General features: G+C 37.0%; 1 long non-coding RNA gene and 1 pseudogene across 1 annotated transcript; one reads left to right on the top strand and one right to left on the bottom strand.

The window, feature by feature from the left end:
• Positions 1 to 6,775: 6,775 nt before the first annotated feature.
• On the bottom strand, positions 6,776 to 7,327 carry LOC127557389 (general transcription factor IIE subunit 2-like; annotated as a pseudogene).
• A 39,352-nt stretch (positions 7,328 to 46,679) lies between these two features.
• LOC127555230 (uncharacterized) lies at positions 46,680 to 51,640 on the top strand. Its single transcript, XR_007952190.1, has 2 exons — positions 46,680 to 47,262; positions 51,107 to 51,640. It is a non-coding gene; the product is annotated as an uncharacterized LOC127555230 (long non-coding RNA).
• Positions 51,641 to 72,089: the final 20,449 nt, after the last annotated feature.

The following is a 72,089-nucleotide window of genomic DNA, read 5'->3' as shown; positions in this document are numbered from 1 at the left end:
CACTGAACTGTTTGCCTCAGTTCCTTATACATAACATAAGCTGAAGAAGAAAATAGAAAACCTTTCCAGTATCTTTATCAAGAAAACCCTAAATGTCCCCAATTGATAAATGGTCAAAGGATATGAATAGAAAATTTTCAGATGACAAAATTAAAGCTGTCTATAATCATATGAAAAAATGTTCTAAATCACTATTGATTAGGTAAATGCAAATTAGAAGAATTCTGAGGTACTATTTCATGCCTCTCAGATTACTTAAATGACAGGATAATGATAATACTGGAGGGAATGTGGGAAAATTGAGACACTGATGCATTGTTGGTGAAATTGTGAACTAATTCAAATTTTCTGGAAAGCAATCTGGAACTATGCCCATAGGGCTATAGAACTGGGCACACTCTTTGATTCAGCAGTGCTATTATTGATCTGTATCCCAACAAAATCATAAAGGATGGGGAAAGGACCCATATGTGCAAAAAAAATATGTGTAGCTGCCCTTTTTGTGATAGCAAAGATTTGGAAAATAAGTAGATGCCCATCAATTGAGTATTGGCTGAATAAGATATGGTGTATGAAGGTAATGGAATATTATTGTTCTATAAAAAATACTGAACAAGCTGATTTTAGAAAGGCCTGGAAAGAATTACACAATGATGCTGAGAGAAACAAGCAGAACCAAGAATACATTATAGACAATAATAGCAAGAATGTGCAATGATCAACTATTAAAGTTTTGGTTCTTCTTGATGGCTCAGTGATCCAAAGCAATCCCAATAGAGTAAACAACAAATGACATCTGCATTCAGAAAAAAAGAACTATGGAGACTGAGTGTAAATCAAATATGCTAGATTCACTCATTTTTCCTGTTTTTTTTTAAACTTTCCTTGCAGAAGATCATTACATACTTCAAAAACAATACTATATGATGATCAAGTCTGATGGATGTGACCATCTTCAACAATGAGATGAACTAAATCAGTTCCAATAGAGCAGTAATGAACATAACCAGCTACACCCAGGGAAAGAACTCTGGAAATGACTATGACCCATTACATAGAATCTCCAATCCCTCTATTTTTGTCCACCTGCATATTTGATTTCCTTCACAGGCTAATTGTACACTATTTCAAAGTCCAACTCTTTTTTGTACAGCAAAATAACAGTTTGGACATGTATACTTATATTGTATTTAACTTATACTTTAACATATTTAACATGTATTGGTCAACCTGCCATCTGGGGGAAGGGATAGGGGGAAAGAGGGAAAAAGTTGGAACAAAAGGATTTGCAACTGTCAATGCTGAAAAATTACCTATGCATGTATCTTGTAAATAAAAAGCTATAATAAAAAGAATAATTTTCCTTTCCTTTTTTCCCTTTTGTTCTGACTTTTCTTTCCCAACATGATTCATAAAACAATATTAAAATAAATAAATTTAAAAGAAAAGGAAAAAAAACCCAAACGGGTTATGAAGTCAGACATGACTGAACAATAACAATATATCATATTATATATCAAGATTAGTTACAAAAGGATACATGACTGAAACATGACTTTTAAAAGTTGACATAAAACAAATGAAAAAATACGAAATATATGAAACCCATTCAACATATTGAAACAACTCTTCAAATCACCATTAGTGTTTTGCTTTACTTTTTAAAAATATTTTTATACTATTAGCTTATTATATAGATCAAACCCAAAACCAATACAGAAACTAAACCTAAAAGCTCAGTGACTAGGAAAGCAGAGGATTTCAGAATGTTTGCTTCAACATTCATAATGTCTTATCCAAATACAAGGAAACATACAATGATTATGATATACATATTTTACCCTACTTCATGTGTGTGAGTACTATCTAGTATAACCCTTCAAGTCCATATACACACACATGACAGGCTCAAGTTAAGGCATGGTATAAAGTATGTCTTATGGTAGAGAGGGTAATGGTTAAATTCTCCAAGGAACATTCAATATTATCAGAATACAGTGAGGTACCCTGGAAGAATAGCTAATAACCTGAAAGAATACGATTAATAATAAATAAAAATAAGAGGCCAAGACATGTCTCATGGAGTCTAGCACAAGAAACCACCTCAGACTTTTGGACTTTGGACACACAGAAAACTGGCTCTGACATTGAGGTCAGATTCAGACCAAAGGCAATAATCTCTAATAAATGCAAAGGTGTGGCCTTATTTTTGTTTATAAACATTTTTCATTCATTAAATGAATGACCTTCCTTAGATAATAAATTTCTGGGAGATTAGTACCTGAAATCAATTTGGGGTTACCATTGAACTTCACAATATAGTTTATTAAAACAAAACGAAACAAACAAACAAACAAACAAACCTTAGATTTAGAATGTTGCACTAGCATTTTCTTACTACCTTAAAATGAAAAATAAACATAAGTGGAATCATAAAGCGAAGAGGAATGGGGAAATGTGGAAAAAAAGACTTCAAGAAAGAACTTTCCAATCCATAGAATATTAAACTCTCCTGTGGGCATTCATTCAGCATTCATTGAATAGTAGAGCTAGAAGACATCTTAATGATCATCTAGTACAGGGCTTCTTAAACTTGTTTTATTTTAATAAATTTTGATGACTGTATTTCAATATAATTTAGTCTCTTTTGTATTCCTAAAGATTTTATTGTATGTATTTAAAAACATTCTGAGAAGGAATCCATAGACTTCATCAAGCTGCTAAGGGAGTCCATAGACACAAAAAATATTTTAAGAATCCCTGATCTAATCTCATTTTATGAATAAGGAAAATGAGGCACTTAGAAATTAGGTTACTTTCTTGAAGTCCCAAAGCTAATGAATGCCAGTCCCAAAACGAATTGGTTGAAATTGAATATCCTGAGCTTTTTCTTTTACTTGCTCAGGCTTAGAAATATACATATGTATATATTTATATGTGATGCATATTTTATATCTAATTTGTATCCATTATGTATCTGTGTATCTACATATGAACATATGTATGTCTAATGGAAAAGGTCAGAAGCTAATAGAAGAACCCAGCATTCCCTCGTGAAAAGAATTTCATATTAAAAATTAAAGCTTCACTTAATAAAAGAAAAACAAAAAACAAAAAAATTAAGACTGTTAACCTTTTGGCAGATTGCACTTTCATTCCAGGATACTAGAGTTCATACAGCTCAAGGGAATAGTAAGACTTTATTTGGAAATGGTGAATTCTCTCTAGTATCTTCTATAAGATCTTACACATCTCTGATGTCTTTCAATTAAAAGTTTAAAACTTAGTATACCTGACTCATTTCTCACAATAATTAACCAGTCAGTCAAAAGCACTGATAAAAACATTCCTTTATTTTCAGAGCTCTATACTACAGGAAATGGGAAGAAGACAAAAGAGCTTCATTTCTTGATTTAAAGAGGGAATAGGTTATTGATAAACATAAATATTTATTGACGACTGAATAACCAATTTTTCCATGTGGATTTCTCTTAAGCTACATCCCTTTGTTGAAAGAACTGATTTTCAACTTCTCACTACTGTGTTCTCTATCTTGCTATTTCTAGAAACCACAGTAAGATATAGGTTTAAATAATAAACAAAAAGAGCAAATTACAATGTCTTAAAAGCCTATAGTATAATCAGTTACTTTTACCTTTAATGAAATATCATTGGAACCAGACCCAAAATTAAACCCATTCTGTAGGCCAACACTTTTTTATTATTTCCTTTTTTAAAATTATTTATTAATTTTTGACATTTGCTTTTATGAGATTTTGATTTCTATTTTTTTTCTCCTTCCCTCCCCTCACACTTTCTCAAGACATCAATCAATCTGATACAGGCTATACAGGTAGGCCAAACTTATAAAACTAATTCCATGGGTCTTTGCAGATGTTTGCTTTTAAAATTTAGTCAGAAAACACAATAAGGCACAGAAAACACAAAAAGCAAACGTTTTTTAAAAAATTTTATATTCAATTAGATTTTTTTTAATTAAAGCTTTTTATTGTCAAAATATTAATGCATTGATAATTTTCCGATATTGACCCTTGCAAAACCTGGTGTTCCAAATTTTTCCTCGCTTCCCCCTCTCCTAGATGGCAAGCATTCCAATATATATTAAACATGTTAAAAATATATGTTAAATCTAATCTATATATACATATTTATACAATTATCTGGCTGCACAAGAAAAATCAGATCAAAAAGGAAAATAAATGAAAAAAAAACAAAATGCAAACAATCAACAACAAAAAGAATGAAAATGATATGTTGTGATTCACAATCAATTCCCATAGTCCTCTTTCTGGGATGGTCTCTTCATCACAAGATCATTGGATCATCTCATTGTTGAAAAGAGCCATATCGATCAGAATGGATCTTCATATAATCTTCTTGTTACCATGTACAATGAATTCCTGCTCATTTCACTCACCATCAGTTCATATAAGTCTCTCCAGACCTCTTAAAAATCATCCTGCTGATCATTTCTTATATAACAATAATATTCCGTAACATTCATATACTACAATTTATTCAGCCATTCTCTGAGAGACATACAATCAGTTTTCAGTTTCTTGCCACTACAAAAAGAGCTGTAACAAACATTTTTGCACATGTGGGTCCCTTTCTTTTCTTTAAAATCTCTTTGGGATACAAGCCCAGTAGTAACACTGCTGGATCAAAGAGCATGAACAGTTTTATAGCCCTTTGGGCATAGTTCCAAATTGCTCTCCAGAATGGTTGGATCAGTTCACAACTCCACCAACAAAATATTAGTGTCCTAGTTTTCCCACATCCCCTCTAACATTCATCATTATCTTTTCCTGTCATTTTGGCCAATCTGAGAGGTTATAGTGATACCTCAGAGTTTTCTTAATTTGCATTTCTCTCATTAATAGTGATTTAAAGCACCTTTTCAAATGACTAGAAATGGTTTTAATTTCTTCATCTAAAAATTGTCTGTTCATATTCTTTGACTATCAATTGGGGAATAGCTTGAATTTTTGTAAATTTTAGTCAAATCACTATATATTTTTAAAAAGAGGCCTTTATCAGAACCTTTGAATGTAAAAAAATTTTCCCAGTGTATTACTTTCTTTCTAATCTTGTCTGAATTGGTTTTCTTTGTACAAAATCTTTTTAACTTAATATAATCAAAATTATCTATTTTGTGTTCAGTAATGAACTCCAGTTCTTCTTTGTCTTCTCCACAGATCTAAGAATAAACTATCCTTTATTCTAATTTTCTTATGATATTACTCTTTATGTCTAAATCATGAACCCATTTTGACCTTATCTTTGTATACAATGTTAGGCATGAGTCAATGACTAGTTTTTGCCATAATAATTTCCTATTTTTTCCCCCGCAGTTTTTGTCAAATAATGAGTTCTTATCCAAAATCTGGGGTCTTTGAGTTTCTCAAACACTAAATTACTATAATCATTGATTATTTTGTCCTGTGAACCTAATCTATTCCATTGATTAACTACTTTTATTTCTTAGCCAGTACCAAATGGTTTTGATGACCACTGCTTTATAATATAGTTTTAGGTTTGGTACAGTGCTGCCTTCATTTTAAGCAAAAACTTCTTTTAAAAAATAAGTTTTTAAGTAATTTCTTTTATATCACCATAATTTCTTCTCTGTCCCTTCCATCCCATATAACAAATAGCATTTTGAAAGAGAAAAAAAGGAGGGAGAAATTTGCATAAGTGATCAATACTGAAAATATGTGCAGAGTTCAACACTTGTAGACTTTTCACTTCAGTAAAGGAATTTAGTGGAAGAGTCTTCTCATAGCTCTTCTTTTGAGAATTTTACAGCAATTAGTATTTATTTGTGTCTGTCTGTGTCTATGTATTTAGTCTAAATTTCCGTTGTTGTAGGTGGTGTGGATGTAGTTTTCTCAGCACTACTTCCTTACACTGTTCTAGTTCATGGAGATCCTGCCATCCTTCCCTGTATTTATCACATTTGTCATAAAAAACAAAGATTTTTTATATTGTATCTAGGATATACTGCAACATATTTAACATATATAGGACTGCTTGCCATCTAGAGGAGGGGGTGGAGGGAGGGAGGGGGAAAATCCGAACAGAAGCAATTGCAAGGGATAATGTTGTAAAAAAAAAAATTATCCTGGCATGGATTCTGTCAATATAAAGTTATTATAAAATAAAATTAAAAAAAAACCAAAGATGTTTTAATGAAGTGGCACAGTAAGTAGCCATAATTAAAAAAAAAAAAAAAAACCTACCCTATAAACCTAGAAGTATACTCTCCTACAAAAATACTCAATGGGAAAAATGAACACAGGTGAAAATAAAAGTAGAGACCCATATATGTAAAACAAATCCGTGGCCATGGAACACAGCAGAAAAGGCATTCCAACTCTGCCAAGGCATGGATATATTAAGCTGACAATGAGATTATAGTCTCTGCTGGACCTGTTCCCCAGTTATCTTGTAGTGCTGCCAAAGACTATTCAAATGATCATGACTGGATGTAGCTTAGACCCATTTCTGGCTCCTTCATAAAAAGATGCATCCAACTCTAACAGAGGCTTTTGTCCCAGTAGATATATCGTTCTGTAAACTGTTTTCTTGCCACAGTCCTAAAATCAATAAACATTTTTAAGCACCTACTAAGTGTCTGACACAGTACTAAGAGTTAGGGGAAGGGAGGGAGGGAATCTATTTATGAGAAACAAACTTAGAGGAATCCTTCAAGATTCTGGTCAAGTGGTCATTGAGAGTCTTAAATCTTCTGTCAAGTCAGTTTCTTTCTCCTTTGAAAGGAAACTACTTTCTTTGGTATACAACATTGCATAGACATAATAACCTTGTTATTTCAGATATTCCCTTATCATCTTCTCATCCACAGAGTCCACAGGAATGCTTCTCTAAAGTTTCATAACACTATCATCCACTGTAAACTGGCAGCTCTTATCATTGTAACTTTCTTATTTGCACTATTAACAATGATTACCTGGTACTCTAATCCTTTTATGACTTTTTATGCATTCGGCAAGATTTTTTCTATTTATTCTAAAAGGACCCCTCCTAAATTTCTCTGGTCATGTTTATCTCAGAGCCTCAAATTAAGGCTTTTCCATTTTTCACATTGTACTAGGGTTTGAAATTTCTCATAGAACACTTGAAATTTGAAGTTGTTGGGGAGTGCTTAAACTTTCAGCCATTGTTTCTGATTAAGTTTAACAGAACATTGCTGGGTTTCAATCAAAATTTCTTCCAAAGTTAGTGAGTGTATAGCACTCTGCTGGTGGCAAGTCTTCATGTAGTTCACAGTGCATGAACTCATAGTTCTCATAGCAAAAACTGCAAACTGAGGTTCTGAGACTCCTGAGAGGGATTTCCTCTGAAGTGATTTGTGGGATTAGAACTCTATTTTGATTGTTTTGAGGTGGGATATGTTTTCAGCTCAAAGTTTGCTTTCCCCTTAATGAAAATGCCTTAGAAAAAGGATTTGGATCTTTTCCTACTTCTGGAGTGGCTAACACTTGTTTTTTGCCCCTCTCAGGCTTTCACTAAATTTGGATCCATAACGTTGACTGTGTGAGGACTTGAAGCATTCATTAGCTGAACTTCCTCAGTCTCTTGCTGGGGACTTTTGGTCAGTTGCTGCCCTACACCCTATGCCTTACACCAGTACTTGGCATTGGTCCTCAACAACTCCAATGCTCAATGCACATTGACTCTGGCATTCAGTGTTGTCAAGTCCACTATCTCTTTGCCACAGCTTGTTCTGTTCTCCTGCTTCAGTTCTCCTTGCACTTCAGCCCTGGTGCAAACTTACTCCTACATGCTACCTATCCTGAGCTCTATTACTTGCCCAAAGGTGCTAGCATGAACTTGCCCTTCAGAAGCCAGGCTACTCCTTCCTTCAGCCAGTATTCTCACTCACCCTTCAACTTGCTGCCTAGGTGCCCTCTATTTGATGGTATTCTTTCAACAGTCACATTATGAGCTCATACTGACCTTTAATTCAGCCCTGTAGGACCCACACACATGCCCTCCAACATCTGCACTGCTCTTTGCTTCAGTGGAACCCACACCCTTGCCTTTTGGTGGTAGTGTGAATTTACCTCTAGAGCATTCTCTGGATCTTGTGTCCTGCCAGCTAAAGTGAAGGATGGACTCTTAGTAAATAAGACTCAAGCTTCCACTTATATCAAAATCCTACCTTTTGTATAATTAAACTGTGGAAGAAGAAGAAGAAGAAGAAGAAGAAGAAGAAGAAGAAGAAGAAGAAGAAGAAGAAGAAGAAGAAGAAGAAGAAGAAGAAGAAGAGGAGGAGGAGGAGGAGGAGGAGGAGGAGGAGGAGGAGGAGGAGGAGGAGGAGGAGGAGGAGGAGGAGGAGGAGGAGGAGGAGGAAGATAAAAACAGTGTAATTTTTCTGCATTCAGTCTCCATAATTTTCTCTCTGAATGGGAATGGCATTTTCCACCCCAAGTCTATTGGAATTATCTTGGATCATTCTGATCTGAGAATAATGTGAGATCATAGTTGATCATCACATGATTTTGCTGTTGCTATATATTTTGTTCTTCTGGTACTGCTTACTTCATTCAGCAGCAGTTCATATAAATCTTTCCAGGTTTTTCTGAAAGCAGCCTGTGCATCATTGCTTAAAGGACAATGGTATACTATTATATTCATATATCACAACTTATTCCTCCATTCCCCAATCAATGAGCATCCACTCATTTTTCAATTCTTTGCCACCACAAAAAGAACTGCTACTAACATTTTTTGCACATGTAGATTCTTTTATCTCTTTTATGTTGATCATAATTCTTATATCTTTCAAAGTGGTTTGTCTTTAGAATATTCTTGTTATTTTATAAATTATTCCCAGGTTCTCTTCACTCAATTGACTTTTATATTAGTTCAGTGACTCCTTGCCTCTTATCTGACCATTGCAATAGACTATTTGGTCTCGCTGTTTCCAGTTTCCTCCATCTTTAATCCCTCCCACATTAGGCTCTCCAAATATTCTTTCTAAAACATTAAAAAAAATTTTTTTTCAACCTGACATGTAAAATTCTAATTCGCACCTTCTTCTCTTGACATTCCATATTATTCTCCTTCTTACACACTATTCCATTGAAATTTGTTTACTTGTTCAAAAGTTACCTGCATGATCTCCCAGCTCCATGTCCTTGCACCTGCTCTTGCCCACACCTACAATGCATTCCTTCCTCACTACTTCTTAGAATGTGTGACCTGCTTTTAAGCTCATTTCAGGAGCCACTTCCTATGGTAAGGCTTTCCCTATCCCTTACAAGATTGAAGAGAAGATTAAAAGAAGATAATATTTGTAGAACACTTGGAACAATGCCTGGTGCTTCTTAGTAGATTAATAAATACTAGTTCCCTTTTCTTTCCTCAGTGTTCTCTCCCACATCAAATTGTATATTTTGTTTACTTACTTATTTACATGTTGTATGGGGCTTAGAAAGTGAGTTCTTTGAGGGCAAGGGCTTTTGCTTTTGTCTTTCATTTCCAGCCTCAGACTCTTAACAGCTGTGTGACCCTGGGCAAGTCTGCCTCAGTTTCTTCATCTAGAAAATGGGCATAATGATAGCACTTACTTCTCAGCTTTATTGTGAGATTAAATTAATCTCATTAAATTTAGATCATAATTGTAAAGTGCTTAGCCTATAGCATTATATAAATCAAGACTTCTTAAAATTTTTCCACTCATGACTTCTTTTCACTGGAGAAATTTTTATATAATCCAGGGTATAAAGATACATAAAATAGGTATACAAATCAAATATTTCCTGATAATAAATCATAATTTTGAATGTAGTTGCAAAACTCCATATAGGGTTGCAACCTATAGTTTTAGAAGTGTTGATATAAATGCTAGTTATTATTATTTGTTGTGATTGTTGCTTGATCATTTCAGTCATGTCCAACTCTTTGTGATCTCATTTGGTATTTTCTTGACAAAGATACTGGAGTGGTTTGCTATTTCCTTCTCTAGCTTATTTTACAGATGAGGAAATTGCAAAATAGATTAAGTGACTTACTCAGATCACTCAGCTGGTGTCAAAGGCCAAATCTGAACTTCCTGACTCCAAGCCCAGCACTCTGTCCACTACCACCTAACTACCTAGCTATTATTATTAATAATAATATTATGTTTGTTAAATTGAACTAAGGCTAAAGTAGCTCCCTCTGAGTTAATATCTACCCATTAATTAACACTCCTTTGCCATAGTTGTTCAACAAGTATAGAATCTGAATCCACTAAATAGTGGAAAAGAAGTGGATTGTGGGGGGATGCTCCGTTGAGACTTCTACAAAAGCACAGTGTTAGAAGAAGCTACAAATATATATATATATATATATATATATATATATATATAATATATATATGTTGAAAGATAAAAGGTAAAGTGATATTTTCCATGGGAAAAGGTGAAAATATTGAAAATATTTTTCCTGTGCCTTAATTTCTTTTAAAAAGACTTTGCTTTAAAGGCAGAGAATGAATTTCACCTTTGTCACTAGCCACTTATCTACATAAAATGCATTATAAGGAGTAATGAAAATAAAAGGGTCTGAGGAGCTACTGAGGACCCGGACTTTGGAGATAGGGAAAAAATATCTAAAAGAGAGGCAAGTGTTCTCCAATATGTGAAGAACAGCCCCAGAAGCTCATCTCTGAGGGCATCAAAAAGAAGCAGCTTCCATTGCTCTTTGCCCTAGCAGAGAGAGGTTTGTAATCCTCCCAGTTAAAAAGAGCACAGCAGCATTCCAGCTGAAGAAAGTACAGTACCCTCCAGCTCAGCTTTCTGAAAAAAAGAGTGAGGACCAGATCAATCCTTCCAGAACAGCCTGCTGAGAACTTTCAAGTAGACACTGCCCAGTAGAAAAGTGTCCTGCCCTACCTTATCCTGGCAGCCAGCAGTGACTTTTTTGCCTAGTGTGACTACAGCAGAGCTTGGTGAGGAACTGCATCCCCCAGATCTCCAGCCTCAGGTAAACAGGAGCAGAATGACCTTCCTCTGATTATGCCTTCCATCTTCTGCCTCAAATGTCCACTGAGAGAAGGCAGCAAAGATCTGGGCCTAACTTCCATCCAAACCAACATATCTTCCATTTTCCTCTGCATCTGTACCCTGAAGGAAGAGAAAGGAAGAAAGCTGGTAGGGATTAGGACCTCCATCTGCTGTGATGAAGGTTCAGTTTCCATCACCTGCACTATCTCCTGGCTACTTTTTGCCTTTGATAGAAAGAGAAGTGAAACAGGGTGTCCCATTTTATTATGTGCCTATTATCTCATACTATAATCAACTCCTTCCTAATCTCCAGTCTCCTCTGATGATTTAAATTAAATTTAAATTAAAGCTTCACTTAATAAAAGAAAAGAAAAACAAAAAACAAAAAAATTAAGATATTAACCTTTTGGCAGATTGCACTTTCATTCCAGGATACTAGAGTTCATATAGCTCAAGGGAATAGTAAGACTTTATTTGGAAATGGTGAATTCTCTCTAGTATTTTCTATAAGATCTTACACATCTCTGATATTAAAATCAAAAGAGAAAACAACTAGAAATCAAAATAACTGTATAGATGATAAAACTAAACCTGGTTCTCCTTTATCAAATCTTATTTCTTTTAAAAAGTAGAAATTCTAATCATCAAAATATCAAATGATTAAGGTAAAATCATAAAACAACAAAAAAAAAATCAGAAGAAATAAAAATAATCATCAGAACCTATTATACAACATTATATGCTAACAAAACTGAGAAAACAAGAGAAATATCCTGAGTAGAGCAGTTGATAATCTTTAAAAACCCAATCCCAGAAATGGAAACAGAACTAACTGTAAAAGAAAGAAGCAAAGAAAAAACTCCTAGTCAGGATGGATTCATGGGATTGTTCTATGAAACCTTTAAAGAATATGTAGCACCCATACTATATAAACTTTACAGCCCATTATTAATATTAGCTGTTATTACTCTCAGATTAGAAGGCTCAGGAATGCTTCCACTGACAATAAACAAAATATCAGTGCTTTGAGGAATCCCCTGATTAAATTCACTTCTTCCTTCGCCTACATAATTGATCATTATATTGACTTTTACTGATGCACATATGAAAGAACAAAGTAGAGAGTTCCTTTGGTATCCAGAGTTATACCAGAGGTTCCTAGATTTTTTTTTTTTTTTTAATTTTTGTCAACATAGATCCATTCATTTTCTTTTTCTTCATCCTTCCTCTTGGGCTTTTGCCTTGATTACACAGCCCCCAAGAGGGTGTAGCTTCTAAGGTGCAGCCAATATTGGGCTGCTGTGCCACTGTAACATTTCCACCATCAGCCAAACAGCTGCAATGAGCTTGCTTTAAGGATGTGATCCTGCCAGCTTTGAAGCTGAGTAACCACACCCTTCTTCCAGCTGTGCAACAGCTGGAAATAGTGGCCAGGACAGCAGTGTTTTCCTGGGCATGTGGAAATAGACTCAATCAGTTCAGAAAGAAATGGAGAGGACCTTCCCTTCTTTCTATCCACTCATTTGGTCATTCAGCTTATGAACAAATACATATTTGTAGACTTTTAAAAAGTTAACCTTCTCCTCATTTCTCTGTATTTTTCTGCATTTAAATGTTTCCCTGTGCCACATATCCATGATTTTTCTTTTCTTATTATGTGTTGTCTTGTCCATTAGATTGTGAGCTCTTTGAGAGAGAACTTTATGTTTTACCTTTCTTCATAAGATCAGAGTTTAGCAGAATGCTTGACACATAATAATTGTTAACTGTCTGACTGAATAGGAAAAAAAATCCATGCACCACTCAGTAATAGTTTGTCATTATATAAAATAGCCATGATTAGTCATGGCGTTTTCTTGGCAAAGATACTAAAATGGTTTGCAATTTCCTTTTCCAGCTCATTTTATAGATGAGGAAACTGAGGCAAACAGAGTTAAGTGACTTGCCCAGCTTCATACAGATTATAAGTGTCTGAGGACAAATTTGAACTCAGGTCTTTCTGTCTCCATGCCTGGCACTCTATCCACCCTGCTACCTAGCTGCCCTCATTACATTTATAAGTGACTAAAATACTCTACTACCCTCATGGTGAGCCAAGGAAGATCAAAAGAATCATAGACTTAGATCTAGAACAGATCTTAGAGATCACCTAATTCAATATTCTCATTTTAACACATAAGGTAACTGAGTCTCACCTATTAAAATGAACCAAGTTCACATAACTAACCTGGAGAAAGGCCAGGAACTTGTGTTGTAGACATACAAAAGGAATCTAATCTGGCATTCCCAGTTAGCCCCTATTTCATGCTTTTGTAAGATATTAATAAAGAAATTTAAGAGTCCACTGCTCTTCCCTGCCATTTATTTGAGATAGCTAAAAATATCCTGGGATAATAACAAAAAAGTTAAATACTTTATATAGCTAAGAAAAAAACTATTAAATTGCATCCATTAAATTATATAATTGATTTATAGCATATATACCTTAATCCACAGTATACCTAATAGTTTTACATAATAGTATCATTTAAAGCATTTTATACCCAAATAAATACTGTTTCAAAGCACCCAAACGTGCATTAAAAATTAGGCTGTTTTTAATCTATTTATTTAGGTTGTATAAATATGTTTTCTAGTAGTTTTAGATGCTATGTTTGCAATACCAAATATGTAGATGAAAATGGAAAATTTGCAAGTTTTCTGAATATTTCTAGTTATTGAACGTTTGATGGCAATGTGCTGGGAATACAATTACAAAGAATAAAAAAATCTCTCTATGAGTTTACATTCTAATGGGAGGAATAAATACATTAAAAATATATAAAGCACAAATATAGCATTAATAAATACAGATTTTTATAAGGTAGTTTTTAGAAAGAAATGTAGTAGTCTCATATTGTTCTCTCCTTTCTGTACACCTCTGCTGTAATGTTCCTTCTGCCTAAAATAGATTTCCCTAGTCCCATGTATATATCTGTTTTTGCTCCCTTCCTTTAATAACAATAACTAGTATGTATAAGCACTTTAGCATTTACTTTTCAAAGCAAATGTTTAACACTTTTCAAAGAGTATTTCAGTCTTCATAACAACCCTGCAAGGTAGGTACTATTATTATCCCCATTTTACACATGAAGAAAGTGTGACATACAGTTTAAGTGACTTGCTCAGTCACACTAGTGTTTCAGAGAATATTTGAACTCAGGTCTTCCTGACTCCAAGTCGAGAATTCTGCCCAACAATTTCCTTAATGCTTTCCTTATCTCCAACCTCCAGATCAAAATGATTCCTCAGATTTCTCAAAAAAAAGTTTTCCTGTAACTTTTTCTGTGCCTGTTGAAATACAATATTAGAACTGGAAAAGCAACTCAGAGATTAATACCCTTCCCCACCCCACCCTATACAAACTGAAATTTAGAAGATTTAAATGACTGGATAAGAGCCAAAAGCCTAGATCTTAGTACAGGTACCATGTTATGGCTATTTGTGGGCAGGTGGCTCCTTTCTCCCCTCCCCCATTGCTCTGTGAAAGCAGGATTAGTATCCAGCACCAAATGCATTGTTTTGCACAGAGCAGGTGTGTAATAGATTTGATAAAATTGAATGGTACCAGCAAAACCATTAGAATCAAAATATGATTTTTAGACAGTCATTGAATGCCACAAAAAAGTCACTAATAGGCATTTTTATTTCCCTATTTTAGAAAACATGAAAAAGATTTTTTATGTATACATAATTTTAGTCTGGTTAGTCAGAGCACAATAAGTAAAGTCAGAGTCAGCATTTCCTCATTGTGAAGCACTAAGTTTGAACCTTGAGCCCTGATTACACACTGAACTTTGGCTTCCCAACTTTTTATAACCTCAGTCATCTATTTCTCTTTCTCTGGTCTAGTCACTGTACTTGTCATAACAGAAGTTTCTCTCTGACACTTTGACTTTTTTTTTTGTTTGGCTGAAAGAAATCTTAGGTTTAATGTGTATGTAAAGTGAGGAGGGGAATAAATTTGGTTCCCTCATTTTCTTATTCATTCATGACTTTAATAATTTGTATGGCCCATGATAAGTTTCTTGTTTAATCTTTTTTCCTTGAAACTAACACTCACTAAGGCATTTGAAATCCATTTGTGAATTTAATAGAGCAAGAGAATATTGCGACTTACATAATAGATATTTTCATTAAATATTTTTTAATTACAATAAGGGATGTGACAAAATATTCAGGTATATCCTTTGATAAAGAAACTAGAGTTTTGTCAGACAAGTTCTCACTATCCGAATGTATGCTTTATGATTTTTTTTCTTGTTTTATTATATGAGGTTGTTTATTTGGAGTTTAAGTCTTTTGTTCTTGTTCAATTGTTTCAGTCATACCTTCATGATCCCATTTTGGATTTTTTTTTTGGCAAAGATACTGGGATGATTTGCTATTTTCTTCTCCAAATCATTTTACAGATAAAAGCAAAAATAAAAATAACCTAAGTGACTAGCCCAGGATCACACAACTAGTAAGTTCCTGAGACCAGATTTAAACTCAGAAAAATTAATCTTCTTAACTCTAGTCTAGGCCCCCTATCTCCTGAGCCATCTGGTTAACAAGTGATTCTGAACTTTACAATTCAGATCTTTCCTAATTTATTTAGTCACAAATTGTGCTTTTGGTTTTTTGTAAAAGTCCATTAGCATTTTTTGTTGCCTAAATAGTGTAGGTTGTGAGGTAGTTTTGAGGGAAGAGGGTTATATACATATAGAGGAAATTTCTGAACAAAAGGATCATCAGAACTACTGAAATTGGAAGAAAATTACAGGGGCTCAAAAGAGGATAAGGACTACTGCTTTTTTTTTTTTTTGTCTCTTTATTTCCACAACCCAGCACAGGGTCTGGTATGTAGCATATGTCTACTAAATGCTTATTTAATGAATGAAAGAGATATTTGCCCAAAACTGGTAGCTTGCCACATTTCTTCCACATGTTATGGTCCAGGAGCTTCCTAAGCATGAAGTCAAGACCTTATAAGAGATGATAAAGAGAAAATAAGGGTATACTATGATTCACCTCAATCCAAGCACATTTCAAAACCAGTTCCAAGACTGCCTCCAGAAAGGAATCCTTAAGTGCATTGTGTGTGTGTGGAGGGGGGGGGTGTTGGGGGGGGGGTGTGGTTTGGTTTGTTTGTTTGTTTGTTTTAATTTTTGTGATTCACTGACTGGAGCATTGACCAAAATATTACATCCTTTTGTCAGATTCTTATTTACTGGATTTGGAGGCAAACAGGTAGGAAAAAAAATTCTTCAAATGAAAGCAAAATGGTGAGTGGAGCAAAAAGAACATTTCCTAAACAGTCTTCATTTTTAAATAATGTTGATGAAGAAGAGGATGATTAAGAAGATGTTGATGATGATGGATTGATTACCTTAGCAATTTACAACATGCCTTCATAGGTTTTATCTAATGGAAAAAATAGAAGTTAGAGTCATCATCATTTAACAACAGCAGATAACAGAAATATAGAATTTATTTAAAATCTAACATGAAGAAAGTGGATTAGCAGCCCTCAAAAATACTATTTTTCCATTTAATGAGGAACATGAAAGGACTTGTTCAGAAGATGGTACTTGATTTGAGCTTTGAAAGAAACTAGACATCCTGAGAGTTGCAGATGAGGAGGGAATCTATTTGAGCCATAAGGGACAACCTTCATAGAAGTATGAAGATTGGAGATGAAACTTTTTGTAAGGAGAACTAGTATGGGGGAAAACTCTACTGAAATGGAGTATTTTACAGTATAATAAACCTGAAAGTATAGTCTGGTATCAGATTTTAAAGGGTTTTTAATTCTAAACAGAGGAGTTTATATTTTGCTCTATTGATAATAGAAAAGATTCTTGATCAAGGAAATGACACAGTCAGATTTGTGTTTTATGACTATCATTTCAGCAGCTGTCTGAAAATACCATAGAGACGAGGAATCCCATTAGAAAAATATCTCTGTTGTTATTGTTTGTTCTTCATCCTCAAAGTGACCATGACATCAGGGAGTGCTACCATGAGATGCAAGTGAATTGGATTTAGTGAGGGAGGGCTGTGCAAGGTCACTTGTCTCACTTTTGCCTCCAGAGCCATCTGAAGCCAAATATTGGTCAGGATGGCTGGAGATGGCTCTGAATGCAATGGGAGATCTTGGCCTTTTTGAAGTTAAGGTCTTCAACAGATCTCAGTTTGACTGAGGCAACACCTATTCTGTGATTAAAGCCTGATCATGATTGAGACAAAGAATCTCCTCTTTCACATAGTCCCAAAAGAATCTAAATAAATAAATGAATCTGGGAGGGGGAGACCCTCAGGGTTTCTGGCCAAAGCAGAAATGACTGCTACTTATAATCAATCTGAGTCAATCCAGACCCAAACAATGACCAAATGGGGCTTGGTCTAGGACCTATTGGTGGCCATTTCGAATCAGATTGGTTTTGGTTTAAGGCATGGTCCTTAGGAAAGAAATCTATTGTAAAAAGTCCAGGTTATAAGAGGTGAAAAGAGCCTAAATTAAGATAGTTTTTATATGGGTAGAAAGAAATGGAAAGATGTGAGAAACATTGTAAATACAGAATTGAGAAGATTTGATAATTGATTAGATGTGAGGGTTAAGTAAAACAGAAGAGTTAAAGATGATTCTAAGGTTGAGAACATGAGTAAATGGACAGATGGTGGTTCACTCAACAAAAATAACAAATTTAGGAAGAAAGGTAGAATTTTAGAAGTAATGACTTCTGTTTTGAATATGCTGCATTTGAGACACATGTAGGACCTTCAGTTTGAACTGGCCAATGGATAAAATTGCTTAAAGAATTCACTAGATATTGTCATTCAGAAATTCAGTCATGTCCAAATCTTCATGACCTCATGAATATAGAAACCTTAGTGACCCTTCTATCTCCACTATCCCTGAAATTCTGTCCAAGTTCATCTTCGTTGTTTCCATGATACTATCTACTCCTTTCATCCTCTGCCATTCCCTTTTCCTTTTGCCTTCAAACTTTCCTATCATCAGAGAAATCACCTGATAATAGCTGAACTTCTGAAGGCTGATGAGATTACTAAAAGAGAAAATGAGAAAGAAAAGATCCCAGGAAACAGCTATCAGAGATAACCAGAAATAAGGGATAAGATATGGATAAATCCAACAATGGAGATTGAAAAGAAATGGTCTATCATGTAGGAGAGCCAAAAGAGAAAGGCATTATGAAAACCAAGAGAAGAAATGACATCAAAGGGCAGAGAATAATTATCAGTGCTACAAAGACAAGAATGAGGACTGAGAAAAAGACATTAGGTCATCACTAACTTGGGAGAGGGTAATTGTAGTTGAGTGAAAAGATCATAAACTAGATTGCAAAAGATTGAGAAATGAGTGAGAAGAGAAGGGAATCTAGGAGCCCCTTCTCTTATAAAAGAGAAGAACAATCTAAGATTGTCCTAGGAGTAATATCCCTTCATCTGCCAGCAACGGAGGAGGACAGCCTGAGACTTCAAATAAGCAACTGTTTTCTAGGCAGAAGTCCTCTTGACTTTTTCCAATCAAGGCACTCTTTGGCAGCCCCAAACTCAAAATGGAGGGTTATCCTTATATACTTTTTGCTCCAGAGGGCCAATTCTTAGGTTTAGGTCAGTGCATTTGGGAGAGAGTTACCGCAAGCTTCTCTGAGGCTGCTTTTGAACATCTTTGCCTACAAGGATAATACTTTGAAGGGGTAGTAGAATCAAGAAAAGGTGGTTTTTTAAGAGTAGAAGAGAACAAAACATGTTTGTAAGCAGCATTAAGAGGAGTCTGCATATAGGAAGACACAAGTATTGGAGGGATTAGGAATCAAGGCAACAATAGATTAGTTGACTTGGCAAAAAGAAAGTCCCCTTCTTTTATTTTTTAATTTCTATTTTTTTATTATAGCTTTTTATTTACAAGATATATGCATGGATAATTTTTCAGCATTGACCCTTGCAAAACCTTCTCTTCCAACTTTTCCCCTCCTTCCCCCACCCCCTCCCCTAGATGGCAGGTAGTCTAATACATCTTAAATATGTTAAAGTATAAGTTAAACACAATATATGTATACATATCCATACAGTTATTTTGCTGCACAAGAAAAATCGGATTTAGAAATAAGGAAAAAATAACTCTAGAAGGAAATCAAAAATGCAAGCGGACAAAAACAGAGGGTTTGGAAATGCTATATTCACACTCATTTCCCATAGTTCTTTCACTAAGTGTAGCTGGTTCTCTTCATTATTGAACAAATGGAACTGATTTGGTTCATCTCATTGTTGAAGAGAGCCAGGTCCATCAGAATTAATCATCATACAGTATTGTTGTTGACGTGTATAATGATCCCCTGGTTCTGGTCATTTCACTTAGCATCAGTTCATGTAAGTCTCTCCAAGCCTCTCTGTATTTGTACTGCTGGTCATTTCTTACTGAACAATAATATTCCATTATATTCATATACCACAATTTATTCAGCCATTCTCCAATTGATGGGCATCTACTTTGTTTCCAGTTTCTGGCCACTACAAACAGGGCTGCCACAAACATTTTGGCACATACAGGTCCCTTTCCCTTCTTTACTATCTCTTTGAGGTATAAGCCCAGTAGAAACACTGCTGGATCAAAGGGTATGCACAGTTTGATAACTCTTTGGGCATAGTTCCAAATTGCTCTCCAGAATGGCTGGAGGTGTTCACAATTCTACCAACAATGTATCAGTGTCCTTATTTTCCCACATCCCTTCCAACATTCCACATTATCTTTTCCTGTCATCTTAGCCAATCTGACAGGTGTGTAATGATATCTCAGAATTGTCTTAATTTGCATTTCTCTGATTAATAATGATTTGGAGCATCTTTTCATATGGCTAGAAATAGTTTCCATTTCTTCATCCGAACATTATCTGTTCATATCCTTTGACCATTTATCAATTGGAGAATGGCTTGATTTCCTTATAAATTAGAGTCAATTCTTTATATATTTTGGAAATGAGGCCTTTATCAGAACCTTTGACTATAAAAATGTTTTCCAATTTTATTGCATCTCTTTTAATCTTGTCCGTATTAGTTTTGTTTGTATAAAAACTTTTTAATTTTATGTAATCAAAATTTTCTATTTTGTGATCAATAATGATCTCTAATTCTTCTTTGGTCTCAAATTCCTTCCTCTTTCACTGGTCTGAGAGGTAAACTATCCTATGTTCTTCTAATTTATTTATAATCTCATTCTTTATGCCTAAGTCATGAACCCATTTTGACTTTATCTTGATATATGGTGTTAAGTGTGGGTCAATGCCTAGTTTCTGCCATATTAATTTCCAATTTTCCCTGCAGTTTTTGTCAGTGAATTCTTATCCCCAAAGCTAGGGTCTTTGGGTTTGTCAAACACTAGATTATTATAGTTATTGACTATTTTGTCCTGTGAACCTAACCTATTCTACTGATCAACTAGTCTATTTCTTAGCCAATACCAAATGATTTTGGTGACCCCTGCTTTATAATATAATTTTTATCTGGTACAGCTAAGCCACCTTCATTTGATTTTTTTTTTTTTTTGGTCATTAGTTCCTTGAAAGTCTTGACCTTTTATTCTTCCAGATGAATTTTATTGTTATTTTTTCTAAGTCATTAAAATAGTTTTGGGGGAGTCTGATTGGTATAGCACTAAATAAATAGATTAGTTTAGGTAGTATTGTCATGAAAGTCCCCTTCTTTATGGAACATGATGTCAAGTAATGATGAAGTGTAAATAAATAGAAAAGATGGAACTCCCAGTAAATGGCCTCTATTTTCTCAATAAAGGATGAAGTAGAGTTTTTGGCAACAATAATAATAGCTAACATTACAAAATTTTGCTATATTCTAGATACTGTGCTAACTACTTTTCAAATATACTTTGATTCTTGTAAAAATTCTGTAACATAAGTACTATTATATCCCCTTTTTTATAGAAGAGAAAATTGAGGCAAAATGTCTTGCTGAAGGATATAGTCAGTAAGTATCTGAGACCAGATTTGAATTTATATTTTCTTTTTTTCTTCCTTTTTTGAACTCCCATGTTCTTAACTCCAGGCCCAGTACTCCATTCACTCCACTATTTGTGGTCCTTAGAGATAGAGAAAGCTTAGAGACAAGTTACTGTAGAAAACTCAAGAAGGCAAAAAAGGATTTGGGGTTGACTACTATAAGGAACATGAAAACCATTTAAGAAGAGTAAAAAGATGGCTTAGATGCCATGAGAGCCCAGCTGAGATTAAATAAAAGCTTGTAGTGGACTCAGCCAGCAAGATTGTACGACTTATTTCAGCACCACTCAGCATGAGGGGGCAGAAGGAGGAGGCAGATTATAGAAGCAATCTATGAAGCAATGGAAGGTTAAGGTTTGGCAAAGCATGAGCACTGGTATAAGAAGAGGGCAAGATATTTGAGAGTGCAGGGAAGCATAAATTGAATTGGTTAATGAGAGGGTTGAGATCAAGAATAGATTGAAGACAAAACACACACATAAACTAGAACTGAAAGTCACAGGGAGAGCCAAGAATGGCTTAGGAGGAATATGGCACAAGAAGGAATGGAACGGTGAAAAATTATAATCAGAATTTTTCAAAGCTCTTGATCATGTAAGTGGAACCTTACAAGAATATCACAATCCTTCTGTGTGGCTGAAGATGAAGGTCATGGGAATTGAGAGCCCTGATTAACTGTCAGGCTATTTGAGGAGACCTTGGCGTGTACATTGTGCCCCCAGTATAAAGGTAGCCAGGTCCTGAATTCCCAAAGAAAGGAAGGAGAATGAGTTTGGAATTAGTAACTGACTGACTCTAGAATGTGGATTGGGTCATAATTAAGGAGATGGTAAATACCACATAAGGAATTTCTGAGTGATAGAGGCAGAGAGAGGGTCTAGAAGTAACAGTAAGGAAGAAGGATATAAATGACCTTACTCCTGATCATTCCCATGAGAGAGAGTACAGTCAATATTAAAGAGGATGGATAGGGGTGTAATGTCTTCTGGAAGAACCTTGGGTTGTGAAAATAGAGGAAGCATGAGAAGATAAGATCTAAAGTGAAGGAATATTTTTATTGGCAAATAAATGTCATAAGAGTTAGAGGGCTACTCTTGGAGTCAGGAAGATCTGAGTCCAAAGCCAGCTCAAATGTTGATTTGGGGCAAGCTATTTAGCTCTTCCCAGCCTCTGTTCCCTCATATATAAAACAGGAGGAGAAATCAGAAGTTGTAAGAATCAAATGAGGTAATACTGGAAAATGTTTTGCAAACTTTAAAGTATTCTATAAATGCTAGCTGTTGTTATTATTGTTGTTATCATTAGCGTTAATGATATTGCGGTTCCAGATGACACAGATGGAAAGGGTAAAACAGAACTGAATTATAACTTGTAAGGGGAAGGGCTGAGCTGTCTGAGAGTGAAATAAATGCATGTAGTAGCAACTGCATTGTATTAGCAGCACACAAAACTAATTGCATATAGTAGATGGATTTCACTTGCATAATTAGAGATTTTACATCCCCTTGATTGAACTCAAAGACAAGAGTTTGTTAGTGGTAAGATGGGTGTGTATTACTGATGAATAGGGTTCTTACCTTCAAGAGTTTGGTGAATAACAGAGGATACAGTCAGTTCTATTTTAAGCACTAGAAAAGAAGGAAATTTGTGCTTAGTGTGGTCAACCCTTCCTGTGGTAGAGACCCTGCTGGTAAAAGGTTCTGACATGGGTCCTTGAAGTAAGGGCCTGGTGTAGGCTCTGGCCCTGAATGAGGGATGAGCCTGGATGGGCCTCTGGTTCTAGTGGATAGGGGTATGGTGTCTAACAGGCTCAGATCCTGGTTTGGATCCAATAGGGAAAGAGTAAGATCCATAAAGTATCTTTTACTGGGTTCAAAGACCCTTCCTTCAGCTTGTTGTCAGCAGTGAAATCTTTGCTCCTGGTCCTAGCAGGTATCTTCTTTACTAAAAGAGGTGTTTTTGAATTGGGCTTTGGAAAGATTTAAATGGGCAGAGCTAAGTGCATTTTAGGAGGGATTACTTGTGGAAATATGTGGAAGTGGGATATGGTAGGACAAAACTGGGGAAATAGTCCAGATTGGCTGGAAAATAGAATTCATATGTTAAGTCAAGCTTGAGAGGTAAGTTATAGTGAGACTACAGAATGTCTTAAATGCCAAGCTAAGGAATTTGATTTTTATCCCGAAGCAGCAGAGATTCACTAACAGATTTTTGAGAAGGATAATTTAAGCCTCCAATCTAGGTTCTAACTTTATCAAGAAAAAAAAAATGCTAGTGCAGAAGTATTGTCTTTAAAATAATTCACAAAGCTAAATCCACATTTTCCCCTATCAATGAAACCAGAGCCAAAACTCCTTAGCATTCCCCTTGCCCCTTGTCTTACACAGCTGACACTGGAGATTAGATTCAAGCTTTAAGCTTGTAAAAAGCCTTTGAGGAAAATCCTTAATGAGGATCTGATCCCTTTAAACTCCAGTCTAATTACTTTTACAGTAACATTTCTATTTTGGATACAGCCCATGGATAAAGTTTCTTTTATACAGTCTATGCAAAGCTTGTCTCCTCCACCCCCCCACCCTCATCCCAAACTTCAGACAAAAAGAAAACCAAGCATGGGGCCTGAACCAACAGAATCCAAAGAAAAAGCAAATGAATCTCTCCCATGTGAACAGTTGGCTTGATTTCAAAGGCAGCCGACCAGGAGCTGAAAACTTGAATCACAAGTTGACAAGAATTTGGAAGGAGTTCCATCTTCTCCCTGACCTCTGGGCATCGGCTCTCTCAGCTCGCAGGGATCGTGGGCCGTCTGAAAGCATGGGCATTTAATCCTGGTTTTCCAAGCGTCAAAAAGAAGTCCCGAGAAAAATTAGAAAAGGCTTTGGAGGCAGTTTGGTGCACACGTACTCATGTCCCCCCACCCATCCCTCATGCTAAGCAGCTCTGCACATGGAGGTAGTCTGCCAAATTCTATTCATGCTAATTGGATTTGGAGACAGAACTCCATGGAGGTACTTTACAAATTGACCCCTCACCATAATGTACAGAGACTACTTAACTGGAAAGAATGGTCTGCGGGGAGCAGCACAGCCACTGATTCCCGCTGCCTCATTAGGCACAATGGGGCTCATTCATTTTGTCCTTCCTGCACAGGGTATGTTTGTGACCACTCACCCAGTCACTGTTGGGGGTCTGCGTAGTGAGGAGAGGCATTCCCAAAATGCTACAAGCCCTCTCCCCACTAGCTTTCTCCAGGCTTTACACATGCCCACAATCTCTCCACTCCTCTCCATTCCACTACAGACCTGGAGAACCGTAAGGGACAAGTGTCAGTGCCTTAATCATCCATTCTGATCTAGTTCCTATATGAAAGGAAAAGCAAGCAGCCCTCCTAAACTGAGCTGTTTCCTAAATTACTGATCAGTGCACCCACTCCAGAGAGACCCAGTTTCAGTAATAATTCTCATTTTGGATGGGTGCATGCTAGGGTATAGTGAAGACAGTGAGAGGAATCATAGGGGAATAGTGAAGAGGGCTAAGCTCCCGTTTCCTTCCCAGCATCCCTGCCTCACTGCTCCCTCAAGCAGAAGGGGCACTTACAGTCCTCTTCCATGACTTAAATTCTATCACAATCTACTGATTGTAAAAGCATTTTCAATATCTATATTTATATCTATCTATATAACTATATAGGTCTATATCTATATCTATATAAATCTATAGATCTATATAGGTCTATATATAAATCTATAGATCTAAATCTATAGATCTATCTATAGATCTGATCTATAGATATAAATATTTTGAGAAATCAGGGCAGGGCTATAGGGTTTGGCTTGAGAGTCAGCTGAAACAATCAGCAACCCAGATTTCACAAGTATTTTAATGGGGTGTGGGAATCCTCACCAGAGTTCTACTCAGATGCCTCATAGGGGCTCTCAGACCCACGCTACCCACACCAGTCCCCTCTGCCACTGAGAAAGTCTTCAGAATGGACAGCAACGCTATGTCTGTCCTCTGAGACCAATGAATTTGCAGTGGTTAATCACCAAAGGGATGGTCACTAGGTGGAGATGATTTTTCTGTCCTTAGTGATCATAAAAACAAGGAACTAAAGTAAGAAGAACTACAATCTATGGTTATGGAGGGAATCTTTATACAGGCATGTCTCATTTTATTGCACTTTACAGATATTGCGTTTTTTCCAATGAACATTTGTGGCAACCCTGCATCCAGCCAGTCTAGTAGCACCATTTTTCCAACAGCATGTGATCACATCTTGTCTCTGTGTCACATTTTGGTAATTCTTACACTGTTTCAAATTTTTTCATTATTGTTATATCTGTTATGGTGATCTGTGATGAGGAATCTCTGATATTACTATTGTAATTGTTTAAGGATATCATAAACTGCACATAAGATGGCAAATTTAATTCATAAATGTATGTATTCTAACTGTTCCATCAACTGGTTGTTCCCCATCTCTTTCCCTCATCTGTAATTCCCTATTCCCTGAGACATAATAATATTGACATTAGTCCAATTAATAACCCTACAATAACCTCTAAGCATTCAAGTGAAGGAAAAGTCAATTTATGTGGGAAATGTCATTGTCTTATTTTAAGAAAATGGCAATAGCCCAATCTTCAGTAAAAACTTGATTGGTCAGCAGTCAACAATACGGAGGTGAGACCCTATACCAGCAAAAAGATTGTAACTTGCTGAAGATATAGATGATGGTTAGCATTTTTTTTCTATCAATGAAGTACAGTGATCCCTCAATATTTGCTGGGATAAGAAGCACAGGATCAGCAGGAATGTGAAAAAAACACAAAAAACTCTAGACCCCTCCAAATCTTTGTTTTTTTAAATAATTCTGGTTACATTTATTGAACACACAAAACAAGTGGAAAAACACAATCCATCCATTAAAAAGTTGCAGTTCCTATACAAAAGAGATTAGTATCTCACACACTATGCAGAATCTGCTGTAGGTGAAATTGCAGCAATTGCTTTATGAATTTTCTTTTCCCACAAAAGCACAAGATACAAAAATCACTGCTGGAGAAAATTATGTGATTAGTTCTGGATGGTAGAGAGACAAAAAGGAGATGTTTCCAAAGAGAATGCATAGCCTATAGTTCCTTAGAACATTGAAACTTTTAACAAGATATAACTGTTTAAAATAAATTTATATGTGTATACTTATGGTACTAACTGATAAAATAGACTACAATATATACTACTTATACATTTATGACTAAGTTTTCTTTAAATACAAGCGGATATAGAAAAATTCCCATTTAATTATTGGCGGTCAATTCTGAATAACCAAAGTTGTAAATGTGAAACCCACAGATGTTGAGGGATGACTGTATTTTTAAATTAAAGTCTATATATATTTTTAAGATATAATACTGTATTGCACACTTAATAGTTTGCAATATAGTGTAAATATAACTTTTATTTGCACTGGGAAGCCAAAGAAAAATTTGTGACTGGCTTTATTGCAGTGGTCTAAATCCATATCTAAGACTCCTCTTGTGTGCATATTGGATCCCTTTGGCAGTTTGCTTAATGCTTGGTGAAAGTTCCTTTCTCAGAATCATGTTTTTAAATGCATAAAATTAAATACATGAGATTACAAAAGGAACAAATTATATTCAAACACATTTATCAAAATATTTAAAACAATGAATTCATGGATTGTAGGTTAAGAATTTCATTTATTGATGAACTAATGTTTCAGGGTACTAAAATTGAAACAATTTTCAAAATGCACAAAAGGTGATTTTCAGAAGAAAAATATATATATATACCAGTTGCTGGTGATAAAGTCTAGCTATCAAAGACAGCATAGCAGACAATAGAAAGCCATCCTTGGAGTAAGGAAGCTCTTTCACTCAGCTACACTCCTTCTGGGAAAATCACTTAACCTGTTAGTGTCCCAGGCAGCTGAATATGTTACACATCACTTGTCCATATGCATTAAAGTAAGTATCCTCATTGAGTATTCCCATACATACACAAGGATGTACAGGTAGAATCAAGTGAGTGTTAAGAATGAATCCCTGAATGAACCTCCTACAATCCTTTCAAGGTGTTATTTTATATCTTTCCTTCCCTTGGTCAAATTCCAAATGAAATGAAATAAAATAAAATAAAATAAAACTTTAAATGTTAAAAAAAAAAAAAAGAATCTCTGAAGGAGTTGCATGAATTTGTATTCACATTAAGTTATTATTAGATAAAATTTGCATTCCAGTTGTTAGTAATGCAATAACTTATAGATTTCATTATTCCCTAAAAAAGAGGAATCTATCTGAATAAACAATAGGATATGTATATTTTGTGTGAAGAAGAGTTTGAAGTATTAACCAAATTAGAGAGATATCTACAGATATCTACAGATAATGGGGGACCTGGAAGGAGCAAGTCATTGAAAACAAATGTTGGGGAGGGGGTTTGTTTGGGGTTTATTCTCTGTCATTTATTTAAGCCTTGGCATTGACTATTTTTCCCCCTTACCTTCTCCTCTTGGAATCCCTTGTGTAAGTGACATTTTCTTCATCAAGTCTTTCTTGATCCTGCAGCAACCAGTACATTTTCCCCTACAAAATACTTTTTTTTTTTGCCTTTATTTTGTATAAAAGATATCCCAAAAGTTTTAGTTTAGGTTTAAGTTTTAATGTGTGCATGTCATCTCCCCCAGTAGAAAGTGAGCTTCTTAAGGGCAGGGACCATTTCATTTTATCTTTATATTCCTGGCACTTTGCATAGTTTCTAGAAAATCAGTGTTTAATAAATACTTGTTGATTGACCAACTGTTTGAATAATCACTTTATAAATAATTTGTCATTACTCCCTTAAATTCTACTTCTATATTTTAATTGCCTTCTCTAAATTTAATAAGCTTGCTCTCCATCTCTTAAACCTTTTCAAGATTCATGAGGTATTGAAGCCTTAGGCCCAATCTACTATTTTTTTTTTATTTTTTACTAGTAACTAGTAACTATTTATTACTACTACTGGCATTTTTCAGCTTTTAAGCTGGGGGCAGTGACATTGGCCTGAATGGTCATTGTCACATACTTGGAGAAAAGATAAACAATAGCTGTTTTGCCTCTCTTGTAAGTTCTACTTTTTCTAAATAAATCCAAGGTGTTTCTGTTCAATTTAGCTCAATCCACATTAATTAAATGTTTTTACATACATGGTATTATTTCAGGCTCTGAGGAAACAAAAAAAGAGTGACATAATCCTTGCACTTAAGGAGGTTGTGTTGTGCCAGTTTTCCTAAATTGTTCTGCCTCAGTTTCCCTCTATTGTTCTGCCTCAGTTCCTTGAATTGTTCTGCCTCAATCCCCCTGGTTGCAAACCCCCTTTTTCTGCTCATTAGGACTGAGATAATTAGGGCTGTAGAGAGCTGACATTCCTCTAGACAGGCTCTAGTTGGACACCTCCTAAGTCCTCCCAATTTATAAGAATTTATGATCCTACCCTGAGGCTGTCAGAACTGATTGATGGTGCCTTTCAGGAATTACTCCCTCTCTCAGTGTTCTGACTTCACCTCTGCCTTTGTCTACCTGAGCTTTGAGCCACATACATATATTTCATGGGAACCTCACATTGGCTGCTGGATTCTTTGAGATGAAAATCTGATTCAGCCCTAAGATCAAAAATGGATTCTTTTGATCCCAGAAAAATCTCTCCCTCTCAGAAATCCAAATAAAATATTAAAAACTTTCTAATCTATATCTTGCCTCAGTTTCTCTGGCATTATAGTTGCACTTTAAAGGATGAGGGATAGAACTTGGAAACCAATAATTGCCAAATATTCAGGAGAGATCTTGACAAAGCACTCTAGGAAAATTTTAAGTGGGAGAAAATACTTCCAAATAGGAGTGTATAATGTGGTGAACCAGGAAGACTTTATAGAAGAGATAAACCCCTAAAATTGACCTTGAAAGAAGAGAAAAGTTTTATTCATTCATTTGTTCATAACCCAGCAAACAATCTTCACAGACAACAGCCATGGTGATCACCCTTTCTGCCAGTAGGGTCAGAGGAGATTGGAGTGACATCCTCAGAATACCCTCTCCGCTCCAGAATGTGCTCTCAGGGCGGGACCAGGTTTCTTAGCCCTTTTTTCCCTGTGGCCCCAAAGTGTCCTGCTGTGAAGGACAGTGATGTCTATTTCTTTACATATCTTGGCAATGTCCTGAGCACCCAACATAACAGCACAAGGAGGAGATTCACCTGCAACGGCCTTGACCTTCATCCCACTGTAACTCAGCAGATGTTTTTTCCACCAGAGAGATTAGACTTATGGACTAAAGTGTCACTGAAAGAAGCAAAGATATGGCAGATATTCTCTACCTCTGTAACCTGAGACCAAGGCTGATGACCTGCCCTTCCTTCTTTCCCATCCCCTTGCAAGGTGCCATTTCTGCTACTCTGCTTGGGCTGCCAACATCAAAAAGAGAATTTTAGCAGATGAAAATACTGAGAGAATATAGTGGGAGATAATGTGAACAAATGCACAGAGGCTGGAGGCTGAAAGACAAAGCCAGAGAAGAATGAAAAAATATCATTTGGCTAGACCAGAGAATTACAAAGAGAACAATTATAAAAGAACCCTGAAAATGTAGGTAGAAGTGAGATTGTGGGTGGTGAGCCTTCTTTCAATACCAAGCAAGAGGGGTCTGAAAGGTTTTCTGAGTCATATAGTTAGGTCTGTGCTTTAGAAAGACTTTCAGCAGCCATGTAAAGGGCAGTTTAAAGCTCTCTTTGAAATACATTCAATTTGTAGTACAAGATGATTTCTAGGTCCTCTGCCACTATAAATGTGTAAAATATTCATATCATCCTAACTGTCATCAGCATCAAAAAGTATTTATTAAGATAGATGTGAGGAAAGTGGCGAAAGACTATTAAGAACATAAAAAAATGTAAAAGATATGGAAAGTAGGAGCTGTGAAGAAATTTTAAAGAGCCAAAAAAGTGAAGGAAGAAATTAGACTGTCTTCAAGAACACAGACATTTTTTTTTTAAAGGATGGTTATCAGTTCTCCATTAATATGAAAGGAAATAAGCTTAAATTATAGTAAGAGATGTAGGTGATCACCATCAGGAAAACCATGATAATGGTGATTAAATTCTTGAATGGAAGAGGTCATTAAGGGAGATTGAACAATATTCACGCATGGAGATTGAATCAGCTCTGCTGATCTGAAATAATGGACACCCCAGTGAGTCTTCTAGGTTGCTTTAACATAGTAATTCCTGAAATTGTAGGTGCTGGGCTCAAATATCTCTTATGAGATTTTAAAATTTGAAAATCTTATAGATCAAAGCGGTTTGTGACCCAATATAAGGTCTCTTAACTGAAAGTAGAAGTCATGAAATTATTATCAGGGAATATTTGATTTGTATACCTCTTTTATATAGCTTTATAGCTAGGTCACATAAAAATTTCTCAAGCAAAAAGGGGTTGCTAGTGAAAAAATTTTTTTTAAATCCTATCATAGACAATGATAGAGGTTCTCAAAATATGGTTCAAGGACTGTCAGGGGTCCCCAGACCCTTTCAAGAGTTCTTAGGGTCAAAAATATTTTCATAATGATACTAAAACATTTTAATTTCCAATATAGTAAATAGCTTTAAGTATAATCCACATATACACAAAAGCTCTTTTTGGGGGAGGACCTCAATAATTTTTAGGAGTATAAAGGTATATGTGAGACCGAAAAGTTTGAGAACTGTTAGACTATGAAATGTTTCAATTAGGTCTGCAGAACTAAGAAACTACTTTCCCCCCCTTTTATGTCAAATAAAGTATTTCAATAAAAGGCATTTGTTCATTATTCCAAATAGGATTCTGCTGTTTGTTTTCTACCATTATTCACTTTACTAGTTCTTAGCTCTTCTGGAGCTGCATATTAATAGAATAGCAACCAAAACAAAGCTTTTAAAAATACAGTTGGAGACATTTGTTCCAAATGAAATTCATAGCAAATAAAATTACAGTCTATAATATTGTAATCATAAGATTTAAAGGAATTTCTTTAACTTAAATATACTTTAGATTTTATGCCAGCTTATAAAAATAGTGTGGAATTTAAATGTAGAAAAAACTGAGAGTATTAATTGACATATATGTCATTTTAAATAGCTCCCAAAGCATTTTACCTATATTATCTCACTTAAGCCTTACAATGACCCTATCAGCTAAACATTATTGGTATTATTGTCCCAATTTACAAATGAGGGAACTGAGGCCAGAAAGATTAAGTTACTATCTCATGACCACAGAGCCAATAAATAAATATTTCAGAGGTTTTGAACCACACATTCCTGACTCCGGACTCAGAATTCTAGCCTCTATATATCATATAGCCCTCAATTCAACAAGTATTTATTTAGTACTTTTATGTTCAAGAGATTGTGCTAGGATACTAGGCACACAAAGACAAAAATTTAAAAAAAAAAATTATAATCTCTGCTTGTCAGGGAGTTCTTTCTTCATGTCTCAACTCCTTGCCTTTGCAATGACCATCCCCTATCCTTGGAAAGCATTCCCTCCTCACATTTGTCAATGAGTCCCTTGCTTCCTTCAAGACTTGAAGCTCAAGTTTCATATCCTTGATATAAAGTCTTTCCTGATCTCCCCAGATCCTCCCCACAATTTTATTTTTTTGTTGTTTATTTTTGTAGATGGTCCATATAGTCCTATTCTCACTGCTGAGTGAGGTTCACTAGAACAATTCTAGCTACATATCTTAGGATTTTAGGGGTTATTTCCAGGGGTCTGGAGGATGTTTCTACTACAATAATTCCTGAACCCCCACTGATGTACATCTTGCCATAATTATTGGCCAAATATTAATTAATTAATATAGACACTAGGAGAAAGTGGGCTCAAGCTCAGAAAGTACATGTGGCAAAGGAATGACTTACATCTGCTTCTAGTGTTATGCCACAGTTTTCAATTTCCCTAATTATCCTGACCCAGTCCTGACTCAGTTTCCCTGCTTCTCAGTTCTGCAAAACCTCCTCTCCCTCTTTATCAGAATATTTTATAAAGATAAAAGATCTTATGTTTTAGAATATCAGAATGCCTCTCTCCATCCCCAGCTATTACAATATCAGATACTGTCTTATCAAGATGCTTTCCCCCCATCTCCAGTGGCTCACCCCACCCTGGCAGAGACCGGTTCCCACTCTCAGCACCCTGACTCCGCCCCTGACTCAGTCTACCCCTTGAGTCTGAGCCATGTGTATAGGTCATTGAGAATTCACATTGTTTTCTGGCTTCTTAGAGACGATAGTCTCATTCAGCCCTGGGACCAAACCATGGATCCATTTGGTCCCAGTAAATCTCTCCCTTTAAATAAATTATTAAATACTCTCTAATCTCTATCTTGCCTCAGTTTTTCCAGCATTACACTAGGAAATATCATTTCTTTTGTTAGAGTTGTCCAAATATTTCTCCCAGGTAAACCGTAAACTCTAAAAATGAAAGCTATCATTATTTTTTGTCTTTTTTTTCCCTGTTCTTTTTTATTCTTAATTTCCTCTTCATTATTTCTTCTTTCTCTTCCTTCTCTTCTTCCCCCTATTAACATAATAATTATTATTGTTATAATGGAAAGGTTTAGTCTAAAAAAGGTAGGCAAAAACAGAGGCGAGAGCAGTCCAGAAAAATAAATGAAAACTAGTAGAGAAACTAGTTGGCATAATTGAGAAAGTGCCTGACCTGAAGTCACAAGGACCTGCTTTCATATACTGCTTCAGACACTTATTAGCTATTTAACCCAGAATAATTCACTTCAACTCTTTTTGCCTCCATTTTCTCATCATAAAATAGGGAGAATAATAGCACCTAATTCTCATGGTTTCAAGGATCAAATGGGAGAATATTTGTAGATCACTTTGAAAACTTTAAAGCACTACATAAATATTAGATATTACTATCATTGTTAAGAAATGCAGGATTGTGGTTTACTGAGTAAATATGACTGAATATCAGATTTAAGAGATAGAAGGGACTTTAATTGTCATGTAGTTCAACCTCTTTATTTTACAAATGAGAAAACTTGGCTTTTCCAGGGCTACACACAAGCAGAAGCAGTAACATACTGCTACCACATTGCCTAGGGTAAACTTTCAATGTGGAGGAAAGGAAAAAGGAAAAGTTTTGTTTTTTGTTTTTTGTTTTTTTTCTGGAGGAGGCTTAGGTGGGGAGAAAAATTGAAGGAAAGAAATGCTTTTTTATTTAAATATATATATATATGTGTGTGTGTGTGTGTGTGTGTGTGTGTGTGTGTGTATGTATGTGTATATATATATATATAATATAATAATATATAATAATATATATATATATATATAAAATTGGAAAGTGATGATAAGGATTCTGGGCAGGGGGTGGGGTAGGGGGAAGAGGAGAGAGGAAATGAGTCATCAAGACCATTTGGAGTCATATTGTCATAAAGTACAGGAATTCTGAATCCAGTACTGCTACATGCAAAACACCTGGTCAGCTTTTCCTCACTCCTTTATTGACCAGAAGAATACTACAATAATGAATAATCACTGTGGTACTTAAGAAGGGCCTTTGAGAAACTGGTATTGACTTAATGAATAAGAATAGGCAAACTCTGACCGGAAGATCCAGCCTGGGCAAAAACTAGCCTTCCCAGAGAGAGGAGATAAAAAAAAACCAGGCTGGGGGGGTGCACCTCCATCAAAAAGGACCAAGCTGAAAACTGAACGATTCAAAAAACCAAAAGGGATAATTAACACTTTGTGTGATGGAATTATATTAACCACTCTCATATATTTAGTGTTTTTCTAACTCTGAAGCATTTTATTTACAATAGCCCATTAAGGAAATAACACCATGACAGTCATCCCCATTTTAAAGATGAGGGAAATAAAGCTCAGAGAGATTGAGATTTTTCCATTCCCTCTTACATCTGGGCAACATGGTAGAGTGGCAGAGTTCTGGATAAGGAATTAGGAAAAATCTGAGTTCAAGTGCCATTTCTGTCCCTATCTCTGTGACCCTAGGGTGTCAACAAGGTAATTTTCTAAGACTATAAGATGCTTAGTTTCCATCTACATCATAGGTTCGGTGCCCAGCCCTAATTTACCTTATATCTAGTTTATGCATAGCAACAAATGCACATGTTGTCCCTTCATCCTCCCTCACCTCCTGCCCAGTGAGACTGTAAGATCCTCTAGTACTATACCTCTTCAATTTTTGTTTCTTTATTCCACGTGCCTAGACTATAGAAAGTGTTTAATAAATGTTTGACTCACTGATTAATTTATTCTTTATGAAGATCCAAAGAGATAATATGTGTAAATTACTATATAAACTTCAGTTCTTACTGGTAAATGGTTATATCCTGAATCTAAGGCTTCTGACTCCAAATCCAAAGCCTTTCCTTAAAAACTATGGGGCTAGCTTTGGACTTAGTGACGAATTTATTCTTTATGAATATCCAAAGTTGATAATATATGTAAATTACTGTATAAACTTCAGCTCTTACTGGTAAATGGCTATGTCCTGAATCTAAGGCTTCTGACTCCAAATCCAAAGCCCTTCCTAAAAAAACTATGGGCTAGGTTGAGTCAGCTAAACAGAAGTAATTGCAAGGACAGATAATTTAAACTGCCCTTGGAGACAACCCAAAGTGGAAAAAGGTGTGCAGTTAAGAGATCCTGACAGGTTGACACAGTGAGGTAAAAGCCATCCAGGCATTAAGTATACTGGTTTTGAAGGGGAGTGAAAGGTGGGGAGAATAAGATATGCTGACAACCTCTATTCAGGAAAGGAAATAGGTCTAAAGTGCAGTTATTAACTTGCTTTCATTCACACACATTTTTAAGAGGCTAAGGGGACGGCTAGCTCTGGACCAGCTGTAGAGATAAACAACAGGACAGATGTATTATAGTCAGCCTGTGTGGCAACCAGAGCATATGACAGGTATTAAGGCTAATGAATAAACAATAGTCTACTGCAGCGATTGCATTTGTATTTATCAGTTCCTGGGCTCTCTGCGTGGTTGTGCGCCAAGGTGTGTGACAGAGATATACCCTCATGATGTAAGCCAAAGTGATTCCTGTTTTCCTAGAGCTCATTAAGAGGACGGTAACAAAACAGGAGCCTGGCAGGGAGGTGGGAGACTCATCAGTGCCCCAAGCCTGGTGTTCCACACCGTGATTGATGAATTGTTGCTGAAGGGCGTTGCCATTTTAGGATGTTCTGTTCTTGACTGTTCTGAAGAAGAAGGTATTAGCCGCCTGATGAGGTGACTTCATATAACCTTTCTGTGTCCAAAAGTCCATGGAGCTTTTTTTAATCCTATAGCATTCACAGATGCCATGTAGCTCACAGAACAGGTGGTATCTGATGTCAAAGGGGCAAACCCCATTCAGGGAGGAAGCAAGGTGCCTTTAACAGGTAGCCCCTGCTGCAACCAGTCAGCAATGTGAGTCCTCTCAGAATTGAGCAGCCACAGAATTAGTGAAGTGAGATAAAGGGATTGCTGCTTTCACAGCTTTGGAACTGGAAAGAAGGTGAGTTCAGTTTGAACCATCTCCCCATTTAGCAGATGAAGAAACATTACATAGGTGGCCAGTGACAGAGGCAGAGGCAGAATTTGAATTCAGATCTTTGACTCCTAATCTACAGGTCTTTCCATTGTACATATTCCTTCCCTTCTCTAATTAATTCTCTACCCAATAATCTGCCAAAATCTGTTTAGGAACAATTTATTCACATATAGTTATAGCATTCTATGTGGTTGAGCAACCTCAACAGAAATGCTATAGTTTGTCCCAAAGTACTTTATTAGTTTTATTTTAATGTGAATGAACATGTGAGATTGATTTTTTTTTTTTTAATAAGTATGTCAACACACAAAAAAAGGTCTTTTACACAAAAGAAGCAGGTCCTTGAACTGGTGTGAAACTTTTATAATAGGTGTCTATCTTTTAAATTTTTTGTCTCCTAACCATGCCAGATTCTAGAGTGTCTAAGAACTAGAGATGGAAAAAAGATGGAAATAAATGCATCGCTAATGTGAAAATAATGTGGGGAGGGGGGAGTTGATAAAATGGAGACAGGTCCTTGAACTGGTGTCAGACTTTTATAATATGTGTCTGTCTTTTAAATTTCTTGTCTCCTAACCATACCAGATTTTAGAGTGTCTAAGAACTAGAGATAGAAGAAAGATGGAAATAAATGCATCGGTAATGTGAAAATAATGTAGGTGGGGAGTTGGTGAAATGGAGGCAGAGACACAGGAAGTTTGTACCAGATGGCAGGAGGTGAGGAGGCGAAGGCCTTTGACCCATGTTCGGCCAAACTGGCTGAACGGACAAAGGAAGCCAGTGTCAGTGAAGCAGAGGAAGGGGACCAATGTCGGGGGGTAGGGAGGAGGAGCGGGGAGAGGAGGGTGGAAAGGATCAGAGGTAGGTCTGAGACAGTCAGGGCTTGGAAACAAAGGAACAATTTTGAAATGGGTTATTAACAGGGAGCCCAAGGGTTGGTGGTGACTTGGGGGAGGGCAGGAGGAGTAATTGTATTTTTTGTATGTGGGATAAATGGGTGGTTGTCCTGAAAACTTCCACTTTTCTTCCAGGAATGGACAAAAAGACATAGAGCTCAGGGCTTGAATTGCTCCGCTACATAGGCTTAAATTAGAATGGACTATAGAGATTACCCAGAATCTAATCAAATCTGAACTTTTCTGTGTCTTCTTCAATCCTCTGTTTATACTGTCCCTCTCCCCTCCCCAGCCCACTCCATCCTTCCTGGAATCAATATAGAGTGCATTTTGCCTCTGAAGATACAGATAGCACTGGGGGAGGAAATATAGATAAGAATGGCTAATTAGCATTTAAGGACTGGAACTGAAAAATATTGTACAGAAGCTGTACTTTCTGAAAAGAGAAAGAGGATGGAATTGTGCGCAAACATTTAGAAATGACTAATCCCTGAGCTCCCAAAAGAGGATCAGGCAGAGAAAGAAGGATGCAGAAATAAAATTGGGAAATGCAGAGTGAGTAATGCAGAGTTCTAAGGAGAAAATTGACTACCCCCCAAACCTTTGATGACTTAGGAAGAGATGGCAAACTGCTCTGTCAGACTTTTTTTCCTTCAAATTCTGATTTGATCTTTTAGCAGAGAGAATTTTCCAGAAAATAAAAGGGATAGGGCTGAATAAAGAGGACAAAGTTAAAAATATGGTCTGCAAATACCTTGAAGTCTTGAAGGAGCCCCAGATTGCTTTCAGAGAGGATAGACTGGGCAAAAGACTTTTGTTTCAGGATCTTGTCAGTCTGATAATAGTCTTCCTCTGTTGTACTGATACTATTCCTTCCGAAATTGCATTCCACTTCCTAATCCAACTAAATGACTTTTGTTTTCTTGGATTATAAACTCCAGGTTTCTCCTTTAGTCTTTGTGATAGCCCATCACCCACTGGCTACCTTTGTTTGGACTTTGCATGCCTAGGAGCTGCATCCTTCCAGTCTGGAAGTCCTTGGGAAGTACTTGACTCCTAGGGTGTTTTTGTAATGAAGCCCACCTAGCTTTTCTTGGGGCCGGATTTCCAGCCTAGCCTTTCTGGGGCACTTGAGGAGTGAATGAGGAGATAACTGCAGAGATCGGTGATTTTTTTTTTTTCTAAACCTTATAGTTTACAGAAGAAATATTTTCTCCAAGCAAAAACTTTATAAAAGTTAGAGAAATATAAATATTATTGGCACAGCTGACAGGATTGTAGTAGAGGGCAAAGAATTGGGGATTAAAAGACTGGGCAAGTAGCAGTTTTCCCCATGAGTAATGACTTTCTATTTTTCATTGCCATTTTCCAGCTGTCCTGGAAGCATTTCAGTGGTTCAGTTACCTTGTGTAACCACTAAAGAACCAGGGACCTGGGGCACTGTGACCCACGCCCTCCTCCAAAGAGTCCTCTGCTCTGGACCCAGCTGTTCTGTTCAACTAGGTTCAGTCCTGTGAGATCTGGCCTCTAAAGAAATGGAGGCTAACTGGGCTTCCTCCTCTCAAGCTCTTTTAAGTCCTTCATCCTGTATATCTCACACCTTGATGAAATCTTTCTACTTTAAATAATCTATTTATTTCAACTACAAATCTCCAGATGAAGTTGGAGGGAATAAAAAAAAAATACTCATTGTACAATGTCAATCAGATAGTAGATGGATATTTGTTTCTTTTCACAAAAGAAATGCTAAAGGACAAAGAAAATTCATAATGTTTATTAATAAGATGACTTAAAAGGGGAGCCAAGAATTTAACTTGCAATAACTATTACAAAATCTCATGCGACAGATATTTAAATCTCTCCAGAACATAAAGCACTTTGTAAGCCTATTCACTGGGCATTCCATAATTCACCTTGGTTCTGCACTGTCCAAACAGCTCCTGGGCCAATTTTCTGCTGGTGAACATTTTTTTTCCCAAAAAGAAATTCCCCCCATTTACGGTCACCTTTACTTGATGGACCTCTGGATCTCTGATCTCCCATGATCCTCTCCAAGGCTGGATATGTTCATCTGAAGATAGCTTCAATCTTCTTAGCATTGTGTCTGGCCTATTGTAAATATATGCTTAATAATTGATCCCCGACAAAAACCGAAGAGGCAGCTGGGGACGCCAGGTGCATGCTCACATGGTTGAGTCTGTGACCCTCATGGGAGTAGCTGCCATGTGGTCAGGGGATCCAACCCCTCACCCTTTCACTGCAAGTTTCAAAGTTATATGATGTCACCTGGAGAATCAAAGAAAGACTGAATCAGAAACTATCTCTTCTTTTAATGGACATAGTCCCCACTCCCCTGCCATGGTCACAGGGCAGGATAAGAACCAAAGGACCATTTCGTATGAACATACCAAGTCTGGTCATTACTAGGTCATCATATATTCAAGAGGCGCACAGGGAGGGCATTATTTCTGAAGGATCCACACGCTAAGTCATCCAGGTAATCAGTTGGAAATAAGCATGAAATATTAGTGGATGTCCTGCCAAACCCTGGCAAACTTGTATTTACTTTGCATATTTGTATATTTTTACTGGATACATATTGTTTGCTTCCCCAAAAATATGTAAACTCTTCAATAGCAAGGTACTATTTCATTTTTCTCCTTGTACCTCTAAACATCAAGCACAGTTCCTGGAACACAACATGTGATTAATAAATACTTGCTGATTAACTGATACTGTCTGTCCTATTTGACTGTGAACTTCATAAAGGCATGGACCATGGCTCTTATTCATCTATATACCCCCATTACACTTAGCCCTTAGCATAGTGCCCAGAACATAGTAGGTGAAGGACAAATATTTGCCATATACGTCCTGTATGTTATCTTCTTTAATTCTTAGAATAACCCCGTGAGAGTAGACAGTACAGGTATGATTAGCCCCATTTTATAGATGAAGGAATTAAGGCTGACAGGTTAAGTGATTGTTAACAGTTACACAACTAATAAGTGTCAGAGTTGGAATTTAAATTCAGCTATCTCCTGATTTCATGTTTCTGGTTTTGCCCTTTGTACTGCATAAACTCCTAAGGGATAGGGCAACCACATGAACAAAGGGAAAGAAATGAGAAAGTACAGAACATTAGAGGAAGTGGTAGAAGACATAATTTGGCTGGTGAAGGGGAAAATGTGAATACCCTGAATGGGATATGACAATTCTGGAATAATAAAATGGTGATAGATTGTGGAGGCTTTGAAAACCAGAGAAAGGACTTTGAAATTTAAGAAACAGGCAGCCTTTGAGTAGTTTTAAGCAGAGAAATAAAGTAGCCAGGTCTGTGAATAGAGATTACCTTACTGTAAGATATTAACTGCTTCTCTTTTTCAAATATTTTTGTCATATTTTTTCCTCACCAATATTTTTCTACATTGGACAAATATTGATTCAAATCCTAATCAGCTTTACCATACCTCCACTTGAGCATTTTTTTAAAAAAGGTGACTAAATGGTTTATAACCATTCCTTATAAAATTTGGAATCCTAAGTTTCATTTTAACCACTACTATTTTATATTTTTTAGATATTTTTTTCAATTTAAGTATATCTAAATTAATTCATTTCCCTACATTAGATCTCATAAGTCTCTGGGACATTAGTGATCACCTAATTCAGCCTCCTTATGTACATATGAGAAAAATTGAGGCCTAAGGGAATGAAATAACTCAAGAGAGTAATAAGTGACCAAGTCAGGACTAGAACCTTGCTTAGTTTATTTCTTCTCCTCATTCTCTGGCACACCTGGCTTCTTGACATCATTTGGAGAGTTTCCAGTTTCTCTTAGTGCTTTCCTTTTTGCTAAACTCTTGATTGAGAGAGACCTACCTGTTAATCCTTCTCTATCAGTCTCCATGACTTTTTCCCCATTTCTTCCTAGGCCTCCTCCCTTTGGCAACAAGCATCAGCCGTGTCATTTTCATCCATATCATCATTAATGTTCCCTTTAAGGCACAGAGTGGCCTGTTAATGATAGTATTCATCCTTGTTCAGCCTCCTCTCCTTCATTTCCTTCTTTTAATGATTTTTTAAAATTCTCTTTTCATTTGTTTTTACTACTACAATTCATGTAAGTCCCTCTCACTATCATTTACCAATTCATCAGTTACCAAGTCATAAAAGTGTTTGGCCACAGAAATTCATTAGCTATCTACTGAGGTGCAGAGTGGTTTTGATCCACATTGATTGAGAGGCACAACCCACAATGATGAGATTATGAATATTCCTGCAACGGTTCTTAGCCTGGGTTTCAACATAAACTTTTTTTAAAATTTCATAACTATATCTCAATATAATTCCTTTCCATTGTAATTCTGCATATTTTATTTCACTTAAAAATATTATCCGAAGAAGTCTTTCTAAGACTGCCAAAGTATCCATCACACTCATTCTCTCTCTCCTTCTCTCCCCCTTCCTCCCTCCCTCTCTCTCTCTCTCTCTCTTTCTCTCTCTCTATCTGTCTCTCTTACACACACACACACACACACACACACACACACACACACACACACACACACTTCTATTCTAAAGCACAAAAGTATCCTCAACAGATAGGTTTTGTTTCAAAACTGCAGAACATGGAATCCAAGGCACCAGAGGTTGAAATCTAGCTAAGAAACGGAAGGTTGCCTCAATATGGGATTTAGCTGCTGAACAAACTGCCTTTGGAGTGTGCTCTTGACCAGCTTTCAATACAGGATCCTTCAATGCAGGATAAGAATCTGCATTATGTCATATTTGAGCCATTTCAGCAAAGTTTGGCCACTTGGAGCTTACTCTTCCTTCTTTAAAGGTCCTAAGTAAGGTCTCACTCGTTGTCTCTTTTCTTTCCTACATACTATTATTTATCTACTTGATTTCACTCTTCAGCTAGAATAAATATGATTTCCTTCTCTTCAGGTTAGGCTATGTTATGTTCTATTATATATTTCTATCTAATGCCTTGTGCACATTTTCCACAGATGAAACACTGCAGTGAACTGAATTGTTACTTAGTCCATATTAATAGTAGGCATGAAGTAAATGAATATACCTTCAATTGTTTAGGAAAGAATATATTAAAACCTTTCTTTGTCTTTTTCAGTCACAGTCTCAGGAAGTCAATCATTATTTATTGAGAAGCTACTCTCTGCTCAAGGTAGGAGTTTATATTTATTCAATTGATTAATAAATATTTGAATGCCTGATATGCATAAAACATTTTACTAAGTACTATAAAGGATAGAAATGTAGCATTTGAGGTTCCCATGGACATATGAATCCTCACAAGGCTTGAGATACTTTTTAAGTCAGCACTGATTTGAAACTCTCTCAGAAGCCCCCACTGATCTATTCCATTCAACTACACTAAAAGGCAACTTTAAGTTAAAGCAAATGACATTATAACCAGCAGTATAACTAATCCTAGGTGACACCTTTCTGACCTGATGAGAGGCACTCTGAAACCCAAGGGAGATTAGTCAAGGAAGCCCTCCTTAACCAAAGTACATAGCCCCTTTATGAAGTTAAAGTTGATATAAAGTTAATTTGCTACTACTAAGTAAACCAAAAGCTTAGTGGTGCTCAACAATTCCCATTAAAGTCCATGGATTTCAGTGACTGGCTAAATTAATCAACAAGCATTTATTATTTACTATATAGCTGGCATTATGCCAAGTTCTGGAAAAACAAAGAAAGAAATCCTTGTCAACAAGGAACTTACATTTAAATGAGAGAGATAATATGAAGAAATAAGAATGTGCAAGATACAGGGAGATTATGTGAAAAGTAATCTTTCAAGGGTAGATTGTAGAAGCTGTGAAGACCAGGAAACCTATCCTGTAGAAAGTGAGACCTGAGGTGAGTCTTTAAAAAGCCAGGGATTCTAAAAGAAAAAATGGTATAGTGGAAGACTATGTCTGAGCACAATCAGAACAAAGACATGAAGAAAAGAGAGGAGTGTTGTGGATGTGGGACAGTAATAAGCTTCAATAATAGGCTGTCAGAGTGTGTGGAGAGTAAACTTTAAAAGGACTGGGAAGGTAAGAAAGGGACTGGTTAAGATGATCTTTAAATGCTCAAAAGCTCCTAGAAGTATTTGATCCCAGACATAATTGGAAACCCTGGAGCTCAGTGAGCAGGAGAGTGAAATGGTCAGTCGTTTTTAAACTTTAGAAAAATCATCTTGGCAGCTAAGTGGAGAATGCATTGCAGTGGGAAGAAACTTGAGGCAGAAGGCTTTTGTAATAGCTCAAGTGACAGCTGATGATAGTTTGATTAGAACTGTGGATATGTGAGTTGAGAAAAAGAGACATGAAAGAGATGTCATGAAGGTAGGAACCACAAGATTTATTAATAGATTGTATACTTGGAGTGAATGAGAGTGAGACGCCAAGTACGATCCCAAGACTGTGAGCCTGGGTGATTGAGATAATGCTGTTGACCTTGATAGCAATAGTTAAGTTGGGAATAGAAGAGAGTTTAGGGGGTAGTGATAAGTTCTGTTTTATACACACTGAGTTTCAGAAACCTACAGGACATATAGTTCAAACTGGCAGTTGGTGACATACAAAAGTCTGATCTTGCCAGATCTCCCAAACAGGGTAAAGCAGCTTGCAACTTCCCCTTTAGTAAATACTGGCTCTGGTACCCAAATTACATCATGTGATCCCTTTCTACCTTAGAAAGTCATGGAAGTCCATCTTTACTCTGTTATCTCATATCTCATCCCTCAGCCCAAGTTAAAACATGCATACTTTGGAGATGATGCTGAAGATAACATAAGGGCAAGATGCTATTGGTCTATATCCTAGCTTCTTAAACTGTGATTCATAACCTTATTTGGGGTCTCATAACTGAAGGTGGGAGGTTACTGTTTTATTATCAGTACATTTTGATTTATATACCTATTTTATAAACCTATATGCCAGGGGCCACGTAAAAATTTCTTGGTCAAACGGGTACCTAGAGTAGAAAAAGTTAAGTCTTGTTTTATATAAGTCAGTTATTATAAAAATCTCGGTATGAATGTGTGTATAATAATAGCTGTATTGCTATTATACATGTGGTCAGTCAGGCCATACTTGTCATCAGCAATGAGACATTATGGTGAAGACTGCCTGATCTCCACGGGAAATGGGAAACTGGCTCTCTATTTTGCCTGGCAGACATCTGGAAATCCAGCTCACCTTTGCACATTGATAGAATATCCCCTTACGAGGACTTCTAGTGGGAAGGAAGCCCAGAAATGGGCTTTTGCTGATCCGAGTGCCCAGAGGACCCACACTCCTGCTTCAAGGTGGAAGGAAGGGACCAGAGGGCTGGACGGAGCATATCCTCAGTTCCTTATCACCCCCTTCAGCCATTCAGGGCAGCTCATCTTCTCTTCTGAGATCCTCTGTAGTCTATTCAGTTTACTCAGTCATCAAAGACTAGGGAGCTCCAGTCCCTAATTAAACACTGTCTGTTGTCTTAGGTTGCCCCACTCCGTGGAAGCCTCTTACCCAAGAGCTGTATGGTGCAATGGCTAGATTGTGGGCCCGGAGTAGGAAAACCTGAGTTCAAACATGGCCTCAGAAATTTGCTGGCTCTGTGATCTCAAGCAAGTCACTTAAATTGTTTACCTATTTCCTCAACTTAAAGTGGAAAATGTGCTTAACTCCCCAGGCTATGGGGAGGATCACAAAAAATATTTGTAAAGCACTTAGTACCATATAAATGTTAGCTGCTGCTCCAACTACTCCTACCAGTGGGTCACTGCTTCCATTCCTATAGGTTCAATTCTAACTCTGATTCTTTTAAATTATAGATTATAGATATAGATAAATACATTATCACATTTCCTTTCAGGATCAAACAGGAGCTCCTTCCTCAATGCCCTAATTTTCTTAGAACAGGTTGTTTGGCCAGGAAGATACATTTAAGCTAGGTTGTATGGGAGGCTATTGGATGCCAGGCCAGAGGATTGGGAATTTATTGGGAGAGCTTTCAAGAGTTCTGGGGCAGGCAGGGAATATTAATCAGGAAGCCATGTGTATGATGGATTGGAGGGGAAGAGATTAAAGCTACAGAAACACTGTCTAGAGACTGCAGTATTCAAGGTGTGAGGTGATGAAGGCCTGAACTAGTAGTGGTGCTAGTGAAAGAAGGCCTGGATACAAAGAAAGAATTTGCCAGAGATTTTTTAGTTAAACAGCCTGAGTCTATTAAGCATTCTAAATCCAAGAAGGATTTATAACAAAGGCTTGGGAAGAGAAAGCAGCAGACTAACAAGCTTAAATGAATACAGTACAAACTGTGTATGTAAATTGGCAAAAGATGGTAATGACGTGCCAGGCCTTCTACTCAGTTAAATGAGAATATTGCAGTGTCTTTTTATCCCTGAAATGATGCCATCTTTGGCAACTCTTCCATTGCTAAGTAATTTGTAAGTAGCCCTTATCCATGGTCTCTGTAATGGCATTACTCCACAGCTGGTAGTTATCATTTCTTCCTTTCCAGATTTGACTTCCAAAATAAATCATAAATTTGCCTCTTCTGAAGCTTATGTCATACTCTTTGATCCCTAACATCTGAATCCCTATTAAAATGTCTCTTGGAGTCATCTTTAGTGACATTACAGTAAGGGTTCCCACAGAATAATCCCACTTGATCTTGCCTTTGAATTTTATTTGGATGATGAATTGTCCTTTGAAAGTCTATGTGATCCTTCTTCTGGCCCCCAGAGACTGTAGTGGTCTCCCTCTGCTTTCTGTTGTCCCTCCCACTTTCCTTCTGGGACCAGGGGAAAATGAAGATACTGTCCCACAAGAAAGACCACTATATACCTCCCTCATTCCCCAGCTGCCTCATACTCCTCATCCTCCATTTCCTTGCAAAACTTCCTTTGCTGAAATTTTTACAAGTTCTTCCTCCAATAGAGTTCCCATTTACAGCTTCCAAAATGCTTCTTTCATAGCTGTCCAGGCCTGCAGCCAAATGAAGAAGGGATGTGACGAATGAAGAAGGGATGTGATGATCTTCTCCCACCTTCCTCATAGAAGGAAAATGTTCCAGGATGATCCCCTGCTTTAGATCAGGGTTTTTTTAATTTTTTAATTAATTTAATTAATAACCTTTTTAATTTTTCTAATGTCATGGCCCTGAAATCTATGCATACAATGAAATGCACAGGATTGCAAATGAAACCAATTATATTAAAATAAAAGTTATCAAAATATTAATTTTAAAAGTTCATAGACTGCCCCTTCTCCCCACCCAGGATAAACTGGCACTCTCTTTCAGCCCCTGCCCCAGGCTTTGTTTTCCTGACCTTGCTCTGCTGGCCTGCCCCAGGCCTTTTTGCTCCTGAACTCTCATTTACCTCTTTCAGAGTAACCCCCAGGATGGGGGTCTTTGTGAGCTTCTGGTTGTAACCTCACCCCAGATTTCTATTTACCTGCCAGGATATTAGTGTAGACCTCACTTCTCCCTCCTACCTTCCTGTTTTGTGGCTCCCAATCTGTGACATGCCTTCCCCCCAAACACACCCACGAGTTTCTCCTTTCTCCCTCCACCACTACCCAGATCAGGGACAAGAACCTGAAAACTACAGCTTTATGTAACGGAAAATGCAAACGCTATCCTGCCCATTTTACAGATGAAAAGTTGAGACGCAGACATGTTAAGTGCCTTGGCCGGAGTCACCGGGTTGGGAGGTGCCAGAGCCAGGAATCCAAGTTGATATTCTTCCCATCCCATCTCTGCCTCTCTTCTCAGGCTCCATTGCCAGTCTGAAAGTGGAGCTGACATTCAGTAAACTTAAGCTGATCTCCAGGAGAAAACAGCTCCAGGCACTGCACCAACTGGGCCTCCTGGTCAACACCCAGAGCCCGCTGGGCTCCTCCCCATCCAGGCCTTTCTCCAATTGCTCTATTACTTAACTCCTGTCCTGCTCCCCCTTCCCCCACCCGTTAGCCATTTCCTGCAGTGATGAGAGCTTATTCCTCAGCCTCAGGGTTGTTCCTGTGGCTGTTAGCCAGGAGGACTCACAGTTCCCCCAAAGTAAAGTGCCTTCTATTTGCAGGGCATGGAAAAGGAGGAAAAGTGCTGGGGATGAAGGCTCACAGTTCAACCAAAGTAAAGTTCCTTCTACGTGCCGGCATAGGATAGGAGAAAAAGGGTTGGTGATGGTGTCGGAGGACCTGGTTAAACCCCACCTCTGAAGCAAGTCACCTGGTATAGGTGCGGCTCACTTTGCTCGTGTGTAAGAAAAAGGAATTGAACTAAGTGGCTTCTGAGGTCTCCTACAGCTCTAGATTGAGAAGAATATGACGTGAAGCAGGCGGAAACAGTCTTTACAATAACAATGTGTTAAGAAAGAAAAAGGAAATTTGTTGGACTTGGCTGCCATTGGACTTGAGCTGGCCACTGACCACTTCTGAGAGCTTAGAACAACAATTTCACTGCTCTGGTATGCTTTTTAACTTGCAACTTTAATGGCCTTCCTGGTCCTTCTTAGCTCTGGATCTCGGATGCTCTGAAAAAAGATTGAGTCATCAGGAGGAGAGCTAGGTGAGAGTATGCTGGGGCCAGCTTGCACTGGCCCAGGAAGCTGAGAGTTAAATTATTAGTGTAAGTATTTAGACCTGGGAATTGGCAGGTGCTATAAATTAGGGTTTAATTTACTATTTTTTGGTTCATCTAGACTTAAAAATATAAAAGTTAGAGAAAATGCTAAGGATGCAGATTAAATTTAAAAGTGTAGTATACAATTATTGGGGAGGAAGAGTTAAATTATTACACATGTTGCCACACCCCTGCACTTAGGCTTCAATCCCAAGGAAAGCTCTTTTTATCTGCATATAAAATCACCCTTTTGCTCATCATGTAGAAGCAAATTCAGCAAGTATGAAATACTAAGGTTAGAGTCCCAGCTCCAGCTGCTTGCCTGCAAGTACCACTGCCAATGTGCAGTTTGGGATGCCCTTGATAACTCCGAATGGCCCATCTTTCAGGATCAGCATGACTTAGTTTCATAAGTAACTTATCACTACCTCTTTCTGCACACTTCCCCTGCTTCCCCCCCTGTCCCCTTAAGCCATGGATTATGAACGTGAAAGCTTAAGGTAATATGTAAGGATCAGGAATAGATCACAGAGGCTGCTGACCCTTCCTAATTAGCATGGCTTCACCTCCAGTATGGGAGAGCTCTCCCATATGGGTCTCATATGAGTTTTTTGTTTATTTGTTTTTGCCACAAGATTCCCCTTTTTTGGGGAAGGGGAGATTCCGGTGAGCTCTTCTCCATGTGACCTTTTATAATGATTATTTTCTTGTATCCAACCTGTCCCATCCTGCCACATAGGGCAGCAAGTCACCTTCTCCTCCCCTTGCTGGAATGAGATCCCAGCTTACTTTAAGTAACAGATGGATTTCACTGACCTGCTCTAAGGTTTACCAAGTGTTCAGGCTCATAAGATGTTTAATTGAGGTTAAGTCCTGTGCCCCAGGTCACCCATCAAGCTGGCAAGAAATCCAGGATTAGAGCTCCCTGCCGGGCCTTGTCTCCAGCCTGTGGCCAAGTGCCCTGAGCTAGACTGCCCCTCCCCATTTTTAAATATAAGAATACTGACTTCATAAACACATATGACAGCTATTTTTTAGTTTCTCTTGGCAGCTCCCTCCAGTAAGCTTTAGGGACAAATTTGGAAATTTTGCCAGGTTCTCCCCACCCCACCCTTTCCGGGGCTATTTGGGACAAGAAGTGTTCAGTAAATCCCCAAAGAGTCACAAAAGTATCACCTTTGGTTTGCCCAAAATAAGCAGAAAATCACAAGGGCTATACGAGACCTTAAGTGGTTTTCTAATAATAGCTAGCATTCATAAAGTACCTTAAAGTTTGCAAAGTGCTATATCTATGTTATCTCATTTGATCCTCACAACAACCCGGTGAGACAAGTGCTAATATTATCCCCATTTTGCAGATGAGGAAACAGACAAAGAAAGATTAAGTGGCTTAATCAAGTTCAGTGTCTGAGGCAGGATTTCAAGCCATCTCTCCAGGATCTATATTCTATCCACTGCATCATCTTGCTTCCTTTTCCTAAACTATAAAAGCTTCCATAATGGGCAAATTCTGGTAGGCATAGGTGGTACAGTGAGTTTGGGAGGTACCATGCTAACTTGTAGTTTTGCAGAGGTGAGAAATCTGTTTTCCCACAGACAACTGTGATAGCAAAAAGGGGTAAGATAGGGCACACAGGCAGGATCAGCAGTCCCTTGTTTGAAAGGCTTTTGTGGCTTAGGGAGTGGGAAGGTGAGGAGGGAATTCAAGGGGAAAATTGCAGGCACTCACTGTACACACATGAATACTACTCAGATGAAATACCCAGGCTCTGCAAATAACACAGAAAATAATTCCAGCAATGACAGTGCCAAAAGGCCAGTAAGCAGGAGATCTCTGGTATCTGCAACTCTGAGATCTAGGTAACTAGTCCCAAACTAGTAATTTAGTAGTTAGGTAGCTTAATTAAGGAGCTTAACAGGCTGTGGCTACTATTACTGTTGGAAAAGTGGGATTCAAGATATTGGGCTAGTAAATGGGACCCCATGGTGAGGGTCAGCTAGAATCTTTCTGCATAAAAAGCAAAGTTTTGAACCTTATTTGTATAGTACCACATACATTCAGATTTTTGAAACCATCCATGATCTATTCAAATTCTTAGCTCCTCATTTCTATTGTACCTTATCTTGTCCAAAACCAACTCAATGGATGACATCGTTTGAAATGTTATTATTTTCTTTATTTTCTTGCCATCTCTTTTGCCTTAAATTTCCTCAGGAATCTTAACTAAGATGGAAAAAACTCCATCAAACCTGATTCAAAACCTGCACCCCAGCACTTTTAGATCGGCACATCTAAGACTTCTGAGCAACCTGAAGGAATTGTTAATAGTGTCCTTTAAAGTCTCTGCTACTCCCACCCTTTCACTTGCCTTTAAATTGGTGATCCTGCTTTTTAAACCCCAAATCAGGACGCATGATCTAACTAAGAGATATTACTTTTGCTAAAACTCAAAGGACACTTTCTAGTTTTTTAATTAGAGTTCCCTAGAAAAATATATGTAGATATCAGAATGAACTTCATAGATCATCTGGCCCAGAATCTTTTAATTAAAATCAGGTAATTTAGTCCTAAGGAGATCACAAGATTTGTTTATGGCCAAATAGTAACTAAAGAACAAAGTTAAAGTTTGGGTCCAGTAACCCTCATTTTTAGAACCAGAACTTTTTGTCCCAGGTCATGTTGACTCCACCAATTATTGTTTTCATACCTCCATGTTACCCTTCATCCTGATTTTGCCCTTAGCAACTTCAATTCATGAGGGAAACCTTCCCTAGCCTGCTAATGGGTCAATAATACAGGATGTAGGACAGAGTTTTATTTAGCATGTAATTGAATCCTCTATCCAATCCAACTTGAACCTTCTTCCTGAATAACTTTTTGAAAGCTGGAGATGGCAAAAAACAACAAAAAAAACTTTTAGTGCTTTTAGGATGACAACAATTTTTCCAAGAATACTCTGCTCCCTAAAAAGCTGGTATTCAACTTGATTTTTGTGATATGTGAGCTTTGGTAAATCAAGTTAAAAGTAATTTCTCCCTCCAGCTATTTATTATAGCAATTTATCCAGGACTTTCCTCTTCCCTTGTCATGTTCTACCTTGTATTATACTCATGGCATATCCCCCACTGAACTATAAGCTAGGTGAAGATAGGAACTATATCATTTTTCGCATTTGTTTCATAGGCACTTACCTGTCTTGAATGTAGTAGACCCTTAATACATGTTTCTTGAGCTTTGGGGACACTCTTTGACAAAAATTGTTGGGAAGGGGCAATTAGATGTAGCGGTGGATAGAGCACCGGTCCTGAAGTCAGGAGGACCTAAATTCAAATCTGACCTTAGACACTTAACTCTTAACTAGCTATGTGGCCTTGAAAAAAAAAAAAAAACTGATGAAAATTGGAAAACAATATGTCAGAAACTGGATATAGGCCAACATCTTATATCTTATAGCAAGATAACATCAAAATAGGTACATGACTTAAATATATAAAGAGTGATATCTTAAGCAAATTAGGAGAACAAGAAATAGTTTACCTGTCAAATTTCTGAAGAAGGGAAGAATTTATGACCAAAGAGCATATTGCATTGCAGGATATAAAATGGATCATTTTGATTGAATTAAATTTTAAAGTTTAAGGTTAGAAAGAAAGCAGGAAAAAAAAAAAGCAGAAAACTGGGGGAAGGGAATTTTTTTAATAGAGTCTCTGATAAAGGCCCAAAACCTGGAAAAACTAATACAAACTGATGCAAAGTGAAACAGGGAAAAATCAGGAGAACATTGTACAGAGTAACAACAATATTGTATGATGATAACTGTGAATGACTTAACTTTTCTCAACATTACAGTGATCCAAGACAGTTCCAGAGAGCTCATGATGAAAAATTCTATCCATCTCCAGAAGAAAAAAAACTGATGAAGTCTGAATGCAAATTGATGCACACTATTTTCACTTTATTTTTTTGTGGTTTTTTGGGGGGGAGGGGGGGTTTCTGGTATGTGTCTCTTTTTATAACATAACCAATATGGAAATATATTTTGCATAACTGCACATCTAAAACCTATATAAAATTGCTTGGGGAGGAGAGAAGGGAATGAAACAATTTGGAACTCAACTTTTTTTTTTTTTAAATGAAAGTTTAAAGTTATTTTTAAATGTAATTGAAGGAAAACTATAATATTACTATGTCCTCAAAAAAAAAAAACACACATATGTTTCTTGAATTGAAGTGAAGTGATTTCAGAAGAAGTTGCCAGAAATAAATATGAAATATTTTTCCTCAGATATTTTAAAGAATATGCCCTTGAACATTTGGGTCTGAGATAATTTAGATGCAATTCTCTTTCTCAGGGGATGAATAAAATGACCAAGTTGCATGTAATTGGTGAGTAGGTTGATAGTAATTCTAGCTTCTTGAAAAGTAAAGGATCTCTATGTTTTCTATTTTGAAAATTATGAGAAAATAATAACTTCACAGGAAAAATATTATAAAACATGGTATTTTGGTTATATTATCACATTCATTGGGGACAGCTACAATGCACATGTACATTACAATATACAATGAATAGAGTGCTAAACCAGAAAGACTCACTCATCTTATTGAGTTCAAATCTGACTTCAGACATTTGCTAGCTGTGTGACCCTAGGCAAATTATTTAATCCTGTTTGACTCAGTTTCCTCATTTGTAAAATGACCTGGAGAAAGAAATGGCAAACCACTCCAGTATCTCTGATAAAAAACTCCAAATAGGGTCACAAAGACCCAAACACAACTTAAAAACAATCACATTGACTGGATGACACAGCCCAGTAAGATATTACAATACCATTGGTAAAGATTCATTTTATTAAGAAACACTACACTATATTTTGTATACAATATATCTACTTATAGCCAGTTACTGAATTCAATTTAGAAAATATTTGTTAAATATATAACAGGGGTCAAAAAGTAAGAGTAGTTGGAAAATTAGAATTTTGGGAAAAGATATAAACGAAATGTACCCAGGGTAAGCAGCAGTAGCTCAGGGAACAAGAATTTGAAAGCCCTAGCAGCACATCTACTTAACCATCCAAAACCATTTTGTGTAATTAAGACCCGGGTTACAGTATGACAATTGACTGAAAGCCACCAATGAATCTCACCTTAATAGATGGCAACTGTGCTAATCAGCCCTTTGGATGGCAAATATTGCTAGGTGATAAAAGCGCTAATGGACTAGTGGCTAATCTGGTGCTAAAATGCTGCTTCAGGAAAAATGAATTCCCAGAAGGGAAAGGTTGATGATGTGAATGACAGGAACAGCTGGAGCCACCTGAGGTTTCAATGATAGGGAACAGGTTATTGAGGTGCAGAAAAAACGAAGCCTGATATTATGGGGAAAGAATGGAGGGAGGGAAGGAACTGCTATAAAATATGCTTTGGAAGCTCCACTCCACGAAGACTTAGGAGGGAGTTCTCTTTGATCTCCAGGGCTCTGCCAGCTCTATAATTCTACAATTCTGCTTCACTTTTAAAGGTCTGACCTGTCTAATTCAATCAGAATGTATCTAGCATCTAGTATAGTTAAGGCATAATTAAGGTATCAAGATTTATGAATAGGCAATGCATTCGGTCTGTGAATATAAAACAGTAAATAAAAGAAAAAGCATCTATGAAGAACCAGCTATGTGCCAGACATTGTGCTAGGTACTGGGTATTCAGAGACAACAGTGAAAGAGCCCTGGGACCTTGAAAAGCTTACCTTCTATTGGGAGATCACCAACTATGGGAGAGTTGGGGTCAGGAAAGAGAATTTTGGTTTTGGAATTCACAGACATTATGGGCTATTTTTCAGTAGCTGGGATAGAAGTGAATAAAGGCTAGAAACTGGAAGGGGTGGGGCATGAGAGCAAGTCAAGGACAAGATGCTCCAATAGGCCCTAGTTTCCTATTGAATGGCTAGATATTCTGGGGTTAACCATGTAATGGTGGACCAAATGAGTTTTCATTCACTTACCTACCAATTAGGACAGTTCATCCTGAAGAGAGAAGCTCAGAGATAAATAGAGTAAAGCAAAAGCAAGATCTACACTCAAGAAGCTTACATTCTACTGGTCCTTCTTTTTACCTCACTATTCCTAGGTTTTGTCTATACAGACAGACTGTCTCACAGACAGAATTTGACAGAATCAAGATTCTTTGTTGTCATGCAAACAAAGCATAGGAGATGCCTTTAAAAATCCCTCCCGTCCTTGAGCTATAATGGTGTTCCAAAGACTACAAGGTACATAGGCCCTGGAGAAGGACTCAGAGTCACTCACTCCTGGAATGTAGGCTCTGGAATGGCCCTTAGTGATGATTTAGTATCCTCTCCTCTTTGTACATTTTGGAGTTGAGGCCCAGAAAATAAAATTATTCGCTCTGTAGTTTACATAGCCAAACCAGGCAAGACTAGAACTCAAGTGTTCTATCTTCCGCTGTGGCTTATTTGAGAAACTGCTTTAGGTAGATTTTATTATAATATAATCTAACTTTTTTGTTAAAGAAAGCTGGGAAAATATTTTATCCCTCCATAAATTTCTTCTGCCCTCTACTGTACTTCCACCTACCTTAACAGGTCAATGTAGTATTATGAAATAAACTCCTAAATAATTATGAATAATTATAAAACACATGGTGCTTTTTATCATATTACAATATAGACCTAGATGATACCACTCAATAACACAATGTCAGTGTCTACCATTATATTTTGTATGTAATATAGCCCGTTGGAGCCAGTTCACAATTTAGCAAGTGTTTATCTGGTTCCTAGTACAGAGGGTTTAGGCTGTAAGATTGGTTTGAGAATTGAAGATTTGGGGGAAAAAAAAAAAGAAAAGAAACAAGTATGTCTATAGGAGCATACTCAGTTACCTGAATTTTATTTAAATACAATATAAACCTGAAAAAGACCAGACCTTAAAACAAGCCAGACCTTCCTTTCTGAAGGGAATAATAGAATCTTTGAGATGATGGACTAGGACAGGATATAAAGGAGGGTCTTTGGGAAGGAGACCTCCTCCTCCCCTAGCATTTCTCTGCCAGCAATCACTAGATGTTGATAATTGATAATTGATCGATAATTTGTGGCAATTCATATGTCTTTAGCTAATAAGCAAGAAATGATCCACTTTCCAAGACAGCAAGCAATTGACTAAGATCAGAGAATACATTGTTACTAGTGAGCTCTCCATCACTGAAGTTTAGTGTAGGAGGGATCTCCATTTATTAGAAATTCAGATTTTAGATTAATATTGGTGGTCTATATCCCAGCTTCTTAAACTCTGACTTTCAATCCTATATGAGGTGTTATAACTAAATAAGGGAGTCATGAAATTATGATTTATTATCAGCAAATGTTTAATTTATATTTATTTTTATACCTACATACCCAGAGTTATATAAAATTTTTTCAGGTGAAAAGAGTTCTTGCATAGAAAAAGTTTAAGATGCCCTGACCTGGATGACTTCTCAGATCATCTTAATTCTGTTATTTTAGAATTCTGTGGTGCCATGTCACTGTAGCATAAAAAGTCCATTAGAATATTTTATTTCAATCTCAATCACAAATCTCTGGTGAAAAGATTGAAAAATTCCCCTTTATTGATAAAATCAACACCTCAGTTTCATAAGATTTGAGATTTATACTTGAAAAGAATCTTAGAGATCACCCTATCCAACTTACTCACTTTGCAGACAACAAAATGTGGCCCAGAAAGCAGGAATAATCTGTCCACTATCAGTCAATTAGTAAGTGACAAGCCTAGATCTCAACCTCAAGTCCTACAATAACAAATCTGGTAATGTTTCTTACCCTAAGGCAGGAAGGAAAAAATTAATCATTAGTTGTATTTTCAAACTGGTTTATATGATGCAATAGGTTGATTCTTGATAATCCAAAATTCAATTATTCCATATGCTAAAGACAAAAAAAGTGCTATATACCCAGGGAATTGTGAGTGTTTATTGAACAAATGAATGAGTATAAAAGAAAAAACAAAAATGTTCCATGAATCATCGTCTCTTCCCTAAGCATCCACAGATAGGACATAATAAGCCCTGAAGACTCCTGTTTTGATTCACATTCTTAGTATCAACTCAAACATACCTTTCACTTCTGAAAAGAAATGTTATTTTCCAATTATTTATCACTAATTAAATCTTGGGTTATTCTGGAAATAGTTGGATTATATTGTTTGAGCTTCATTCTTGGGAAATACAAGCTTAAAAAAGAAATTGCTGGATTGGTATTTGTAGTACTGATTTCTGCATCTTTCCCATTCTGTCCTCCAAGATATCAGATAGAGTTTCTCTGGTATCTATCTATATCTGACTTACACCCCTCACAGAATGTATATCCTGACACACAAGTGCTTGCAATGAGCCTCAGACACATGCCTAGAATTCCTCAATCAACTGTGAAAGAAGCAAAGAAAGCCCAAGGGAAGAAAAGCAGACATTGGGCACTTTTGAACTCATCCTGTGTATTAAAAAAGAATTAAATCTTAAAAGCTATAGGAAAATAATAGTCAGAGTTTCTAGCTGACTCAAGAGAAGGACTTCACAAGAAGAGGGGGTATGTTTGGTATGCTTGTAGGCTTTGCTTGTTCCCAAAATACTCCCAGGAAATAATTCCTTTTCAGAAAGACCTTACAAAAAGGCTGGATTTATGGCTAGTGCTTCACTAATGCCCTATAAAGGCAATATAACCACCTATAGAGAAACTTGAACTAGCTGATTGTACGGGTAATACCCATTCAGGGCTCATTCACTGATTCATCCCATCACTGGCAGGGTAGGTCCCCAGAGAGTGGCTATAACTATTACCAGAGCTCTAAAGGTAACCCTGAAGATGAATATTCTCCTAAATTCTAGCTCATGAGCCTCTGCTGACTTGCTTCTCCTTAATCAATCAGTAGATTCTGTTCTTTAGCAAAGGCATATATTCAAATGGTATAGGCAGGGCAATTCTTCTAAGGCATTTTTCCCAGCACCAGAAGCATGCTCTCCTACAAATGCATCCATAGTCCATGAGGAGGAAAGGATAATCACAAACTTAAAAATATAATGGTGGTGAGGCGCATGTACAAGGGATACAGAGGACCAAAAAACCTCACAGCCCTGGAACCTCAGTTCTAAAATTCACTTCGAGTTGTTCTACTTCTCAACAAGGCGACTTTTCAGGGCATGGTGTCTGTGCTGAACGGGCGTTCAGACAGCTCCTGAGCCTCCTGAAACTCAATCTTCTAACCTATTGGAACTTACAAGGTCTCAAATAATCCTTCATCAAAAAGCAGGAAAGAATTGAGAGAGAAAACAATGGTGTCTTCCTTGCAGGTTGTGTGTCTGCCTGATAATTGATGCGGAGTCGGGGCAGGAGGGTGGGGAGGGTGGAAGGCATGTGATAATAATAGCAGTGAACTTATAGAGAGCACCTATTATGTGTCTGGCACTATGCTAAGCCTTTTATAAATATTATCTCATCTGACCCTCACAATACCCTGAGAAGTAAGTACTATTTTATCCCCATTTTAGCACTTAGGAAAATCGGGAAACAGGTTAAGTGACTTGCCCAAGATGACACAACTACTGAGCGTCTAATTTGAACTCGAGCCTCCCTGACCCCATATTCAGCACTCTATTCAGCGTGCCACCGAGATGCCCAGCAAGGAGTAGGCAACGGGTGCTATCTCTCTCACTATGCAGAGGCAGGTATCGGTTTTTGCCTCAATCACCCAAGAGGCAAAGAAGACTGAAGAATACTTTTTTGTATGCACACTCTGTTCTGGCTCAGCAGCCAACCAACCTTTCCTTTACAACACAATAAAGGGATTAAAAAAACCAGAAAATGTTGGCACCCTCTCAGAAGCAGTGAGGTGGACTCCTCAAGGGCACCTCTTCCCAACTTCCAGAAGAGGCTAACTAACCAAAGGATTGGGCCTTCATTGGCCACTGTCGTGCCATAAAAAGCAAATGAAATAGTCTTTCATCTGACCATCTAAGCCTGAGGGGAAATAATAAGCTAAAAGAAAAAATTGTGGAACTGCATTTAATGGCAAAAGGTGAAGATGGTACATGAAATAGCATGACTAATAGTATAATGATGTTTTTTAGAGTTACAATATTAGTGACTGAGGACTCAGTTAAGATGCGCCCCCACCCCACCCCAAGCCATGGACCCATTGACAGGATTTAAACTGATTGTCCTGCCACATATCAAAATATCTCAAACCAAAATCATCATCTTTCCCCAAAAACCCTTCCCTACTCATATGTTCCCTGTTATTGTTGAGGGCACTACCACTGTCCTGTCCCCAACTGTCATCCTCCACGCCTCATTCTTTCTCACCTCAGCATCTAATCTGTGTTCAAACCTTGTCAAAATTATGTTTGTTATGTCTCTCAACTATATTCCTCTCTCCTCTGACACTACCCCCATCCTAATGCAAGCCCTCATCATTTCATGCTCTGACAATTGCAAGAGCTTAGTGGTGGGTCTGCCTGCCTCAAAATTTTCCCTAAAAATAATCCCTAATCATCACCCTCCATTCAGCTCTCAGGGAACTTCCTCAAGCACAGATCTGACCTAGTCCTCCTTTTAACTCAAAAAACTCCTATTCAATATAAAATTCTTGATGTTCAGAGCCATGTATAACCTGCCTCTCTTACCTTTCCCATCTTCTTATTACTTATACCCACCCCACACTGGCCAACAATTCTTTGGCCCTGGGGCACTTTGCTGTTCCTTGAACAAAACACTTCAAACGAGGCATTTTCACCAGCTGTTCTCCATGTCTGGAATTCTCTCCTTCCTCATCTCTACCCACTGGCTTCCCTGATTTCTTTCAAATCCCAACTTTGTATAGGAAGTCTTTCCTTTTCCCTTTTAATTTTAGTGCCTTAAAATTTACCCTATAGAGGGTTGTTGTACACTGCAGGTCGTCTTCCCATTAGACTGTGAGCTTCTTAAGAGCACAGAATCTTTTGCCTTTTTTTCTATTCCCTATATTTAACACAGTATCTGGTACCTAGAAGGTACTTAATAAATTCTTACTGACTGAATGGCTGAGTCCCAACTCTACCATCTGGCAAGTTACTTCCCCTGTGTGTCTGTTTTCTCATCCCCACATAGAGACTATAAAGAAAGTGCTTTATAAATCTTTTAGAAAGGGGAGTCCTCATCACATTATTATATATTATTATTATTACTATTATATAGAAATCCCTTATCTAGCAGTTTAATCTAGTTAAAATAATAGAAAAAGGATATCCAAGTAGATAGATGACATTTATAAATTATATACATTTATATTCAAGTAAAGGCAGTCAGGGAGCTCATCAGGCTCTCAATCCTTCCCTGTGCCATCTAGGCTAGGCTCTGTGGAGTCCATTACCAGGATGGTCATTCAAGCAAGGTTATGTAAGGATTGATAAATAAAGGTTAAGAGTACAAGTCTGACTCAGATGTTGGGTGTAGTTGATAGAGGATGGGATCATAACAAAGGTGGCAGATCAAAAAGCAAGAGCTGAGCTCCTTGCCCTGGGCAGAGTCCAGGGTAGCACAAGCCCAGAGTACACCACCAGTTTTCTCTAGCAAAAATGGGCAGAATGTCCAGGTCAGAGGGCAGCAGCACAGATAAAATCAAGATAGATTGCACCTTGGGTAAATGTGTCATGGCTAATTCTGCCCCAAAGTCATTGCACTTTTGGTCTTGACATGCAAGGGATGTTATCTGGGACTGATTCAATGAGATGTGTCCTCACAGGATCAGAGCATCAGGGCAAAGTGGGGGTGAGGAGATTGATGTTCCCACCCTTAGACCTTTATTCATCACTTGTCTTCCTTCATGTGCTTTTGTAGATGTGCTTTCTTTTAGTCTAGATTTATTCATTTGTTTTTTGCAAAGCAATCAAAGTGGAATAACTAGGCCAGGGTCACACAGCTAGCAAGTGTCAAGTTCTGAGGCCAGATTGGAACTCAGAATCTCTTGACACCAGGGCCAATTGCTCTACCCATTGTACCATTTACCTGCCCCAATCTAGGTTTATTTACAAACCTACAAACATTTTGCAAAGAGAATGGATTTCCCCACTGCAGTTAAAGATAACAAGGAGGCCAATGTATCTAATGGCTAGGGATTGGTGGTGACAAAAAAAACAAAACAAACAAACTATTAAAACAAGAGATTAGCCATCAGGTATCCAAGAGTGAAATAAAATGGAACTGCCTTTAAACACAGGGGGGCTCATTCATTCTTATCCTTTATATCCTATCACACAAAGATCAACACAATTGTATTTGTACATTCCCCTCCTGTCATCCCCTGCCTAATCTTAACACAGTTCTAATGACTACTATCTAGTCACACATTCCTAAGATCAAAATAATTTAATATTTCTGTGCCTTTTTTAATCTTTCCTGTAAAATGAGGATTGAAGTGCTACACTCTCACCCTTGAAACTCCCTCAGAACTTGGAATATTGCTGACTTCCATACTGGCATCCTTCTCCCATTGGGAAGTTCCTCCTGGAGCCAACTTTCACTCCCGTTTTGTCTGTATTTCTGATGTTTTTCAACTTCAGGAATCATATTTCTTCACCATTTTCAATTGACTTTTATGTGTTTTCACTAGAATGCAAGCTCCTTGAGGTCTTGAGACTTCTCTCTCCCTTTCTCTGCCCCACCCCAGTCTCTCTCTGTCTCTCTATCTCTGTCTTTTTCCATCTCTGTCTCTCTTTCTGTCTCTGGCTCTCTCTGGCTTTGGCTCTGGCTTTGGCTCTATTTCTCTATCTCTGTTTCTCTTTTTCTCTTGTCTCTCTCTCTGTCTGTCTCTGTCTCTCTCTGTCTGTCTCTGTCTCTCTCTCTCTCTCTTTCTCACTCACTTTTATTTGTATCCCCAGATCTTAAGACAGCACCAGACATATAATAAGTCTTTCAAAAATTCTTACCATGTCTTATCTAACCCATATATCTCAGAATTATTGTGGGGAAAAAAAAAAAAAAACAACAGAATGTCTGCAAATTCTTTGAAAAAAAATTAAGTAGCATGAAAAATAAACCCAAGGAAACTAATGTAATTGATGTCACCTAAATTAATCTGTAAAAATTTCCCAATAATAATTTTACTATTTGCTTTCCTAAATATCTGCCTATTATCCAAGCGTAATAAGAATTTAGTAGGAAAGAAGCTAAAAAGGCTGAGACTAAGCTGCTATCCTCCAGTTCTGGGATGGGACTATTTCCTAATCACTAAAAAATTATGCTATCCCCTAAAATAGAACTGTATCCCTAGACTGAAAATATCTGTTGTGTAATAGACACATATAATTTTAGTCTAGTATCCCTTTTGAAGAGAATAAAGTGAAATAATCATAACCCAGTCACAATTGTGCTCCTATTCTCCACACAATTGGACTACCAGTCTCCAGACATTCCAGATCTCTATAAATTCCTCTTAGTTGCAGACTTCCTGGGACTTTATCATAGGCCCTATGTTCCATAGATAATTGCTACAAAGGAAATATCAGAATGTACTACTTAATTGTCTTAGAATTTAGAACGAAAGTTAATAAGGTAATGAATGAAGTAAGGGGCTACAAAGCGTGATGAATGGTGTGAGCATGTACTATCTATCTTCCAACAGAACTCCCTGAGGTGATACAGAAGGTCTTCATCCTAAACCATATTGAATTCACATCCATTCCCCTTAAGAGAATTTAGGCTTATTAAAGAAAGGCCTGCATCCCAATGCCTCACACAAAAGTTAGCACTTAATATAAATATATATATTATATATTATATAATATTACACATTATATTATATATATGCATTAATAAATTGACAACTAAAAGAAGATAAAAGGCTAACTAACCAAAACACTGGAAATGTATTGACTAGACCTAAGGCATGTTGACTCAGGTGGTCTCACTAAAAGAGATGCAATACATTGCAGAGGAAGCGGTGTTGGCAGGAAGTGAGTGACAGCTTCAGAACTGGCCCTGGAGGGTAATAGCAGGAAAGTGATAGACTGGGTGATGCTAAGCCTGATGCACATGAAAGAAAGAACAACCCCTGCAGAGCTAGCAGACCCAGAAGGCCTCCCCGAAGTGACAGCAGAACCAACATCCCAAAGATCAAAGGGCCATCGAATGGAATCAAAGAAAAGCCAAGCAGACCCAGACCAGGACAAGGAGGAAGGAAACCGGCACTGGCTTCTCTTCTGAAATGTGTGACCCTATACGGAGTTAATTTTCTTATTAATTTTTATTGAAATCCAAGGTTCTGTTTCATCTTTCTGCATTCACACCATCCAAATAATTCTTTGTTTCTCTCCAGAGTTGAAAGCCAGTATGACTGGCTTTCCTTGCAACCATGGCTTGTTTTATTTTGTTTTGTTTTGTTTACTTCCTAAGGGAAACTCAAACTCAGGGTCGTCCTTTTTCTCAAGCTTCCAATAGAAAGTGAGCTGGACAGAGGTTGTTATTCAGTGACCTAACTCCTCAAAATTCCTTCTTCTGACAAGGTAAAAGAAGGAAATTCATGACACAGAAACTCTGCCCTATCTCTTTCTGCCTCTACTAGGTTAAAATCTCTGGAATTAGACAACAGAAATATTAGGAAGAGGGACTTTTATAAAAAGATGCATAACAAGGTTGTTTCCTCCTCTATATTTCAAAAGAACATCAGCCATTCAGAAGACCTCCATTCAAGCTCCTTCTCTAATTAGCTGTGTACCTTTAAGAAAGTCCTTCTTACCTCTCTGACCATCAGCTTCTTTATCGGTAAGATGAGAAGAGCTGAACTAAGTTATCATGAAGCTCTAAAATTCTTCCATTAGCTGAGAAAAACAAATTACACCTGATGCTTTGTGTAGGTGTGCAAACAATTTTCCAGAAATCATCTCTGGCATAAAGTGAAGGAGTCCTGGCTTTTCTGTGCCCTTTTCCTTCTGCTTTGATGAAGCACCGAAGTGCTTCTTTCTGTATGTGTCACAATCTGAGGAAAACCTCTTTGGGAGGTGGGGGGTGAAGATAAGGGAAAGTTGCCTCTCTTCCCCTGTAAGTATGGGAAGCTGGTTCATAGCTGCCACATGACTGTGTCACTTCTTGCCCACCACACAATCAGTTCCTTTCTTTCAGCATCAGTACTTTTGTCTCCAAGTCAGTTTTACAGTCACACACACCTACACACACCAGCACTACCATCACCAACAACAAACTAAAATTTTCATTTAGAAGCGGATAACCCAACGACTAAAATTTTCTTTTCAAGAGATTTCCAAGAAAGCAGGGAAGACTGGTGGTCAAAGAGGAAGCAGTTCTGGCCTCAAAATCAGCCAAACTTTGAATTGAAGTCCAGCCTCTGTCACATATTGGCCAAGTGGCCTGGATCAAACTATTAACTTCTCAGGGCCCCTGGTTCCTCTGTAAGACCCTAAGTTGTAAAAGAGTTGTCCAAAGCAATGGCAAAGGAAATTTTCCTTTCGGAGTTCCCCATACCAATGAAGTAACAGATAAGACAGGAAAGTTTCACTGACCCCAAACCCTACCTCATGTAGGCCCGGTGTTTCTGAAGACTCAGATAATCACTTCTTTCTAACTCTGAGTCATCCATTTGCTGACGGTCTGAACTAAGCTGTGTGGACTATGCCACGGTGAAAAGGATGAGGGCGAGGGTAGGAGGAGGCTGGGGGTGGAGGAGCCAGGGAGAAAACCCCAGGCTGGAACATTATGTTCATGTCTGATTCTTGAGCCCGAATGTTCAAAGCCAAGGGTGACTAAACTCCTGAACTTCGAACTTTCCTGAACTTGCATGATGTTTCCTAAGTTGTCATAGCTTCCACTGTTGTGCCAGTCTGTGGCAAACCATGTAGGCTTTTTAAGAGAGAGAGCAAAATAAAGCTGAGAGGCAGCTTGGAGACCTTCGAGTCAATAAAGTTTATTGACTAAAAAAGTGAAGGGCAGGAGTATATTTTTGCTTCTCCTACCTATCACCTATCCCCTCTGCTTCTCTCCCAATGCTTCATCTTCCCCATCTAGTCTGCATTTTTCATTTTCTATTCCACAATTAAACTCAAGGTAGCTACCCTGGTCACTCTCACAAAACTGACAGATACAATATTTATTAAACACTTACTGTGTTGAGCTTTGTGTTAAGCCCTGGGATACAAATACCAGTGAACAAGAAAGATTTATATGAATTGATGACCAAGTAGAACCATAAGAAGGATTTATCTGTAACATTGTAATCTTACTATATCAAATATTATAAAAATGAATAATTTTAAGAATTTTCATAAATTGAAGAATGAAGTTGCCTTTAGCATGAATCTCTTCTGGTTGTTGATAAGTCCCATTGCCTTTCCTGATTTAATCTTTTTAATTGCCATTAACATTTCTTCACATAATGTATCAGGTATTGAGGCAACAGGGCTCAGAAGTGGTAATTACATCATTACTACTGATAAAAAATATGTCACTTTGAAAGAAGATCTGTTACATTTCACTTCTTTTTGCTGTCTTCTTTCTGGTTTCATTCTACATAGCTTCTCAGGATGATATGGCCTAGCTATATCTCATTCAAAACTCCCTTTCGATTCTGTTTTGTTTTGTTTTCTCCCCAATTACATTACTTCATTTTGTGAGGCAATGCTTTTTCTACATATCTGAAATTTCTCTCTATAATGTATTGTAAGTTCGTTTTATCTTAAACCTTCACTGCCTTGGGTTGCTTTGTCTCTGTTTGGACAAAGAAATTGTGTCACTAAAATAGTAGAAAAACCAAATATTTATTTTAAAGCCTACTAGGTTCAAAACACTATACAAGTTTTTCCTTTTGGATAACAGAACACATCTTGTCCATACCTCTTCTTTCTTTGCTTTTATAAAATGAAGAAAATATCATCTATCCCCATACTTGTATAATATTTTCAGGAGGATTGGTACCATAACTTTTATAAACCTGAACTACTAGAAGTTGTTATATAAATAGTCAGCTCTAATATTGTGTTCATTTGTTATATTTTAAATGATAATTGTATAACTGTGTTCTATTATCCAAAAGAAAAAACTTTCAAGGTCATATTTCATTCCCACATTGGGATCTAGAAGAGAAAATCTTCAAATCCCTTTTTTATGTAATGGATTTCTTTGGAAGTCTGGTGAAACCCAAGAACTTCTCAAAATAATATTTTTAAAGGCAAAAAGTAAAATATAATACATAGAAATACAATGTAATTATACTAGAAATTATCTTTAAAATTTTGTTTTTAGTTCATATACACCTAAGAATGCTTAAGTGCATCAGAATTTTATTTTATCCCAAATGGAATTCTAACTTCACCTTCCCACCTCCATCAGATTGATACATTTTATTGGACATAAACAAGGGAAGAGACAATGAAGCCTAGAAAGTTGGTGAAGATGGGGAGCAGGAGGAGCCAAGAGTTGGGAAACAGCAGCAGCAATAAGAATAATAGTAGGATTGAGTAGGATTGACAGGATTTCCCCAGTCATCTGTCCAGAAGATGCTTTGCCTTGACTATGGTAACTACCATAAGTAATGCATATATCTTTTTTTTGTTGTTGTTACAAAGCCTCTTATAACAAATGGAAGATAACTAAGGAAGCCACAAGCTAGCTACTAAAAGCTAAGAGCTTGCTCATAGTAAGAAAAATGTACCCGCTTTAGTCATGGGCAAAAAAGATGCTACCTAGGAGAGGATTAATTTTTGGGAAAGATTAGATCACAAGAGGGACCAGAATGGGGAAAGGTCTTGTTTCCTATTTCTCCCCATTCAAAGAAATAGGAGAATAAAACTCTTTTGCCACAAACAAGACAATAGGAAATAGGAAGCAGATGATTTGACACAATAGATACAGCATTGATCCTAAAGTTAGGAAAAATTCATCTCCAACCTTAGCAACTTATTAGCTTTGTGTTGTTGTGGCTTTTTCATTTCAGGCATGACTGACCCATTGTGACCCCATTTGGGATTTTCTCAGCAAAGATACTAGAATGACTTGCCATTTCTTTTTCTAGTTCATTTTACGGATGAGGAACTGAGGCAAACAGCATTATGACTTGTCCAGGGTCTGAGAACAGATTTGAACTCAGTTCCTTCTAACTCGAGGGCCAGTAGTCTATTCACTGAACCACCTAGCTTCCCAGTGGTAATAGCAATGTACACCTGGACAAGTCACTTATCCTCTATGCCTTGGTTTCCTCAACTGTAAAATGGGGATAAAAATAGGGTTTTTGTGAGGATCAAACAAGATATTTGGAAAGTGCCTATTAGTTTACTGCTTGACATAATAGGCTTTTAATAAATGTATATTCTCTTCTCTATTACTTAGGAAGAAATAGCACTAACTATGGCTTAAACATCTATAAGAAGCTTCTCTCGATCTCCCTACACTTTAAAATAGCAAGTTATAAATGATTCAGTGGCTGATTGCAAGGTCCTGACTTGACTATAAGACACTAAGTAGAATCTTATAATGCTTTGACCTAAATAGTTTCTCTGTTCCTACTCCCAATACAAATGTAGGTCCAGGCTTGTCCATCATTTATTAAGGGAATCAATGATAATCTGCTTTTAAAAATCTACTTTGGTTGCTGTGTTTTTCTTAAGAAGTCCCAACCTGTATTTTTACCTTCTTTCTAAATCTGATTTTTCTTATGCAGCAAGATAACTGTATAAATATGCATACATATATTGTATTTAATATATACTTTAACATATTTAACATGTATTGGATTATCTACTATCTAGGAAAGGGGCTGGGGGGAAGGAGGGGAAAAGTTGGAACAGAAGTTTTTGCAAGGATCAATGTTGAAAAAATTACCCATGCATATGTTTTGCAAATAAAAAGCTATAATTAAAAAAAAAAGTCCCAACCTGGTTTTATCAATGTGGTTTAATTTAGTTAATTGAAATTTATAACAGCTAGACATTACTCAATTATAACCTCTTTTCATTTTCATCAGCAACTCTCTGATTCTGGTTATTTTTGAATGATGGATGTTATAAAGGAAACATAAGATAGGGGGAAAGTACAGATTGAACAGATTGTTTAATACCTTTCTGACCCTAGGCATGAAGTGACATATTTTTGCTCCATGATCTCACATGTTTCCTGAAAAATCCTTCCAATCTTTTCCTTCTCTTGTTAAAAATCAAGTATCAGCATATTCATGCAAGGATTAAGCCATGTCATATATCCCCTGAGAAGGAAGGCTGATACTGACTGTAGAACTCATCACACTTCTGATGATACTTGTGTGATCTTGCATCAATCACTAACACCCCATTTTCATTTTCCAATCCTAACAATTAGGGGAGTTAGACTAGATGTGGTCCCTTCTAACTCTATATTCACCAGCCTTTTATAACTCCTGTCTTTTAAATGCATAGTCCTATAGATCTCTGGAGAAAATGTAATGGAGACAGAAAAGAATATACTTTCTTTTCAGCAGTTCATGGAACCTATACAAAAATTGACCATATATTAGGACATAAAAACCTCAAACTCAAATGCAGTAAGGCAGAAATAGTAAATGCATCCTTTTCAGACCACGACGCAATGAAAATTACATTCAACAAAAAGCCAGGGGAAAGTAGACCAAAAAATAATTGGAAACTAAATAATCTCATACTAAAGAATGATTGGGTGAAACAGCAAATCATAGACATAATTAATAACTTTACCCAAGAAAATGATAATAATGAGCCATCATACCAAAATGTATGGGATGCAGCCAAAGCGGTAATAAGGGGAAATTTCATATCTCTAGAGACCTATTTGTATAAAATAGAGAAAGAGAAGGTCAATGAATTGGGCTTGCAACTAAAAATGCTAGAAAAGGAACAAATTAAAAACCCCCCAGTCAAACACTAAACTTGAAATTCTAAAAATAAAAGGAGAGATCAATAAAAGTAAAAGTAAAAAAACTATTGAATTAATTAATAAAACTAAGAGTTGGTTCTATGAAAAAACCAACAAAATAGACAAACCCTTAGTAAATCTGGTTAAAAAAAGGAAAGAGGAAAATCAAATTGTTAGTCTTAAAAATGAAAAGGGAGAACTCGCCAATAATGAAGAGGAAATTAGAGCAATAATTAGGAGTTACTTTGCCCACCTTTATGCCAATAAATTCGACAACTTAAATGAAATAGAAAAATACCTCCAAAAATATAGCTTGCCCAAACTAACAGAGGAAGAAGTAAATATCCTAAATAGTCCCATCTCAGAAAAAGAAATAGAACAAATTATCAATCAACTCCCTAAGAAAAAATCCCCAGGACCAGATGGATTTACATGTGAATTCTACCAAACATTTAAAGAACAATTAACTCCAATGCTAAATAAACTATTTGAAAAAATAGGGATTGAAGGAGTCCTACCAAACTCCTTTTATGACACAGACATGGTACTGATACCTAAACCAAGTAGGCTGAAAACAGAGAAAGAAAATTATAGACCAATCTCCCTAATGAATATTGATGCTAAAATCTTAAATAAAATATTAGCCAAAAGATTACAGAAAATCATCACCAGGATAATACACTATGACCAAGTAGGATTTATACCAGGAATGCAGGGCTGGTTCAATATTAGGAAAACTATTAGCATAATTGACTATATCAATAACCAAACAAACAAAAACCATATGATCATCTCAATAGATGCAGAAAAAGCATTTGATAAAATCCAACATCCATTCCTAATAAAAACACTTGAGAGCATAGGAATAAATGGACTTTTCCTTAAAATAGTCAGGAGCATATATTTAAAACCATCAGTAAGCATCATATGCAATGGGGAAAAACTGGAGCCTTTCCCAGTAAGATCTGGAGTGAAGCAAGGTTGCCCACTATCACCATTATTATTTAATATTGTATTAGAAACACTAGCCTCGGCAATAAGAGTCGAGAAAACGATTAAAGGAATTAGAGTAGACAATGAGGAAACCAAACTATCACTCTTTGCCGATGATATGATGGTATACCTAGAGAACCCCAGAGATTCTACTAAAAAGCTATTAGAAATAATTCATAATTTTAGCAAAGTAGCTGGCTACAAAATAAATCCCCATAAATCCTCAGCATTTTTATACATCACCAACAAAACCCAACAGCAAGAGATACAAAGAGAAATTCCATTCAGAATAACTGTTGATACCATAAAATATTTGGGAATCTATCTACCAAAGGAAAGTCAGGAATTATATGAGCAAAATTATAAAAAAGTCTCCACACAAATAAAGTCAGACTTAAATAATTGGAAAAATATTAAGTGCTCTTGGATCAGCCGAGCGAACATAATAAAGATGACAATACTCCCTAAACTAATCTATTTATTTAGTGCTATACCAATCAGACTTCCAAGAAAATATTTTAATGATCTAGAAAAAATAACAACAAAATTCATATGGAACAATAAAAAGTCGAGGATCTCAAGGGAATTAATGAAAAAAAAATCAAATGAAGGTGGCCTAGCTGTACCTGATCTAAAATTATATTATAAAGCAGCAGTCACCAAAACCATTTGGTATTGGCTAAGAAATAGATTAGTGGATCAGTGGAAAAGGTTAGGTTCACAAGACAGAATAGTCAACTATAATAATCTAGTGTTTGACAAACCCAAAGACCCTAACTTCTGGGATAAGAATTCATTATTTGATAAATGCATAGTCCTGCTAAGCAACTTTTAAAACTAAGGCATCCCAGTGTTTTTTGTTTTATTTTTTTAAACTAGTGCTCATGTGATAAGAAATTTAGATATGTGGGTCTGAATGAATGCTTTCCAATCATAATAATTAATTGATCCATGTCTATTAGGATGACATTTGGAAGCAATCAGTTACACAAGGTTACACTGGGCAAGGGCCCAGGCCTACTGACCTACTAGTTCATTTACTACCTAATTAGGTACAAATGTTCCTTTGCTAAAGTCTCAGGTACTGTGAAAGCTCAGGGCAAAGTGAACCTTCAGGGTCAGGAGGGTTATATTGCCACAGGCCATGTGTGGAACACTCAAAAGTTAAACCCTCTTATCTAAATGACCTCATCTCTCAGTAGATCTGTTCCTAGGCTCTCCTCTAACCCACATAGTCCTCCAACATCAAGTCACTGATTGTTCTGGGTATATTATTTAGAACACTGTCTTCCAACCACAACCCATTTTGGAAATATAGTACAATGATGCTCCTTTAAAGCAAACATTTATACTATAGAATTTATAATGTGATTCTGCAAGGATGAAGAGGTGAGAGAGACAACAAAATCCAACAGTCATCCAAACTGAACAGTTGAGCTTAAGTTGGTAAATTTCACAAACAGAATCAGAATAAAAGAATCTTAGGGTTGAAATGCTGTCTAGAAACTATTGATTTCCTTCCCTGAACAAGAATTACCTCTACATTGTGCCCAACAAATGTAGGGTTTACTTAAAGAAATCCAGAAATAAAGAATCTACTACCTTCAAAAGTTCCTTGAAGACAGAGACTGTAACACTTTAACATCTATCCCCTATCACTTAGCACAGTACCTGGCACATAGTACTTATCAAACACTTTGACATTTCATTCATTCATTCATTCCCAAAATGGCCCATCTCACTTTTGGATAGCTTTAATTTTTAAGAAATTGATTCTTATCAGACTAAATCTGCTTGTCTATTTCCTTTGGGGCTATGTAGAATCAATCTATTCCATATTCCACAAAACAATTATTCACTTTTTAAAAGAGAGATATCATGCAATTCCCTATTTCTCCTATGCCCATTTTCTCTTCAAAAGGCCAACCACTCCCCGTTCCTTTGATTATTTTTCATATGTCATATTCTCCAATCCTTTTACCACAATGATCTTTAAGATAAACCTTTTCAAACATGATATCCAGAACTGATGTCCACAATACTCCAGTTGTGGGCTTACCAGGGCAAAGTACATCAGGAAAATCATTGCTTTTATTCTGGAAAAATCTTCAAAGAAGATCAAATGACATTATAATATTATTGTCTCAGTTGTGTTCTACTCTTTGTGATCCCATTTGGGGTTTTATTGGTAGAGCTACTGGATAGCTTGCCTTTTTTCCAGCTCATTTTATAGAAGAGTAAAATGAAACAAATAGGATCCAATGTCTTGCTCAGGGTCACAAAGTTAGTAAGTATCAGAGGTCAAATTTTAATTCAGGTCTTCCTGACTCTAGGCCCAGCGAAATATCCACCTAATGAATGATGTCTTGACTTGCACCTAAGGTGGCTTTAAGTGAGATAGAATTGCACAAAGTTGTCAGCCTCACCCTTTCTTCCAGATTCATCAAAGTCCAGTGGCAATACAAAAGCTAATACAACTGAAAAGGGTCCAGGATGTAGTGGAAAATGTTGGTGTTTTTAATGTCTGACCCAGTTGTATGTGCTCTACAATACCTGCCTCAGCCACCATTAAAACCATTGGAACAAATTATTCTCATCCATTCATTTCATCAGGAAATGGTGCTTGGGGTAGGCATCTCCTTAATTCGCCACTAGGTTTAAAGCCTGTTACCCTCAAACTGGTTTAGTTCATCTTAGTTTCTCAGGGTGTGGTTGCTATACACATTATAGCTCACTGTTGAGTGACAGGTAAACACCAAAGGTAGGTGAGTAGCCCTAAAGAGCCCTGTCACCAAAGGTCCTAGTCCTCCCTAAATATGCCATATGCCCCCAAGAAAGTAGGCTATTCTGGTTTAATGCAGCCAAAGATAAAAATAATTCAACAATAATTTATTAAGCACCTACCATGTGCCAGGCAATGTGCTATGAGATTCAAATATATGATCTTATTTGATTCTCACAACAACCCCATGAGCTAGATATGTACAAGATACATAAAGAACTCATCTGAGCTTCCTTCAAAACATCTCTCAAAGGACACACCTATTTCCCCTAGATGAGGCCTTTCTTATTCCTTCTCTCTCCCTCCCTCCTACCAAAAGAAGAGGAAAATATATGATTTGTCTAAGTCAGGGGTCCTCAAACTTTTTAAATAGGAGGCCAGTTTACTGTCCCTCCGACTGTTGGAGGGCCGGACTATAGTAAAAACAAAAACTTTGTTTTGTGAGTCTTTAAATAAAGAAACTTCATAGCCCTGGGTGAGAGGGATAAACTTCCTCAGCTGCTGCATCTGGCCCTCGGGCCATAGTTTGAGGACCCCTAAGTATTCTAGAACAATGGGAAAATATTTAAGGCTTGATGAAGAAGGTCTAGTCCAGGTAGCTCTTAGGTAAAACCACCCAACCCATTTCATCACATTCAAGATTCCATATCTCTGGATTTCAACCTCTGGATTTTTAGAGCCAAGTGAGAGAAATCCATATTTCCTCCCAGTGATGTTCTTTGTAAAGAATGTTTATATAAGATATTGAAGTTGGTATTTTAGTCTATTGAAAAAAGTTTTCCATGGAAACCAGATAATGAGAGGAAAAAAGCCTCAATCATAAGTCCTCCATTAAAATCTGCTTCTATTCATGTCTTACACATGTACATCCCTCATATTAAACTAAGGGATTGATGCTCCCACTAAGCCATCTACTTACATTTTTATTAGCTGGCAAGACAATCAATGAGCCTGGTCCTTTGGCTAAAAGAACTTGGAAGAATCGACAGAGACTGAAGTATAACTGTAAATCCAGCGGCTGATTGAAAAGTGAAGACTCTGAGTGATTGCTATGCTATACAATAGTGTCAAAATCTGAAGAAAGTTTTGGAATGCTATGGAAAAATTTATACTCCAATTTCATAGCCCTAATCAGGCCA

This window comes from Antechinus flavipes, chromosome 3 (genome assembly GCF_016432865.1).
Source record: "Antechinus flavipes isolate AdamAnt ecotype Samford, QLD, Australia chromosome 3, AdamAnt_v2, whole genome shotgun sequence".
NCBI lineage: Eukaryota > Metazoa > Chordata > Mammalia > Dasyuromorphia > Dasyuridae > Antechinus > Antechinus flavipes.
The sequence above is the reverse complement of the archived record's forward strand: the minus strand, read 5'-3'. Positions and strand labels throughout refer to the sequence as shown.